The 72,089-nt window shown below is 37.1% G+C and overlaps 2 protein-coding genes and 2 non-coding genes across 7 annotated transcripts; 2 read left to right on the top strand and 2 right to left on the bottom strand.

The window, feature by feature from the left end:
• Nucleotides 1-30,183: 30,183 nt before the first annotated feature.
• On the bottom strand, nucleotides 30,184-42,202 carry LOC120634322. Of its 4 annotated transcripts, none has more exons than XM_039904827.1 (11): nucleotides 42,061-42,202; nucleotides 39,382-39,415; nucleotides 36,722-36,850; nucleotides 35,511-35,549; nucleotides 35,400-35,411; nucleotides 34,815-34,868; nucleotides 33,332-33,445; nucleotides 32,420-32,461; nucleotides 31,539-31,550; nucleotides 30,657-30,717; nucleotides 30,184-30,398 (listed from the first exon to the last, which is right to left on the bottom strand). In XM_039904827.1, the coding sequence occupies exons 1-10, from the start codon at nucleotides 42,103-42,105 to the stop codon at nucleotides 30,662-30,664; spliced, it is 537 nt and encodes a 178-aa protein (XP_039760761.1). In that variant the 5' UTR covers nucleotides 42,106-42,202; the 3' UTR covers nucleotides 30,184-30,398; nucleotides 30,657-30,661. The 4 variants fall into 4 exon arrangements, with proteins under 4 accessions (XP_039760761.1, XP_039760760.1, XP_039760763.1 ...); XM_039904826.1 differs by having other exon boundaries at nucleotides 33,332-33,457; nucleotides 42,061-42,199; XM_039904829.1 differs by lacking the exon at nucleotides 34,815-34,868 and having other exon boundaries at nucleotides 33,332-33,457; nucleotides 42,061-42,200.
• On the top strand, nucleotides 40,319-40,391 carry Trnav-cac. The gene has a single exon. It is a non-coding gene; the product is annotated as a tRNA-Val (tRNA).
• Nucleotides 41,881-41,953, top strand: Trnav-cac. Its single transcript has one exon. It is a non-coding gene; the product is annotated as a tRNA-Val (tRNA).
• A 1,528-nt stretch (nucleotides 42,203-43,730) lies between the features above and the next one.
• Nucleotides 43,731-70,877, bottom strand: LOC120634161 (serine protease HTRA2, mitochondrial-like). The gene is made up of 15 exons (XM_039904585.1): nucleotides 70,704-70,877; nucleotides 61,969-62,152; nucleotides 58,335-58,497; nucleotides 56,695-56,784; nucleotides 55,741-55,917; nucleotides 55,010-55,248; nucleotides 53,732-54,008; nucleotides 51,864-51,962; nucleotides 50,409-50,605; nucleotides 49,288-49,419; nucleotides 48,385-48,481; nucleotides 47,625-47,792; nucleotides 46,963-47,063; nucleotides 46,320-46,384; nucleotides 43,731-45,312 (listed from the first exon to the last, which is right to left on the bottom strand). Exons 1-15 carry the CDS (start codon nucleotides 70,736-70,738, stop codon nucleotides 45,147-45,149), a joined length of 2,190 nt encoding a protein of 729 aa, XP_039760519.1. The 5' UTR covers nucleotides 70,739-70,877; the 3' UTR covers nucleotides 43,731-45,146.
• Between the last annotated feature and the right edge of the window lie 1,212 nt (nucleotides 70,878-72,089).

The raw sequence follows: 72,089 nt of genomic DNA, 5'->3' as shown, positions 1-72,089 counted from the left end.
ATGGTAAGCCCAACAGCATTCTGAAACCATCATCACTGAAATCGTAGGGCGTTTAGGGATGCCTGTGTATAGCTGGTTCACAGGGATCCCGTGTAAAAGGTTTGACAAAAGGCTTTGAACAAACCTAGCTTTGATTATGTCAAAAATACACAAATAAATAATTTAACTTGTAAATAAATAATGTCTGCACCAGAGTTGTAGACGCGTCCAAGAAATTAAATATTCAAGATTCAGCGAACAATTTTGAAAATATCTCCTTATTATCTGGCTGGATGGACGCCAGCTCGCGCGGCGGAGTTTCGGCAAACTTTACAATTTATGCGGACGTCAGACTTATACATTTCGTTTGTTGATTTAGTCGCGTCGGAGTTCGGCGTTAGCGACTAATGCGCCGCTTCATAATACCTCGCTTAATGGACTAGGCCACTTGAGTTATGTGCAGGACTATTTGTCTGTTTGTGTTGTAAAATAATGTTTGTTGGAAAAATAATAGTTATTCTTTTAAAAATGCTTAATTAAGTATGTTCCGAATATAGCTTTGATCGTTTACAATAACACTGTTTTAGAATCCGTACGTACCGCCATCCGTAAATGCCGTACGCAAAAGTATATTCAGTTATTGAGGTCGATCGCTACGACTTGTTTGCATCGGGACATGACATCATAGCAAGCTCGTGCAAGTTGAATTCCCCAGTAACTTAAGCAAACAGCAGGTACTTGTATAAGTAACTTGAGCAAGTGGCGTGTGCATGCACCAGTATTCATGCAAGTAACTAAGGATAGCTTGCGCTGGTGGCTCGGTAAAGTTTGTACGACTTACACGAGTATTGTTAGAGGTGGAAACGCGTGAGATTGCATGCGATATCCAAAATCGCCTATAATTTAATTGTCACCAAACTACAACCAAGCCTCTCACCTAGTGGTAAGTGATGCAGCATAGGTTGGTAGCGGGCTAACTTAAAGCTGTTAAGGGTATAACAGTCATAAAATATTCCAAGGATCTCTTAGCGGAACGTCTTTGTGAGTAGGCTGCCACCAGACACGTGCAATCAGTCGCTTGCGATTTCGCTTGCAACCGATTGCTCTATATATGGGAGAAATGTGGTCAGCAAGGAGGCTTCGGCTTTCCCAGGGGGGGGGGGGCGATTTCAATCCCAAGCATGCACCTCTAAGTTTCCTGAGTTTTGTTTGTTGCGATTTTTTTAATTTGTGCATAAACAACACGGTGAAGGAAATCATCATGAGGAAACCTGCATGCTTCAAAGCTCTCCATAATATTTTCAAGGGCGTGTGTAGTCTACCAAACCGCATTTGGTTACCTACCAACCGCGAACCAAATAAAGTCGCGTCAATCTGGTGCGATAACCAGTTTAAAAACTGCCGAATGAAATGGCGTTAAAACATCTATTACCATATCGTCACCTAGGTGGCAGCAGTGGCAAGTTACTAAGCTGATTAATCTCAGAATAAAAAAAACGAGGTTTCACGCTTTCTGGCAAAGCGCTATAAAAATTACACTGAATCATCGGAGAGTTAAGCCTAGAAAAACCTTGAAAAAAACCAAGAAAATGTTCTCAGAAATGCAAAACTTATAACATTTTTCTAGAGCAGTAACATCATGCGTCCGCACGAACCTTGAATATTCATATGAAAAGTACCTTCTCGAATAACCAGCTGCCGGACTATTTATGATATTGAAATCATGTAGCTATGCGATACAAGCTGACGTTAGTTTGACTAAACTGCAGGAAATGCGTCTTCCACTTTATAATTTAGACGTCCTTAGAATAAGTCTGAGTATAAGTATAGCGGAGTGGTATATCGGCGAAGGAAAACATCGTGAGGAAACCCGCATGCCTGCAGGGCTAGCACGGGCAGGATATAAAAATCATTTCCCCCGATTGTATCCCCTAACAAGGGATATAATTAACTTGTCCACCTGCTAAAACCCCCATTTATTAAAAAAAATATTATTTGGATACTATTTCCAATAGTGTGTCAGTGCTCTGAGATAAAGCTGTGGGAGAGGATACATTTTCATCCTTTCCCCGGGGAGATAATTGTCTCCTACCCATGCTAGCCGTGCTGAGCGTTCTACATAATGTTCTCAAAGGTGTGTGGAGTCCACCAATCGGTGGACTAACGTCTTAACCCCTTCTCATTTTCACGGAGACCCGTGCTCTGTAGTGGACCGGTAATAGGTTGATACGATGATGATGATGATAAGTATAGTATCGGACGGCCGATTGGCGCAGTGGACATCGACCCTGCTTTCTGAGTCCAAGGTGGCTTCGATTCCCACAACCGGAAAATTTTTGTATGATGAACTTGAATGTATTTCAGTGTCCAGGTGTTTATATGTATATTATTCGTTAAAATAATCATCAGTCATCTTTGTATCCATAACATGATCTTCGCTTACTTTGAGGCTAGATGACGTTGCGTGTATTGTCGAAATCGAATAAAAATTTAAATTATATTAAATTTATATTAATTTTAGTAGTAGGTTATTTCTGCCACAAAGCCAACTGGGTTTTATGTACCGTACTGCTGAAGGGCGTGGTTTGGTTGTGTAGATGTGGCCATCCAACATCTATAATTTCCACACACACACATGGACACAGGATCTTAGAAACCGTGTACACGACTAATAGTGAAACATCAAAAACCACTCCATTTTATATCCATACGTTCATTAAAAAGAGATTATAACTTTACCTTCTCCAACGTAGAAATTCTCAAAGAGGGTTTAGGACACTTGGACGGTTGGTAGAGTATTTTTTTTTAAGTTAAATTTCCAATAAACACGATAATTATACAAATATTAAAGGTAAGAATGAAATAATTAGGTAAATAACAGGTACCAAGCATCACACAACTTTTTTATATTTTTTACCCATATTGAGGGAGTGGTGACCAAATATGTAGTCCGCAATTTTGTAGCAGCGGACATTTTTGACGGATTTTCATCAAACATAGCAAAAAACACACCCAACTAGTTTACCTTACAAACAAATAAAAACAAAGTTAAAATTGGTACATCCGTTCGGGAAATTCGATGCCACAGCAGAGACACTCACAAACACACACATACACACACACACACGCATTGACAGACTTAAAAAAAACAAATAAATGAAATCCTTCAAATTCATCTGAACATTCAGTTGCATAAGAAAGAAGAGAGATAAAGAAATGAGAGTTACTCCATTAAAGTTGGAAATTCTTAGCGTAACTGTATGAAAAAGCGATTTTGGTTGAAACTTGGCATGCGACCTCACAGGTCCCACGTCGAGATACAATCTGGACAAATTTAAGTATAATATAACTAACTTATGATATGAACTTACAGAGGATTTATTTTAGTATTCGTAGTTTTTTTAATATAATTTTTTCAAGTTTAAGACAAACATTATTTGGTTACCAACTTAGTCAGAGATGACCCTGGAAGTTTCCAGCGCAACATAAACCTAAAAAAAAAAAGTTTTCCGCAGACAGAAGTCGGTAGCTAAAACTGGGCCAGTCGCATGTGTGAAAGAAGCTCTCAATGGCCCGCGGCCTGAATAGATTTTAAAGTAAATTTCTCTTTGAGCCCGGCCTTTGGGCGCAAAAAGTTTTTCAATTGGATGCTGTTTTATTATCTCGAACGAATCTCTGAATCTAAAGAGCAAAGACTGAATTCCTAATTGAAAAGTTTTAAACTTTTGGTGTGATTCGGTACGTATAAAAGTTAACACCTTGGGTTCGAGGGTTTAACGGTAAGAGACGATCAAGCTTCTCAGGTTAAAATCCTCAGCATGCACTGCTGAGAGCTCAAAATGAAAAACCACTAAGGAGAATTGTAATGTAAAAGTGTGTGTCTCGCACAAGGTTTTACATATTTAACGCTAATGAGTGAAATGAAATGAAATAAAAATGTATTTGTTCCACATACCATAGTAGATAAGTCGATGACCTAACGCAAATGAGTGTAAACACACAAATCAGGTTTATACAGGTTTATATAGGTGTATGTGCTATACAGGTTTATATAGAGTATTTTGATTAGTGTTATCATTAAGATGGAAAATACGAACAAACAAACGAATTTGGCATTTAGATTGTGATTTTGAGCGTAGCGACCGAACAATTCAACATTGCGCTTTTACTACCTCAAAATAAAATATGTTGTTATTAAATAAATTTAATAATGTTAATGTATAAATCAATCAACTTATACAAACACTTCCACCTATAAAAAAAATCTACTTATAATAACACTCCCAGCTCATTGTCAATTCAGCTTCGGAATTCGTTGAGCTCTGTCATATTTGATCCCTAGAAGATTACGACAGATGAATGAATCAATGAATGAAAATATTTTTAATGTAATCCACACATACAAAAAACACAAAAAATGCAAATACAAAAGAGCGGTAAGATAAAGGTCCGATACTGCGAGTTGAGCTCACTTCTCTAAACACTCCTGAGTTTTCCGATAAGTAAAAGCTGTCAATAAACCCGTTTTATTCCCTTGACTGAATCATTAATTCAATTTTCAAATAGTTATATTTAGCATTCATACCACGCTACGTTACATAAACCTCATCGCTCCGAAGGAGCTTTCAATCCAAATAATATATTTGATTTTGATTTGACTGAAATAAGAAAGTTTAAATTGGAGTTGTCAAACGCAAGTACAAACTTTTAAATCATGTTACAACTGAGTTTAATGCCAAATTTGGTATGTAAAACTTGCTAACAAAGATAATATGGAATATATTATCTATAATAGCGTGCTTTCGATATTCTTAGATACTACTAGGAAATATCCTAGTATCTGACAAATGATAAATAATAAATTTACGAAATAAATATACTACGACAAGACACACATCGCTATCTAGCCCCAAAGTAAGCGAAGCTTGTATTATGGGTACTAAGATAGCTGATGAATATTTTTATGAATATAATACATATGAATACTTATAATATGCATATGAACACCCAGACACTAAAAAACATTCATGTTAATCACACAAACATTTTACCAGTTGTGGGAATCGAACCCACGGCCTTGGACGCGGAAAGCAGGGTCACTGCCCACTGCGCCACTCGGCTGTCAAGTGATAATTTAGCCAAAGATCCTATATCTGGGTGTGAAGGTAATGCTAATGGAATACGACGTAACGTTCTTGCAGCGTTTCAACACTGGTTAAACTCAAACTAACGTTTTTCTAAATAATAGTAACTGACAGACCAAGCTGCAGTCCCACCTGATGGTAAGTCCGTAAGTGTAACATGTCGCAGAACATCGCCATGTGTCCATCATCCTTAGGCGTGTGCCTGTAATATCAACGGAACCCACGCCCTTCATACCGGAACACAACCTTGCAACAATACTGTTTAGCGGCAGAAGTGTAGGGTGGGTGGTAGTACTTCCCCGAACGAGCTCTTTCACAGAAAGCCCTACCACTAGATACTATGATACAGCTTCAACGAATGTTCACTGGACCGTCAGACCGGCGTCGACCACGAGTCGTCGACGAATGGACAGCGCTTCAAGTTGTTTACAGCTCGGCAGTTAACTATCACTTCTACCACATCAGCATACACTTGTAGTTGAGAGTTACCGACATAGTTCAACGAGTTGCCAAGCTTAAGTGGCAACGGGGGGGCCTATAGCGTAGCTAAGAGAACCTATGGTCGTTGGGGTCCCAAGGTGCTGGGATGGTAACTCGTAACGGTTAACGCAGCATTGGTAGACCCCCGACGAGGTGGACCGATGACATCAAGCGAGTCGCAGGGGGCCCAAGCGGCACAAGACCGTGGTAGTTGGAGCTCGTAACAAATAGAAAATAAATAATAGTATAAAAAAAACTAAAAAACACGCTTTAATAGAAAACCGAACTAAAAAATAGAAAATAAATTTTAATAAATTTAAATTAAGAATAGTGTTCAAAATTTCAATAAATATAAATTAATAATAGTGTGAATAAAAAATATATTTTATTGTAAAAAAAGCGTGGGGTGCATGGTGTCAATAGTTATAAATATTTTACTGACAGATATGAGTAGAGTGATTATTATTTTGATAATATCTTAAAAAGCACCCCACGCTTTTTTTTAAATAAAATATATTTTTATTTGTTTTAAAGCTTAATTCGTCAACTTTTACAGCGTTCTCGCTAATAAAACTGGTTTACTAACTTAGCGACTATAAAAGGAGTGGCAATAGGTCCGTGTTTTGAGGCCACGGTGTTTTGATATTATAAATCGACTCCACAAGTAAAACTCTGATATACTTATTTGTTTTCACCACAACTTAGGCAATGACTTTAATCGTTTGGCGGTACGTCTTTACGGAAGGATGGTAACCAGCCACGACTCTTTTGGTGAAACTATAGCTGTTTACGCATCGCACGCAGCGGAAGCACTCAAAAGGAGCTTTTTATATACCTAACCAGTAGTTCCTGAGATTAGCGCGTTCAACCAAACAAACTCTTCAGTTTTATGATTTTAGCACATTTGTAATGCCTATTAAGAATGTGTGACCCCGCGGGGTTGCCCATCAGTTTTAACGCCGACAATAGAAAACGGTTTGTATGCATATTAATATGTATTCAGAATATACTTTAAACAGGAATACGAGTCGTAGCTTTCAAAGAAAAAATTAATTATTACTCTAAGTGCATAATGAGTTATTTTAAAACAACACCTATTATATTCTTTTATGCTGCATACCTATGCTCCAAAACTTTTGTTACAAAAGTGCAAAAAATACCTGCTCTCGTGTGTGCTTTTAGTGAAATACGAAGCCATTGAAATATACCTATTTTGTTTTATACAAGTTAAAAACTTTAAAATGGCGGTTCGTTTTTGCGGACACGGTCGGCTATTGGTCACCAATTATACGGACAATTTGTAACTTGTTTTATAATTCCACTACAATTTAGGTCTTCAGCGAGGTTACTACACAATTGATGGATCTCTTAATAACAAGGTTGCTTGGAAGCATCCGGCACCGCTTTCATCTCTCACAAGATAGAAAAATGTATGTTAAAATTAAAGTAATTGATGTTGAAAAAGAGCAACTCTTTCCGACTTCTTCACGGTAGAATCTGCCTTTCGAACCGGTGGTGGAGTTCAAAAGTGCTTACATTAGGCCTTTGAAATAAATGAATTTTGAATTTTGAACTTTTAAATTTTTAATGCAATCTCACCTGATGATGCAGTCTAAGATGTAACCCTATGGTTTTTACCGCCACGCCCAATCGATTGCCCGCACTTCTTTATCGCCATCGGTGGGGTCGTAAGTAGCCACGGCCGAAGCCGCCCACCAGACCAGACAATAGAGAACCCAGGAGCGGGACCTCCTAGTTATAAAAGCACAGCGCTCATCACTGCGCCAGAGAGTTCTTCAAAACCTACACACACAAACCCATACAATAAGTATCAATATTGTGTTGCTGGTGTCCACCACACTGGCCAATTGTTGATTGGTAGATTGCATACCGGTGCGCTGATAGCCTAGTGGGTAACGCTTCTGCTTTCCTTTCGTGGAGAGCGAGTTCGAGCGCCGGCAGGCACCACTGACTTATCAGAATTCCGTCCTTTTTTAATTTAAGCAATTTAAATATCACTTGGTTTAAACGGTAAAGGAAAACATCGTGAGGAAATCTGCATGCCTGAGAGTTCTCCATAATGTTCTCAACGACGTGTGAAGTCTACCGATCCGCCCTTTGCCAGCGTGGTGGGCTACGGCCTAAACCCTTCTCATTCTGAGAGGAGAGCCGTGCCCTGTAGTGTTCTGTAGTTAGCTAGGGTGGCCAAGTACGGATTCGTAGACTTCACACGACTTTTGCAAACATGGAGAACTTTAAGGCATGCAGGTATTCTTACGATGCGTTCCTTTAATTGAGCGGGTAAATATCTACGTACTCTTTGTAATCCTTAAGTGGGGCTTAAGTTGGGCTAATTTGGCACTTGAGTGGAGTCGATATTATAAATACCACTCAAAAAGGTCGAAGGATTCGTAACTTCCTTATAATTTATTAGGATATTAAAAAACTTGTTCTTTCATAACATTTGTTACAGTAATTTTGGAAAGAGGGTAAATAATAAAAACAAATTTGATTAAGTTATAGTTAAGTTAATATTAGCCAGATATTTTATTATATTGATTAACTTTATAATTTTTATTAGTGTTTTACAGTGTGTTCTCCGGCCGAGATTGCCAGAGAGTTGCAGGTTCAGATCCAGTCGGCTCCGATATATATTTAACTGGTTTTAAAAACATAAAAAATATAAAATTGATTAACATATTAACGTTTGCAAATAAACCTTATGTATTTAATGAATATTTTACGTGTAATAATTAAAATTATATTTGATTCTCAGCTACGCCTTATATCATTGTGTCAGTGACTTTTTTGAAATTTACAATTCAATCTTGTCAGACACAAGACGCTGCAAAGATACTTCCCGGTGTCAGTTAGGTAGTTATTATTATCACATACAATTTTAACCGCCTCCAGCATCTTTTTACAACGCGTAAATGCAAACCAAAATAATACTTCACAGTCCTTAGAGGTACATTATGTACTGTCTATGAGATTTATCTGTGAGACCGAAATCTAGTAGTTTTTGAGTACTGAAAGAAATCAGATACAGACCTAACATCACATGCAAAATAGAAATCAAGTGACCCCTGTCACTTTATTAGGTATGCGTCGCGAAGCGTAGGTAGGTATGTGCGTGTCGGTCTTTTATCTTCAATAGGGTTGTCACAAGTAAACAATTAAAAAGTTTTGAATTAGGTTATTATGTAAAAATAAATATATGACGGCGCCTGCGCCGCCGTACGCAGCTGGCAAGAAATCTGTAAACAACACGTGCACAGCTCTCGCCACCTGGCGCATTATTTATTATCCCCACTCACCTACTACTCAAGTCGTTCTGATCCGTATGTAACGACCGAAACTACAGTTGCGAGTTAGTCTTGGCTCTGGCGTAGCACGGTGCACATGTTGTACCCTGCTAGTAGCTTATCATAGACGCTTTGGATAATTATAATTTTAATTAATTTGTGAAAATCTCAACTATAAATTTGAATTAGTAGCCACAATTTTTAGTTGATAACCATCTCGCATAATCTTGATTGAAGAGTGATTATAATTTTACTTCATTTCATCGAATTACAAAGACTATTTTCCTGACTCATCCGCTTCTTTTATTTATCATGTCGGACCCCCTGCCGACATATACTTGTTTTGATTAAATATTTTTACAGATTGATTGATCAAAAATATTATGTCACAGTAAGTAAGACGTTTGGTTAGGACACCAAGGATGCAGGATATATGGTGTAAAATACGAATGTTCCCGTAACCCTTGGGGATTTTATGTTTGTTTTTTTGACCAAAATTAGCGTACACTGTCGTTTCAACTAACTTTATGTCAAAAATCAAGTCGATTGGTTTCTTAAATAGAGAGCGAGGGAAGGATAACAAACCAATGCACACTTCCGCATTTATTATATTAAGTATGGATCCAATGCTTCAAATACAAATTCTTTAACACATTTTGTATACCACTTTCACCTGTTGGCAAGGGATTATGCAGTCTAAGATGGTAGCGGACCAACCTGCTTACGGTATGACAGTTAAATTAAACAATCGGTTTCTAAGCAGCATCAGTTTATTTGTAAACCACAACAAATTAATATTAAAAAAGCAGAAACCCATAGCGGACGCTAAAACAATTGGTGGCACACCAGTATCGGCAGGGTGGAAACTAGCCACAGAGAATTCCTGTGGTGTTCTAAACGTGACAGTTTGTGGCAATTTCTTACTACTTTTTGTAGTAGTAGAGCTTTCCGTGACAGGAGCTCGTCTGTGGAAGAACTACCACCATGCTTGTTTCTGCCGCTAAGCAGCAATGCAGTGTTCCGGTGTGAAGGGCGTGGATGTTGGAGTTTTGTTTCTTGCCCTTTGAAGTGGTGCTTTGTTTATAGACGATGTTCCCATCAGGTTTATTAGTTGAAAAAAGCGGTGAGAGCCTAGTGGGTAGGACTTCAATTTTTGGGGACCAAGTTCGAAACACAGCACGCACCTCTTACTTTTATAAGTCATCAGCGTTTCAAGCAAATAAAATATCACTTGGGCCAGCGTTTGGACTACGGCCTTAACCGTGTTCTGTAGTGGGCCAGTAATAAGTTGATATGATGATGATGATAAAAAAAAATTTTGCATTCGATTCCGAAGGCAGTTTAAGAGCTTCCATTGCATAAGATTAAAAATTTGTTAAAAATCTCGGGGCTACTATAAAATTGCTGGATTTATTCTCGACAAAGATTCATATAAGCGAATGCTCTAGTTCGTGTGTACACGAGATACAATAAAGATATTGGATAGCGTTGACCTTTTAAAAGAGCAACTGCTGAGTTTTGCTTGCAGACTTCTCAGTGGAATATCCGAACTGATGGCTTGTCGGTGACAAAAAGACCGATTTAAAGTACTGTCCACCATACTAATAGTATTTTGAATTTTGATGCAATAAATTCGAATAGCATCGTTTGAAGGTATTGCAAGTCTTGGGACAATGGGTACTTTTTATCCCAAAAATTAGTTTTGTTTTTTTTTCCTTAAATATGCTACAATCAGTCAGCTCAAAGTCCTCGACTCTGTGTTGCTTTATATTTTTATGTGTTTCTTGATAATTTCTAATTAGAATTTGTCATATTGAGGAACGTCGAAACGTTAAAAATTATTGAAGTCCAGAATATTTCTCCTTTTCCTGAGTCAATCTGGTACGGACAGCGAACTGTAGCAGTATAAAATTCTAAATAATATAAATTGTTTTAATGAAAAAAAATATAAATAAAATACAATTGAATTTAATATGATTGTACTGCGCTTACCAGCGACCCGTGAACTGTTAAGCGCAGCGTTGGTCAGCCCCCAACTAGGTGGACAGACGAAAATAAGCGTATCGCAGGTCGCCGCTGGATCCAAGCGGCACAGAACCGTGGAACTTGGAACTCCCTACAAAAGACCTATGTCCAGATTTTTTTACTACTGTTTGAGGACGTGGGGATGGGACTTGAATAATACTCGTTTTCACTTATTACATTTGAACTATAATCGAGCAGAAATTCCTCTAACAAATACTTATACGTTACAAATGGATCCGCGAGAATGCAATGCTTCTACTTTTATACGACTCGGATACCTTTTACAACGTTGACAACAAAACGAACCAATAATAATATTTTATCCGGTAAGTTATATCACAAAATATATAGCTATTATTATATTTGGAAAAACATTAAATATTTAGATCAGAATTATTACGAATTATACAACTGCGAATGATTACTATTTAAGCAGCTCTATATTAATGAATCTTCTAGTGACGTCACATGTAATATTAGATTTAATTAAGTATATGGTTCTCGCCCCAAGAGAGAGAAGACGAGAAAAAATAACTATGACTCCGTATTGCACTAAAGCAGTATCATGTTTACCTATTTTTTATTGTTTTTAATACACTGTGGAGCTGTCAAATTAAATAAACCAATTATTATTATATAGAAGCGGTCATAGCCTAATGGTTAGAACTTCGGCTTCACTTTCAGAAAATCGAATTCAAATCCCAGCACGCCCTTTATGGAAGTTATGAACGATGAACAAATCAGGTGAAGTAAAACATCGTAAAGAGACCTGCATGCTTGAGAGTTCTCCATAATGTTCATAAAGTCGTGTGGAGTCCACCAATCCGCACTGGGCCAGCGTGATGTACTACGGCCTAAACACTTCTCATCGTGGGAGGAGACCCGTGCCCTAAAGTGGACCGATAACGGGTTGATATTTTATATAAAAAAAAAATTAAAAATGTCAGAAGTTATATCCAAAAAAGAAGCGTTTTAAATTTCGTAATTATTCTTATTTGATGCTACCTTTAACAAATAAACTGATTTAGATGCCTTTAATTGAGGCTAAAAATGAGCATCCAGCATTGAAAATAAATTTTATCGTTATAAATGTGAAACTGCCAGATGATTTCCATCGAATTAAATGTACATTTATACATTAATATTAAAAGACTACCTATTCAACTGATGACGGCAATCAGCGCCTAATAATTTTTTTCTTCTTTAAACGTTTTTTCCGTAGTTGGTTTTTTTAAACTATTTCTTTTATACGAATAAAAAACATTTACAAAATTAAAAAAAACAAAGAAGTAATAAATTCAATCATTTTTATAGTGTATTTTTCATAAACGCGGTTTTATCGTTTAATAGCCTCGTTGTGTGTCATAATGGCTGGTTCCTTCCTTGCGCTAAGAATCAGCCTGGCTGTTCGGAAGTGCAGCATTTTCAGCACCACCTCGAACACGACTTTTGTTATTTGTGTTAAGTTACTTTTAAGTTTTATTTCAATATTTTCAATTAAACAATCATCGTTTGTTAAAAAAACTTAAATGTCGGAAACATTTGAATACGCAACTGGTTTCATAATATAATTTTTAAAAACTGCCATATTTTTTTGACATCAAATAACATACGCTTTAATTTTTATATTTAATTTATCAAATAAAATAAAATAAGCATAAATCACCATTCATAAATCTTTAAAAGTAAATGTCTGAGTTATCTCTCACATTTAACAATTTACTAAGTTTAATCACTAAACCGATATTGATAAAATTTTACACAGACGTTAAACTACTACTGACCGACGTATAAAGGCTATTTTGTACCCCGGTTACATATCTAAAACTAGTGCAAATGAAACTTACCGAAAATTCAAATAATCTCGCGCACAAAAACAAAGATTTCAAAATTCGCACTTCGGACTGTTAACGTAATTCGAACTTTAGCGTATACAGTAACACGTCCGTACCTTGCGGGTGCTTTCACGACACTAAAGGCTGTAGGGGACTACGGAAATACAGCCTGCAGGGTACAGTCCTATTGCTAATGACCAATCGGGATCGGCAAACACCTCTTTCACATTATGCAAAATTCGCGCTTCGTTTTTCGCAATGCGTAAGCATTCTAATTTATTTTTTATTCAATATTTATTTTCATATTTTGAATCGTTTTTAAATATTTTAACCCTCCATAGAACCAAGATAGTATTTGCATTTGGCGTAAGGTTATATGTTTTCACTACGAGTTAAAGTAACTTCTTGACTGCAATATCACCTGGTGGTATGTTATGATGCATTTGTGAAATGGTAGCGGGCTTACCTGTGCAGTGTAGCAGTCATATTAAACTGGGGGGTCGTGTTCGAATCCCAGCACGCACCTCTAACCTTTCTAAGTTATGTGCGTTTTATGCAATTAAAATATCACTTGCTTTAACGGTGAAAGAAAGACATCGTGGGGAATCCTGTATGCCCGAGAGTTATGGAGAACTGTCCTTTGGACCAGCGTAGTAGACTACGGCCTTAACACTTATCATTGTAGCAGGAAACCTATGCCATGTAGTAGGTAGGTAATGGTGTGATATGCTGAATGCATAAGTTTAAACAATGTTTAAATTCACATTCATTACAGGGAGGTTACTATAAAATTGATGAATTTTGTTATAAATAAAATAAATCTTTATTTGGAACAGTTACAATGTCACTTAAAGATTAGCAAGGGTGTCACTGCAAAAGTAAAAACTGTGCTGCATGTACCACCGCCCACCTCCGAGGAATAGTACACTAATTATACAAATGCTCCACTAGATTTAGTGTATTTTATATGTAGGTGTACGTGTGTGCGTGTCAAAGTAAAAGACAAATATTTCTTTATACAAAGACACACACATAGATGGCACTTGATGCACTTGATGCGTACATTACATGTAAATATGACATAGAAGTGAGTTGATGGCGATCAGCTTAAAACTAAAGCTTCGAGGGTTCCAAACGCGTCCTGGTCTAAGAAGATTGTGTGGGTGTTTATGTACATTTATATTACAGACTTACTACGGGATGCCTATGGATGTCATATATTTGATTGAATGAACTTCCGTTTCATCATAACTCATTTGAAATAGCCATGTAGCAATTTTCGTTTTAGCTAGGTATTTAGTCATTGGATGGATATTTAATTTTTTATTGATCTTGTGTAATGACAGGGTTGCAATGAAGCAGCCGACTCCGCTTTCATCTCTCACAAAATATAATTAATTAATATTCAAGTGTAAATTGACGATGTCGAAAAAGGACAACTGCTGCGTTTCTTGCCCCCTTCTTCTAAGTAGAATCTGCCTTCTAAACCGGTGGTAGAATCACTGCAAAAAAACATACTTGGCGTTACAAAAACGTTTATGGAGGTAGGCCTACTAGAAATAAATGTATAATTTATCATGAAGTCTACAACGTGTAACAGAATTACAAAATACTATTGAAGAATTACAAAATACAAAATACTATGGCCTGGAAGAAATCGCTATGTAGCGATAAGACCACCAAATTGTACTCTCTTGATATGCATTTATATCTCTGTAATTACTTTTTTTTTTTGGTGTACAATAAAAGTGTATTCATTCATTCAAGTGTGCGTAAGTACATTTCATAAGGAATTACAATATAAAAACATTCAATCAAAAGTAGATATCATATTTAATTATCGATACAATCGAATTCAAAACATTTTAGGTGTTTCATGACAACCCTATTGAAGATAAAAAACCGACACGCGCATAGTACCTACGCTACGCGACGCGTACTTTTATAATAGATTAAACACTTGTTTATTTTTTCATGTTATGTTAGGGCTTTACCTGATTTATTTCAGTAAAAACTAAGCAGTAGTTTACTTAAATATTACTTATTAGCGTTTCGGTTTCACAGAGAAGACACAGAGACAGTAAATGTAAAGTAATATTGCAGTTTTCATTTACACTTTGTATCGTGAACAAATCATTCAAATCTCTCGCAAAATCAGGTTTTCTATTGAGATTAATACAAAATAAGTTTAGTAGTTTCGATAGCGATCGTTAAACACAATTCCACTGGCAGTCGGTGTGCGACATGTCCGTATCATGCATTGAGAGATGATAAGGGTTTGTATTTTGAACATCTGATTTGTGTATAGAGCAGGTTTTATTGATGCAATCAGGGATTTGGGGTTGAACTGATTGAATGTGTATTACAGTGCAGGTTTTTAACCGAAAATACGAATAGAGGGGTACAGTGAAGGATAACTAACTGTTTTAATAATAGTGTCCTATTTCTTTACTCATTAATTAATGCGAAAGTATATTTGTGACCTGCTGGTACTTTTACTAGTTTTGCACGTTTAAATTTTACCTTTTTTACTTATTTTTGTGACTTGTTGGAATATTTTTTAAGCGTTCTTTAATTTATTTATTATAATACCATTTTATGAACAATAGATATCAAAATAACATTAATATTTACAATAAATACGAGTATAAGCCGTCTAACTGTTCGCATGGTACCCAAAATTTTGGCGCTTTTGCCCCTTTGAATTGCTAAACTCAGCCATTGGGATACGTTCCAACTCTTGGGTCACCAGGCGTTCAGATCAATTTTTGGGATACTATGTTAATAAAATTGAAAATTGCTATTTGCTTTACGAATAAATACACTTTTATTACTTCTTCATTGGAAATTGCTGAACGCATTTTGAAAAACTTTATCAAAGTTAAGGAAGTATTTCGACCGACTTTGATCCTCGGCACGCACCTCTAACATTGCTGAGCTATGTGCGTTTTAATGTAATAATGTATGAATATACTTTTAGTGTACACTCCAAAATGTATATAAAAATGAAAATCGATCACTAGTCACAATGGCGTAAAAACATAACTGCAGAAAATAGGAAGGTGGTGCAAATACAAATATAATTTAAATTAAGCAATTTAGTATCACTTGCTTCAATGGTGAAGATTTGTATCGTGCGGAAACATGCATGCCGGAGAGTTCTTCATAAAGTTCTCAAGGGCGATCATTCCACACTGTGCATTGACTGTAACGGCCTTATAACCCACTCTTTCTAAGAGGGTCGATGAGGATTATTATTAGTCTGCCGCCGATCGGCGCTAATTGTATCTCAACTTTCAGAACAATAGATATCTATTTCTAAGCGTCAACTATTTGAGTGGGTAAAGATTATTTAAACCTTTAAAATCGGTTAATATACTAAAACCTTCCGGTAAGTCTCGTACAAAATATATAATTATTTTCGTCTTAATTTAATTACTATTTGTATTCTATATAATCTCTTTATATTAATACGCTAAGCAAAAACTTTGACCTTGTAGTAGAATAATCTATACGGAATTTGACCACCGTGGCAGTGGGAAAATTTTACTCATTATAAAAGTATATACTAAACTTAAATCTTTTATGTTTAATTTAAATAAACCGATAAATTGCACGTTTAAAATTTAACAATTTGTATGTCATAGTGAGATGTTAGTGATAACTTTATTCATAAACTGAAAACTAAAACTGTATCGCTATCAAATTATACTTAACCTGAACTTATGTTATAACCTAAGTTTATCATGATACTTTGTTATTTGTATATTCAAAACTTCCCGTCAGAACTTCATTTCTAACTGGTTGAAAGCGAGCCAATTATATCGAAGAAAGAAAATAACTACAAAAGTTAGTCCGTTCAGACGATCTCTCGACTCGAGGCTACTTTGAATCGCTGATAGCATTTTAACGAAGTGAAAATTCTCTTCACAGCGGATTCATTTGATGGCATAACATTTTAGTGGATGCTTTATTGTGTGGAGAATCGGAGATTGGTTGGCTGTAGGTATTATTGACCTATATCTGTTTCTCTTTTATTGCCTCATCTAACGAAGGTCACACTGGTAAGTTGAACTCTGGTCATAGGATCTTTGAATGGTAACCAGCTATATAGATCTTTAGTTAGGAGGACTAAGAGTTAGAGAATTTGCTGTTACGCCGTTACGCCTTACTTTGCTGAGCACAAATTTGTTCATTGTCTTCATAAAAAAAAAACGCCGACATGAATGTAAATATGTGAAGAAGCAGTCTAGGACCACCCTAGACTGCTTCTTCACGGGCTTGTGAGGGATATAAATAAAAAAAATATATATACTACGACTAGTCGAGGGTATGCACAGGTTATGCAGATGATATGAAATGAAGAAAATCTCCAGAGTTATAAATACTTAAGGGTAGGCTTTTTATAACTCTTACCATGCCTATCCTTAAGTTTTTATAACTCGTACTGGAGATTTTTTTCATTTTATATCATCTGAATACCCTCTGCATACCTTCAATGAACGCCACTGACTACGAAAATACACACATCGCCATCCAGCCCCAAAGTAAGGGTACTAAGATGACTGATGAATATTTTAATGACTAATATATATGGATATGGCATCGTACTAAACCCATACCATATTTCTACATCGTATGGGAACGCTAAATCGCTTGGCGGCACGTCTCGTGTCGGTAAATTGGCAACTGGCTGCGGCTGAAACGTCCCACCAGACCAGTACCCTTGGTACAAGATTTGAACGCATGAAACCAAGAGGTCGTTTTCGAAACGCTTGAACTTCAGTGTAAAATGGATCTTATTCATTGCATTAAAGCTCAGTTTTGCTTACAATTATTCATCTAGGGCTTCAAACAAAACGTTTGTGCAATAACAATTATTTATTTATTATTATTGGATCTTAGTATTGGATCTTACAGCTTAAACTCTCGTGTCTCTCTTCTTAATCGTTTGTTCTTCTAACTGACAATCTAGTTCTTTATTCGGAAGTTCTCTAAGTGGTTCTTCAATATTACATAAATTTATTTTTTTAATTTTTTTAACCTGTTGAGTGTTCATTAAATAAATAAATTATTATTCAACTCTTTATTTGTACACCACTATAGAACATATCCTGAGAAGGCTTTTAAAGAAGAATGGAAATACAAAGACGGAAGTAAATACAAAAGGCGGCTGTCGCTTAGTAGCGATCTCTGCTAAGCAACCTTAGGATTGATTAGATTAGGACAACATCAGCGTTAGAATAATTCAAATATACCTATATTCTAGAGAAAAATTGGAAATTAAATATTCCCAAAACGGAATTGATCCCGCGACCTCCGTCTTAAAACCACAGCGCTTATCACTGCACCAAGGAGTTCGTCATCTCATCATGAATAGGTTAAGGATCTACAGCGTTGGGAACCGATAATTTTCCGCCCGCCCCACTCATAAACATAAGCAATAGCCCGCCCATAAAATACATAATATAAATTGAGACAGGCCGGTAAACCGAGGTAGGTTTACATTGGACTCCCCAGAGTGCCCCAAAAAATCGTTCCGCGAACGTTTAAGTACACTACTTAAGTAAAATTCAAGTGAGGCTGTTTATTTTATGTTATGGTTCGTCAATGCGACATATTGCTGAACAATTTCTCTGACCTGCTTCCGCAGGATGATTACGTATCTCGCGACAGGCTTGCGACAGGCGTAAATCTTGCAATCACTGCTGTCAAGCGTCACTTTTGTTTATTTATTGTATGGAAAAGTGACGTTTGACAGCAGTGATTGCAAGATTTACGCACGTAACATCTTAAAATTTATCTCTCAAATACACTCTCAGCCACATTTTACATATCGCACGAACAGCCTAGCACGAAAATAGTACCAAAATCAGCAGCAATACCACAAAGTAAAATTCATAATGTTGTGAAGTTAGTTACTTTCACTACATACACACTACACAATCGTTTTATTTTTATTTTATCTGGTTTTTGCTATGGAAGAGTAAGGCCTCCTGACACAGGTATTTTGATGCTTACTAGGAGGTCTTCACAACATGTATCATTTACAATGTAAGAAACGAAATAAACGATTTTTATATATTATTATTTAGACTAGCCTAGCAGTTTCTATGTCTGTCATATGGCGCATCTTCTTGCATCGGCAGAACTAAGTTTGTTCGATAAATTATCTTTAAAACAAGAGTGAATATGTACGTATATATATGTATGTATATGTGTTATTTATATATCTTCTAGTCAAGCGCGTCGAATCTTAGGCCACATCTACACTTTCTATCAGGTGAGATTGTGGTAAAGCGCTATACCATTAACGAAATTAAAAAAAGACATCTCAAATCCATTTAAAAATACCCTTGCTGACCATTCTTTGGGTCCGTGTGTGTAGCATCCATCTCTCTACATCTAATTTCCTGCAGCGCCGTCCAGAGCGGGTTTTATTTAAGTCGGATCGACCTATTTACGGCGCTTATGTCCGGGTCGATATGTGCTCATATCTTATATTCACGTCGGTGCATATACTAGCATATCGGCCTGCAAAATCAACCGTATGTATAACCCGCCCCATTAGAGAATCCTTACTAATATTATAAATGCGAAAGTGTGTTTGTTTGTCCTTAACCCTTTAGCTAAGCAACCTGTCAACTTTATTTTTTGGCATAGAGTTAGTTGAAAGAGCGGATATAGGCTACATTTTATACTGCATCTTCTAAAAAATATCTATCTATTCTGTTTTTAATAATTATGTACTTACCTATTCTTTTTTTAACACTTACAGCATTACTGCTCTGCTCAATGCATTTTTAATTTTTACTATTGTAAATTAATGTACTTTTTGAACAATGTCTAAGTAGTCTTTAATAAGATCACATCAGCCATTACCGGCCCTCTACAGAGCACGGGTCTCCTCCCACAATGACATGGGGTTAAGGCCGTAGTCCACCACGCTGGCCAAGTGCGGATTGGTGGACAGTGCCGATTGGAGGACTATGTATTATGTTACTTCTATATAATGACTGTTATTGCCAAGAAAAAAAAATCCCAGTAAAACAAACCTTTCCCATGGCATTTGTAAAAAACCGTAAAGGTGGGCAACTGCTTGTAGATCATAAAAGGCGGTCGATGTCCTATCTTATTCATATAATATTCGCACGTCCGTAATTTGTCAGACAAAATGCAGGGTTCCTTAAGGATAGATCTTAAACATCAATAGCGTATAGCAGTCCACTGCTGGACTCTGGATTGGCCTCTCCTGACGGGAGGGTTGGCCCATATTCACCACGCCGCGCCGGGCAGATGGCGTTTAATTCACAACTCCAATTATTTTGAAAGAAATTCAGGTACTCCATCGATGATTTTTTGCTGCGTAAATGTTGAATGAACCCACGAAGCAAGTAAAACTTTCAACAACATTAGCAGGTTAACAAATTTTAATAATAAATCCAAAATTCAAAAATTATCAATTCATCCTATCACATGCACTTATTTAGCGTTCATACATATATGTTTACATAGTTGTAAGGTCATGGTGATAACTTCGTTCGCCATCTCAAACCTAAAGATACGAGGGTTCCAAACGCGCCCTGGTCTAAGAGCCCTCAATAAAATTCGCATATAAACATTGAACTTATTGAGAGACATCTCTAAACATCAAGCACCTACGTCGTAGCGCGTCGTAGAATCGGGTCTACGACCAAAGGTTTAATTATTAGAAGATTTTTTTGGCGTTTATTGCAAAATTGTTAGTTAAGTAGTAAAAAAAAGCTATGGTATATATGGTATCATTATTACAAACAGCCAAAAATGTGTCACTTCTGGGCGCGCAAGCTGCTCTATGTTTGTGGGCTATAACGATTATAACCCCATGATGGCGATGATAACCGGAACTGACTGCTTCTTTTCTTATTCCATTACAAGTTAGCCCCTTTGGCATGCAATGTGAATACGTTACATACGCCAAATTATTTGATGTACAAAAATAAATAATAATAATATTAATTTAGTTATAAAACATAACATAAACCAACAGTTAGGATAACATTAGTTAGAAATAGGATTTAATTTTTATCGGCCATGACCTTATAAGCTTAATCATTAGCTGGGACAATTTGGGAATTTACGTTTTCTGAATTTGCTCTAATCTGGGCTGGTGGCTTCGACTGAGGCTGGTTACAATTCTACAAGCAAACCCGTTCCGCCAAGCTTACTGGTATTGTACTGCGTAGAAACCGATAACTGCCATACCCACAAAGTTAGTCCGCTACCATCTTAGACTGCAACATTCCATACTACCAGGTGAGATTGCAGTTTAGGCTAACGTGTATCCAATTAAATAAAATTCTGTTCTAAACGTTGCATTTCGTACTCTTCTGGCTATTAAAGGACGGCGTCTCAACCATGAGGCTCCAGACTCTGCTGAAGTAATATTTGAGAGTAGATATTCCAAATTGTAGCGAATTCGAGCAACGGGGAATTCTATTACACTGAAGCACTGTCAGTTATTCACACCGGACTGCCGAGTTTCGAGCTACGTGAATTGCTTCGTGCAATTTTTAGGGATCCGCATCTATACAATTATAAAAATAAACAAAAAGACAATTACTACTTTTGAATTTATTTCATACAAAATATGTAAAGCTTATATTCATACATACAACGTGTAACCGAATTGAGAAATACTGTTGAAGGGTGCATGAGTATAGTTCATAAGGAATAACCCTGTAAAAATATTAAATCAAAAGGAGCATACTTATTTTTCCATACAAGTGTTTACTAACTCGTATACCAACCCTATTGAAGATAAAAAAATCGACACGCACGAAGTGCCTAAGCTACGTTGGGAGCCGACATACGCTGCTTTTACCGAAGCGGGGTCGCCATTCCAGCTCCTCAGGACACCAACATCCATCAGTTCTCCAAGCTACGAGTATGTGCCCCGCCCATTGCCACTTCAGCTTTGCGACTGCTGAGTTATATCGTTTAGTTTATAAGCATAGATAAAATTAGCTTTCGGTATAAACTTGAACGCGGAATAATTAAGCGTCAATACATCTCGCCTTACAAGGCGGTATATCCATAACTGCAGATAATATTAATCGCGCCGCTGTAGCCGACAGCAGACTCGTTTATCTCGCACATTATTTAAATTTTGATTGTAAAAGTAACCGCGGGAGAGCGCCATCCGAAAGGGTTGTAATTTAGCTGCGTTAGGTACGCAGCTAAATTCGCGAAACAAAGGGAATTCAGACAATTGTCTATTGAGTAACGGAGCAATTCAGTCGTGCACAAAAATGTACTACAAAAACTTATTAACTCAAATACAAATATTGACAAAAAGAGGTAAACTTACATTTTATGAAACGACATTTTCATGTAAACATTAAAATTTAAATTAAACAACCCTCGACACACAATGCCCTTTTATTTACCGTTTTGTGGTAGCAGCCATCTTGGATCGATTTTCATCAAACATATCTAATAGCACTTCCGGCTAATTCACCTATTAAACAAAAAAAGCAAAATCCTAATCGGTTCATCCGTTCGGAAACTATGATTCCACAGACACACACAAACACGTAAAACATATTACACCCCGTCGTTTTTGCGTCGGGGGTCAAAATATCCGTTAGAACGGTAACCCCACGGTTAGTTGCCCAAGTTACAAACAAGACTCTCTAGATTTGCACTAGTTGATGGAAGCAACTTTGTTTGCAATATCTCTTAATACCAAGGAATATCAGAAATTCCAATATCTGATACTCCGTGTTATTAAGAGATTTATCCGCAATGGTTTTGCTATCCTAAAAAAAGCTGAAGGCAAAAGCCAAATACAAAATAAATATATGACTGGATGTACATTTAAAAATGAAATAGTTTTCTACAAACTTGTATCCTCTATCTAACCCGAGGGTGCATTTTTTTACAAACTGTGTAACGTACAGTTCATTATTTTTACCGAAAGCCAAAGTAACATTTTTCGCGGACATAACTTGTAGGTACAATAAAGGACTTTAATACAAACTTTGAGTGTACTATTTATGAAATAAACGCCCAAATATTAAGTTTTATGAACACGACTTGAAAAATTACAGACTTTCCTCCCTGTTTAATCATCTTAGGGATAGGGCAAAGTGGTGGGTGCTCTGGTATTTTATGTGGTAGGATCCTAAAATGAGATCCAAGAGGGGGCAATTGAGGAAAACATAATTTTAGAATTTTCTCTGGTCTGGTCTGGTGGGAGGCTTCGGCCGTGGCTAGTAACCACCCTGTCTTCGTGATGGTGAGCGATTTAGCGATCTAGTAGAATCCATAGGGGTTTAATATGGCTGTCATATCTTTAACAGGTGAGCCCATTATAATATAAGACTGCATCGTTACGTTTATTGTTCAAGCATTAACCTCAGAAAAGCTGAACCGATTGTAACGTAACTTTTACACGGTGTGAAGCAGTTAGCGAAGAGTAATCTAACATGCTGTTTACCACGTAAAAGACTAATCCGATTTAGATGTAACTTATTTTATTTATCGGATGTAATTGCATTTATTATATAAAACTAGTACCAAAAATCAAGTCGATCGGTTTCTTAGTTAGGACGTGAAGGAAGGACAAATAAATAAACACACTTTCGCATTTATAATATTAGCTAGGATTGATGTGGAAGTGCGCTTCTAAATCCCACCATATTTGTTTAGGTAGGTCAACTTGTACGGAATTAGAGCCTATTTGATATAATTAATTGCCTTCAGAGCTCCGAGCTCTCATTCAGCTGTGCACCCTTCATTAGGGGTGGCGTGTATACCTGCGCCGTTGATATACACTAACGCCAAAGATTCAAAGAGGGGTATATAACTAGGGGTATCGACTATAGTCCAGGCTCGCTCCATTACACGGTACCATTTTTTTGTCGCAATAATTTCCCAATTAAACGGTCAAACATAGACTTGGTAAAATAATAATAATAATGGTAATAGCCCATATGCAGTGCAATATTACATTGGTTAATGGTAATTACCATTTCCATACCATAATCATGAAAATAATACTATAAACACGTATAAGTAATAAAATAAATAATAAACAAAACGATATTAATTAAATTAAATTAATAGTTAAAATCAGTGGTCGCTAAGAATCATCCTATATCGAGTGTCAGCGGCACAGTGCGGTGGCGGTATCCATTCAAACAGGTTAATTTGGTAGACTGCTTTCAAACGGCAATATCTGACGTTTCCATGATAGCTTTAATACGGAAACTGTCATGAAGCGTCAGAAACGGATCTGTACAACACCTGTCCCTTTAAAATTCAAAAGCCAATACAGAAATATTTAAAGTATCCTTATGCAAACGGTTAAGACGAATCCGATATTTGACAAGTCTCTTTTAAGGTATACTAAGATCATAATTCAATTATGAGAATGATTAGCACAGTATGAATCTTGAGCCACTTCCAAATATTTTTGTATCTCGATAAATGTTATCATAAAATAGAGTTTCGTTATTTTTTTTTCATTTACAAAAATATTTTTTTAGGATTGGAACCCCTGATTCAGATAAAAACTTTTTTTAAGAATATGTTCGCTCTAAAACACAACACTGCAGTTGTCTTAGCTTATACGCAGGAAATATAACTATTATCTCAACTTGAGGTAAAAAAGACAAGCCGACATAAGACTGAAAATAGTATGACTGCTATAAGTTCCATTAATTAGCAAGCAAAAATGACGAGTTGTTTCGATTAGATTATAATTGGATAACGAAATGTTTTGTGAAAAAAAATCGATTTGCTTTTATTGTAAACGAAAATGACAGATCATAAGGCAGCTACTGAGGACAAGGTGGTGAGGAGTAGGAGGTAATTATGAGAAATCGCTTCCGCTGGTAGAAGCCCATAGTCCAGCGGTGGATTATTGATGATCTAGTTTCGCATATCCATGGTGCACGCCTTCAGATATATGAATAGAGCGTAAAAATACGGTAAGGCGGAAAGGCGGAAAAAAATATCATAAAAGCTTCCGGTTTGTGTATATTTCCTCGCGAGGACTACCTGCTGTGTGTTTTTTTTTTATAATTCTTGTTAGCGGAGGTTCATAACAGTATGTACTTGGATATTCTACAGGATAAAGAATAAGACAAACAAAGTTACAAATGTAACAGATGCGAACGGATTCAATTAAAATAAATAATCATCATCATTTTAACGTATATATTTTTTTACAGCAATTGCTCAAAAGTTATCCTTACTAAACCATTACAGGGCATGGGTCTGTTCCAACCAAATGAGTAACTATTCCAACTACGCAGCATTAGTATCCCAAAACGCCGCTCTCCGCTGTGCCATTAGTCTCACTACGCCATGTGTCAACTCCCATACAATCGTCCCACGCCGCGCCTCGCCTCTTCGGTAGTTTAACTACGTCGATCTCGCATTTTAGGCAGAGGCAGAGATAAGACTACAATCTCCACACTGGCCCTTTGCGGATTGGTAGACAACACGCCTTTGAGAAAATTATCAGCGATAATGCAAGTGATATTCGTAGCGGTCTCCTCATTACATAACTAGATGTCGCCACAAAAATCCTGCATCGCGCTATCGAAGTGTTCACAAAGAATGCCTATATATACAACTCCCAAAGTTGAATGTTCGGATCTCGGTCCCCGAGCACGATCACCGGAAGAAGATCTTCCTATTGTTACCGTCGAGCGTATCACCATAGCTCCCGTACATATGAAATCGCCTTAAAAACGCACAGAACTAAAAAAAAATCCGAGGTGTGTGTCGGATATCGCAAAGAATGCTGAAGTAATAACAACGGGCAGAAAACGCACTATAATAGTAAACCCGAACACATTTGCACTCACCGATTTATCTGAAATAATTGGACCGATTTAAATAGTTTAAATCCGCCCAGTCGACTGTGCGGATTTAAACAAATGCAGTCGGTCGGTTATAGATAAAACTAGGTGCTGCCCGCGACATCATCCGCGTATATTTTGAGTTTCTAAAAATCCCAAACGAACCTTTTCTTTTCCCGGTATAAAATGTATCGGGATGCAAACTCTTCCTTTGCAAAATTCAACAAGATAAATTAAGCTAAGCTATAGGTTTCAAATGCTATTTTTTTTAAACTCGCGGGTATCTTTTACCAGCAACTTTTTCACGATAAATATTTTTCTTTGCCCAACTTCAGGATGCAAGCATGATGATTGGTGTAGCGATTGTGCCTAACATATAGGTAACAAACCAAACCTACACACTTTTGCATTTATAATATTAGTATAGAAATATGCATTAACAGTCCGCCAAACTGTATTACAGAAGTGTCGAAGGTCTATGTTTTAAGCCCCTCCGCACTAAAATTAGAAGGAAAGACAAATATTCCTTTGAAACTCTCCGCATCATTTTCATGTTTCAGAAGACAGAATAATAAATATTAAATTATTGAATTAATGTAATATTGATGTTGGAACAGTGCAAATCTGTAGAATCTGCCTCCCAGATCGCTGGTACAGTCACTACAGACATACTTGACATTATAAAGTATTCGAAAAGTTTGAATAGTAAACTAATTAGAAGCGGTGATAGCGCAGTGGGTAGGAGTTGGACATCACTTTCGGTGGGCCAAGTCCTTGCAAATTAAATATGAAAACCAATAATAAATTAATTCTTAAACATAATAAAAGAAAAAGAAATGTTAAAACGAATTTGTATTGTAAACTTTATAGACACTATTTTTTTAATTCATTCTTTTTTACTATGTTTGTAATATTATTTGCATGGAATATAAGGCTTTTTCATTTTTTTATTTATTAGGCCGAGTTCGAGTCCCAGCACGCACCTCTAACTTTTCTAAGATAAGTCCATTTTAAGTAATTAAAATATCACTTGCTGCAACGGTGAAGGAAAACATCCTGAGGAAACCTGCATGACAGAAAGTTCTCCATAGTTTCATCATATCGACATATTACCGGCCCATTACAGGGTACGGGTCTCCTCGCACAATGAGAAGGGTTTAAGGCCGTAGTCCACCACGCTGGCCCGGTGCGGATTATTGGACTCCACACACCTTTGAGAATACTATGGAAGACTCGCGATGTTTTCCTTCACCGTTAAAGCAAGTGATATTTTAATGACTTAAAATGACCATAAAGTAGATAGTAAAGTAGGTGCGTGCTGGGATTCGAGGATTCGAACTTGGCCCCCCGAAAGCAAGGCCGAGCTCCTAACCAATGCGCTATCACCGTATCTAGTAGATGATATTGATTTTACAGTACGAGTACCCTTCCACGCAATAACACAGTAGGTAGGTGCATCGCTAACGAGTTGGAAATAAATTTAATAAACACCAATTTTCTGCTATCCGCTAAATCCCGCTCCATTCCATTACCCCGTCACGGATGTTGGCACATAATTGAAATGGACGTTCATTGCCGCACGAACTTTTAACGTTATGAAACAACGGGTTTGTTTGTTGCTAGCAAACGCACAAATCATTTCTGAAGTTAAGGCACCTTACCACCAGAGCGGTGTCAGATTGTCTGTCTTTATAAACCAAAAATTAAAACCTATTAAAGATTAAAGAAGAATTATCATCATATATAATCGGCCCACGATTTTATTTCTGTGTCTGACCAATGTCTTAAATTGATGAGGAGTGATATGATGACAAAAGTTTAAGTACATAATTTACATAATTGATATCAACACAACCTTTCAATTTACATGAGGTATCAGGTTCGATACCTGGCGAGGGCGATTTAGATATTTATAACTTACGAATTCTCTGGTCTGGCTTCGGCTGACAAAGACATACCGCCAAGCGATTCACAGTTACGGTAAGACGCCGTATAGGAACTATAGGGTATTTGTTTAATAAAGTTGTCAAACCTTTAAAAGATAAGCGCGATACCATCTTAGACTGCATTATCGCCACCAGGTGAGATTGCAATCAAGGGCTATCACGTCATCATATCAACCCATTACATCATATCGGTCCACATGGCACGGGTTTCCTCCCAAAATGAGAAGGGGTTAAGGCCGTAGTCCACCACGCTGGCCCAGTGCGGATTGGTGAACACCAAGCACCTTTGAGAACATTATGGGGAACTAGGCATGCAATTTCCTCACGATGTTTTCTTACACCGTTGAAGCAATTAATACTACTTAAAACGCACATGTGAACTATATTACTTGAACCGCTATGAAGCTAGAGCCTAACCTAAGCTTTTTTATCATACATGTAATCCTTAATTTTAAAATAGGTTTTTTCTATAAGCTTAAGGAATTTATCTGGTAATGTGTAATAAAATGATATATATACCTTCAATGAATAACTAATTTTATGCAGCCTAGTAAACTGCACTGCTTATTTTTACTTCTAGTACTAATATTATGACCGTCCACTTTAAATTTAACTACTTAAAAAATAAAAAAGTTCGTGTTTCATTCTGTACCTAAACAGGGTATCTCTCTCACTGACGAGCTCATCGTGTAGATAGCGAAACTGCTGCCAGCTCGCTACACCACCTTATCCCGTAATAAATAACCCATTACTTGAGCATGTTCCAAAATAGATTATTTATTTTCCGTCCGAGAAGTGCGCGGCAAGCATTATTTATGACTCCCTTAACCGGAGTTACGGCCTTGGTGCGTAAAGGCCTCTGTATACGGAGAGTTTTCTTCACATTTTTTTCAATAAAATTCAATCTATTTTTTTGTTATAGTAATAATTGACGGACCAAGCAATTGGCCCACCTGATGGAAAGTAGAAAACCGTTACATAAACAGAGCAACACTTCACAGGGCATGCAAGGTACACGTCCTGCATTATGCCACCCTGTGTCCATCAATTATAGGTGTTAAGCCTAATGTGCCTGTAATAACACCGGCACCTTCAGACGGCTTTCAGACCGGAACACGTCATTGCAATAATGCTGCGTAAAAACTTCGCTAGCGCAATGCAGGATATTCGTGGCGCCATCTAGTTAGATAATGTGGAGACCGAGAAAATCTCACCAGCTGGTGTGTGAAGATGCAGTCTAAGATGGTAACGGGCTGACTTGTTAGGGTTATGGCAGTTATATTTAATCATACCCCTATGGGATCTACACGACATCGTACCGAAGCGCTTAATCTGGTACGAGTACCAGACCAGACTTGAGATAATGCAGAAATTATGAATTCCCAAATTTCGCCCGCCGAGGATCGAACCTGTGATAACTTGATGATTAAAGCCTTAGATAGAGCATTGTTGTAATAAAATAGAGGAGGCTCGGTACTTAATCAAATCATATCAAATAATAATTAATGAAACAGTTAGGTAATGTGGAGAAGAGGTAACTAGTTAGACAGCTTATATTTTTGCATATCAATGTTAATTTGTAATTATTGTTATTTTTGGCAAATTATTGTTCATAAGAGTGGTATTATGATAAATAAATATAAGAGCCAAGTAAAATAAAAATAGACAAGTAAAATTAATCAGTGCATAATTGCTATTTCGACTAAGATACAAAAACCTTTTTGTTTAAATTCGAAATTTGTTAAGTAACTCAATAAGAGTTATTTATGAAATTAAAAGGCTATAATAAAAGAAATAGTTATCCCCATGTGCAAAGGCTTACTAGCTAGTATAACAAGATAGTATAACGTTTGCAGGCAATTACCGCGCGTAGATACTACGCTATCTGCAAAGGCCCTAAGAGTCAGAGTATTTCGGAGCGACGTGTGATTAAATTATTTCCCTTGTTCTGTTGGTTTCCATTTTAATTTCCATTTTATCACATATACAGCTCAAATGAGTTTGGGAATTCATAATTTCTATATTAGCTCAAGTTAAGGCTGGAAGGTTCTGTCACAGCTGTAAACCATTGCTTAAATTGTTGAGTCTTTAGACTACTTTCATCGTGTTTGATGTAGCCTCAGACTCACGGAAAGATTCTATTAAAAAAAAAACATGGAGATTATTATTTTTCATCGTGACGTCATAGGCAAATTATAGCTTAAGTAAGTCCTTGTTCCATAGCTTAAGGTTATTGATTTTGGTATTTATAACAAAAAACATAACAACTAATAGTTTGAAATCACAACCTACTAGATATACGCAAAGTTCAAGCGGTACACTTATGTTTATATAGAGGTGACGTCATAATTTTGAATTCGGCGTTTCACCTGTCATGGCGTAAAAATAGATTTTGCAGTTCCTTAATATAGTTCACTGTTCAACGGGTACATACCACGTTAATATTTTGGGATTTGTCGACATTTCGACCCAGATCCATGCAGGATCGTGGTCACGACGGGACTCGAAAGTTTAAATTAAAATCATTATTTAAATTTAATCTTTAGATTTTGCACTTTTATATCATGAAGATAAATAGCAATCTCAGTTCGAATATAAATAAAATACGTTTTTCATTATACATTAATCTTATATTATAAGGTTAATAACTACAATATTTTAGCCATTGTTTGTTACTGTCATGCAAGCTATCAATTATTTACCTGATTTTAGTTGGTTACAAAATGTATGCCCAAAATATCGGAAACAGACTTCAATCTTGTGCTATGTACTTCGTATTGTCATTAGGGCTCGGCCGTTCTTTTTATATCTATATCTGCAGTAGAATGCTCTGAAAGTAAAGAGAAAAACATCTGTTTATATGCTTCTGTGGGATTCTGTTCTTTGCCTTGGAACGCCCTCCCGAGATATGTTTCCTGATTGCTACAACCTAAAACCTTAACAAAATAAAGTGCGTGGTGGGTTCATGTTCACCTCTGTCCTATGATAGAAGAGACCAGTGCCCAACAGTGGGATGTAATAAGGCTGACAATGAAGATGATACGTCAATCTTTTGTTAGTTTTGTTGTTATTAGTTTATTATGCTCACCGTTCTTAACGTTCTGCGGGCATCGACTCATCGTTGTAAACAAACGCAATTTGAACATTGCCTGTTGAAAACAGAAACAATCAGCGTATGTAATCTTATAAACGCCATTAGAATAACCTAAGTAGTCAATAAAAAATACTTATCAGATCGTAGATAAATAATTAAATCAGCTACTGCCCAACTGTGCCCACCGCAGGGTGATTACGTAACTCACGACAGGATTGCGACCGGCGCGGCGACATCATAATCTCGCGATATTTGATGCCAAACGGCACTTTTGTGTATTTTTAATGTACGCAAAAGTGACGTTTGATAAGATAATAAAGTAATAATTGTAAATTAAAGATTTGAATTTCGAAACAAAGTTAAAAGGTTATTAATTTTTTCGAAAATTCGTTAAGACTGTTTTACCGACGTAATGTCGACCGGTCGATTTTAACACATTGATTAATCAATGTGTAAAACAAAAATACGGAAACAAGATTTGGTGGGTGGCGCGGAAAACGGACGGCATATTGCGAATCTTCTTTAAACAAAAGTAAATTGAGTGTTTGAAAAATAGTGAACTGGCGATATTTAATTAATTTTTTTCACTATTTAAATTAGTGTGGATCTATCAATAAAAAGTGTGTACCTAATGTGGGTAGTTCACGGTACACACACTTTTTTATGTTCTTCGGACGTCTACTCGACAACGAGAGGGAACGAGTCCCACATAACCCCTGTTCTGCCCAAAGGGCAACACACTTTTTGTCACTTGTTATGTCTGATCCCATTGATTCAGTAAATTTTCGCTTCTATAAAAAACTTAGCCGGGGTTGATGCACCGTTGCACCGTGCACAATATAGTATTTAATGAACTGGTTACGAACAGAAGCTTACCGTACTGATCAACTGAAAAAGAAAAAAATCATCAACTAACATTCAATAAAAAATCTCTCTTCAATCTCATCGATGTCAATTACTCATTAATAATATGTTTTGCGGTAGAGGGCGGTACTTTTTTAGGAATACGTTCTTGTAAGAATTATACTAAATAAATTAAACATGTAATTATTTTGCGCGTGCGGTCGGCCGTGTCCTTGACCCGTTGCTATAGCAACCGTATGCACCGCTCGCGCCCGTCGCGCCGGCCCGAATTACTCCCTACCCGCAGTCCCCAAGTCACCAAGTCCCGCAGTCCGCTTGCGAGCGACGGTACAATCGGACGTGCGCGGTCAATTGTATTTGAGTTGTGTTAGAGTTCGAAATTCCCTGTTGATTGTGGTATATGTACTATATTTTGTTTTTTTTTATAATAAACGTTTACACTTATTACATACATTTTAATTAGGACACAATCATATTATTATTATATCGCGAAAAGCAGGAATTCTCCTGCATTTCTGTATGATGTAATTTATAATTTCTTTAATCCTTATACCTACTCCACATCAAAAAATCTTCGGTAATGTACCTACCCTACGCACGTTTCGCTCCGAAACTGGAGCATCCTCAGGACAACTTGACTTTACAATGAATAATTGTTAAGTTAACGCCTGCTTCCACCCAATATTTAGGCCACAATCATTAACAATTATTGGCCTAGGTAATTGGTACTTAGGTAGGTAAATCATTGTCGATACACTTTTCAAAGGTCCAAAGATGACAATTTTTTGTGTAATTTTTATTATAGTGTTTTGATAGAAAAAAGTAATAATAACAAAATCAGCGTCTCATTGCGGCGGTTGTTTTTGTATTATTATACGTTAAACTCTACTTACTGTCGACATCTGCTATTTTCACGTCATATGTTTCTTGTATAACTGTAAAAAGAAAATGGTTTGAAACAGTAACTTAGTGCCCTAGGCAGTTGCGTGGACTTCATGCATGCACCAAAGCACTGTCTACCATTAATATTTTATAAACCTCGTATAAGACTTTTCCATTTATGTCATCTTGCTTCCTTTAAAAAACCTTTTTCACATTGAGACATATAGGCGTTTAAATTTTATTTACTTTTATAGCTACGATTTCGTTTTAGCATTGAAGTGGTTCCTATTCAACTAATCAGTAACACCATGACAAGTGACGAGCCACGTGTTGAGTCAATAAAATATATTTATTTGTATGTCTTAGTGACTCGTTGGTCCTAGTGGTTCACAAGTTCGATTACCGATCACGCGATTCTGGGTTCAAATCCCAGTTAGAAGTAACCGTACCGAAGTTAAGTGGTTAGCGATGTCAACCTTGGTATTTTGGAGAGCATGTTAAGCAGCCCCTTCGGTCCCAGTTATTATCACTAACTTGACCTTGATGATAATCGTTAAAACCCGCCAACCCGCATTAGAGAAGCGTGGTGGGTCTAAGGTTTAATTTCCTCTTACCTATGAGAAAGGTGGCCTGTATCCCAGAAGTGGGATTAATTGTCTGAGGATGATGATATCTAAAACAAATTCTTATAATAATAATAATAAATAAATAAACATAAACATAAATAAGAATAACTATTCTTTTGATATAAATGCATATAATTTGGGCATTGGCAGTTGGAGAGCCGTAGTTTAGTGGTCGAAGCGGTCGGGCCGCGATTGCCAGAGTCGCAGGTTCAAATCCTGTCAGTACCGAAAATTTTTAGGTACATTTTTAATTTATAACATTCAAATTCTAAAGTCCGCTTTCTTTCCCTAATGTACCTTTTATAGTAGGCTCCAACATCTGCAACACCTTGTCTTTACCGAAGAACTGCACGATGCTTTTGACGAAGGTCTGTAGCTCCTCAAGCCACGGAGGTGCTTGCAGCGACAACTCTGATTCCGTAACTTAATGTCAACAGCCGCAGTATGAAACGAAATTAGAAAATCATCAAAATAAAACGAAAAAATTGTAGAGAAAATCTTTTAAGAAATAAATGAAAGAATTAATGAATACCCTTTTATTGTAGTAGTATAAAAAACTAGTTAACAAAATGTATGCAATTTGGCGGCCTTATCGCTACATAGCGATCTCTTCCAGGTAAGCAATGGAGTAAAACACTGCTCAATACGTAGAGAGGTAGGTGGTGCATATCAATCTTTATACCTATATAAAAGAAAGTCGTGTTAGTTACACCATTTATAACTCAAGAACGGCTGGACCAATTTTTATGATATTTGATTTTTTGGATTCCTCTTAGACCGGAATAGGATAATAAGTATTAAACTATGACATTCGTCAAAAAAAAAATATCCGCGGCAAGAAGTTCGCCGGGACAGTATAAATATATACATAAATACTATATGTGTATAATAAACTTCTACACAATATTATATATACATACTAATAATGAATATCAATAAATAGGAACAATATTGTCAATCCCCAAACAAAACAGAAGTGAATAGTTATTACTAGTTTAAGTTAAGTTTTTTGAAGATGCTAATCGTCTGTGCCTCTCAGATAAATGAACTTCATCATAATCAAATAATCATCAATTTAACCGATAGACGCTAATTTGCGGACATAGGTCGTGTGTGGTAGGTGCCCATGTATGCAACGGCTCTTGGCGACTCCCTCGATGTTTTTTGTCCACCTAGTGAGGTAGATATGACTGAGCTTTTTAGTGAGGGGTCGCCACTCCAGCATATTGGAACTCGCTCTAACATCGAAGCTTTATCAGAAAATGTTGACTTTACAAGTCAATTAACAATTGTTCATACATAGAGAGTACATTGCGGGAAATCTGTTTGGTGAGGAGTATAAAAAAATTAAGAATTTATTAAGTATGCCATACAGATTCCGCTACTTTTCGCGGAGAATGGCTAATTAACCTATAAGATACTGTTTTGTATATGTGTCTGCGTCATTAAAATACTCAAACGAATGGACCAATATAGCTACGGGTTTTGAATGATTTATGTGCATTTTGTCCTGGATCTTAATAGCGAGTGGGCTGATTTAAGGCAGTTTTTTCATTACAGAGGTGGGTAGATAAGTATAGCCTTAGAACTGGAGTTATTAAGATACTGGTATGTTATATGTTTAAGGTTGCAGACATTTGTTAGGATCGTTGGTTTTTTTACAGTATTTAATGTTATTTACTAATCATTACTTTCTGTTTATGAAAACCAATTATCGAATTAATTTTATGCCTCGGTTAGGTTATTTTAAAGATGCAAAATTGATGGAAACCTTAACAACCTGTTTTCCTATGTTTTGATCGAAGCAGTGGCCTGAATTCGACTGATGATGTACCTTAAATTAGCAAAATAAATAATTACTAACACTATTATCTGATTAGTATAAAAAGAACTCTGTCTCATATTTTAAATCTCAGTTTGGACCACAATAAGACATTTTGGCTAGTTTTCATGTCTCTTAAACTTTTTAAAGGATTGATTCCCTAAAATTAGACATTTATTGTTAAATAGATATTCTAGCTTTTCTTCTGATTGAGTCTTTCATTGATTTTCCTTTTCTATATCTGCTATTTCTTATCCCTAGATAATAATACTTATTTTCTAGATAAAAGACACTCCTATGATCCAGATGCAATCCCTGACAATGTGTATGCAAAGTACGTAAGTTAGTACTGATAGCGTTACAAACAAACTAACTCACATTGGCTTTTATAATATTAGTCGGCATTAAGTTTTAACAGTCGGTATAGTAAATTTAAAAGTAGTAATTTAGTAAGATGCCTGGAAGATTATAATTTTTCAAATTGTGGTACAGAACCATCTAAAACGATAATATAATATGACTCATTCTAACTCACAGCCTTACCGTTTTCAGTCACTGAAACACATAAATCAAATGTGATATTTTATCGACATGAATGTTTCAGCTATTTCGGTCGGTGCGTCCCACGCACCAATAAATGTGAATAGTTTTTACCTTTCACACGAAGCAGTAGGTTTGATGAATTCTCTGCATCTAAAACAAAAGAGTTATGCAGCAAAAAGGTGCTTAGTGAGGCAAACTGAGCTTAAAAAAATTAAGCTATTAATTAACTATACAGATGTTCAGAGTAAAAACCAGCGGAAGTGCTATTTTGACCATATTTCTGACTAGGAAAATAGTTGTCCACTTTTAACGATACATTAAAACCAATATCAAAAATTAGTTTGAACGAGAAAGATCTGAAGTTGAACTACGTCAAAACGCAAGAAAGAACCTGGAGCTGACCAGATAACTTCTGGAATCCTAACGGCATTGGGAGACCCTCGAATTGAGATACTGGCTACATAATTATGCCAGCAGATTTGGAACACGTGCCAATGACATGCTGACTGGAAAACATCAATTATTCCGCCAATACATAAAATGCCTCCACCAAAAAGTGTGGAAAATATTACAGAATGAGGTTCTGTAGTATTTTCCACACTTTTTGGTGTGTGTGAGGGAGCCACGCCTTCTTAATATTCCAGAAACTTTGAAAATTTCTGATTGGCAGATATCTCAGAAACAAACTGGTTTTGTAAAAGGTAGAGGCACGAGGAAAATTTTAAACATTCATAACTTTATAGATAATGACAATGTCTACGACACGTCTGTTCTAGTGTGCTTTGTGGACTATAAGGCCTTCGACTGTAAACTGGGAACACCTGTGGATGGTTCTTTCCGAGCTTGGCGAACTCAAACATCTGATTGCTTTGCTGCGTTCTCTCTACCGAACTAGCCCAGGGTTGGTGCAGCAGTTGCTCTCAAATTGGAATGGTATTAGAGTTCAGAAACAGACTAACTAATGGTATGCTAACGACGTCACGCACATCCAGTGAAGCTGAAATTGCGATACTTACGTGGATGCTGGAGACAGTATCGACCTTGGGTATATCGATAAACCGCTCCAAAACAAAATTGCTAATTGTGGACCGATTGTCCTGGATTACAATGGAACTTCTAGCTTATAAATAGTAAGCGATTTTTGTTTCTGGTGCTCCAATATCAGAATGATGGGCCAAACCGCGGCGTCTTTTACGTTCCTTTAGCGGCGTTCTTTGATTCCAGCGCGCGACCAATTAGAAGGAGCGCAAAGTTTAACAAGGAACCTGAGATTGGTTGCTCGCAGAGTGCAAACTTAAAGGTCGCTTAGGACTTCAGTGTACCTTCTACCATCCGTCGTATGTGCGGCCCTGCGTCCTGATAGCCGTAGTGCTGCACGGATCGCGAGATGTTCGCACGCAGTGTTTTCAGCCACTGCGGTTCCGTTGACGTTGACGTAACACGGTCTGTTGCTAGAAATAACAAGCGATGCATCATTTTGATCATCTGGTTCTTCTTCTCATTTTTCGATTCTAAATTGTGGTCCACTTGATAATTTTCTACTTTTCTTCATCATCATCAAATCAACCGATTTACGAGAGTTCCAAAATCCAAGACCAACGCTGCGTTAATCAATGCGGGGTCACCACACTAGCGCCTTGGCACGTTAAATTTAGCTTATATATTTACTGTGACCTTGGAACCATACCATAATGTTAACACCTTATCTTATTAGGGATTATTTCTAGGGAGCAAGTCCGGAGTAAGGATAAGAGTTCCATAACATCTTGTAAGACTTCATCACTAACCACCATCTCATGAGATCGCAGTCGAGCGTTAGCTCTCAATCAAAAAAAAAGTTTGTTGGATTTCAGGTATATTTATTATCTAGGTAGGAGAAACTTTGACTGTCTATATCCTGGAGATTTAGTAGTATACATTTATCAAATGTTTATGTATTATATTGTTGTTCGAAGTAAGTAGGTAAACCTAATTTGACTCTTCTATCAAAAGAACTATTCAGTTGATTGTTTCGTCTGTTGTGGTCACAGTCTAAACTGATTCAGTCGTACCACAATGATAAACATAGTGTATGTTCTTAATGTGCGTTAGTTTGGGTTCTACCAGATCCCGTTGTATAAATTCAAATTCAAATTCAAATTTGAATTTATACAATGGTAGCAATAATAACTTTGGAGTAAAGTGACACCGTGAAATAAGTAAGGAATTGTTTAATTGTTCTATCAATCTAGCCGGCGTGGTAGACTACGGGCTACCTTATCATTCTGAGAGGAGACCCGTGACCTGTAGTGGTACGCTAATCAATTGATGGTAATGATGTATATTTTCGACTATTCATTATATGATCAACCTAGCCTACCATTATAATCTCGCCAACTTGCTTAGCTCAGTTCTAAATCGCTCTTTATGACAGAGGAGATCCATGCCCTTCAGGTGAATATTTATAGGATTGTGATGATAATTAATTTAATACCCTGCCCTACTATTTACTACATAAGAGGCAAGGTAAAAAAGTATTAATTTAAGAGGCAAGGTTATTAATATTAAGAGGCAAGGTAATTATTTTCAAAATCAGAAGAGCAACTGTTAAGTTTTTTTCCGACGCCTTCTCGGTAGAATCTGCCTTCACAAACAGACCAACTTGAAACATCAAAAATGCTTTTTAAATTCAAGAATTAGGTAGGCACTTGCATTAATTTAATAAACTTTGAATTTGAAAAACCACGCGTTTTTGATTTGTATTTTATTATCAATTTTTTTTTATCACTACTACCACGTTGGAGCCATTATAGTAATGCGGGTATGTATGAACGCATTTTCTTTACATGCCTTTCTATTACTTTGTATTGATTATTCTGATCTCTTTAAACTGTGGCACACCTGCATGTTATAGAAAATCTGCCCTACGGGGTCTATTGTCTGTATTCACCCTTTGTTGCGTCACAAACGAAACGTCTTATATTTTTCATACATTTTCACCTTTGTTTATTATAAGAATCAACCTAAATTACACCTTATACGAAAGGCTTAAGAGCTATTATACGTTAGAAAGGGCAATAAGATAATTTACTGACATTGACCGACAAGTCTAGGAGAGGATATAGCACTCTTGGCTTACTTACTTGATGTCGTATGGAAAACGAGTACCCTTAGAGTATTGACATGTAATTTTGAATAATTTTCATTTAAAAGAGGGGAAAAATCATGGAACTATAAGTTTCATAACTAGACTGAATAGGGTAAAATATGAAGTATGAAAGGGCTTTCCTTTTAGGACATTCAAAAACATTTTTTTATTTACTTTCAGGCATAGAAGGTAGTTAGTTTCGGTTTTACCATCACCTCAACCGGTTGACGTCCACTGCTGGACATAGGTCTTTTGTAGAGATTTCCAAAATCCACAGTCCTGGGCTTCCAGCGACTTGTTTGATGGCTGTCCGACACGTTGTAGTCGACCAACGCTGCGTTTACCAGTGCAGGGTCGCCGTTTTAGCACTTTAGGACCCCAACGTCCAACGGTGCTCCGTGTTATGTGCCCCGCCAATTGCGACTTTAGCTTCGCGACTCATTGAGCTATGCCAGTCACGGATCTCTTTATTCCAGATATGATAAGGTAGAGTTACTTGGAAGCATCGCTGTCTCCATCGCCATAGTTATAACTCACCTGACAAAGACGCCAAGCGATGTAGCGTTCTGGTACGATGTCGCGTTGAGACCGATTAGAGGTATGGGCTAATTATAACTGCTATCATCAGGTGAGCACGTTACCATCTTAAACTGTGTTTTAATACGGAGTTTATTTCTCTACGAGAGTTCTTCTCCAAGTATAAGTTTCATCATATCAACCCATTACCGGCCCACTACAGAGCACGGGTCTTCTTACACACTGAGAAGGGGTTAAGGCGTAGTCCATCACGCTGGCCCAGTGCGTACTGGTGGACTAGCATAAGTTTACGTTTTAATTAATAGATAGGTATCTTACTGTTTTCACCGGCAACGTTAAACTGTGTGATTTGCTGAAAATAATCAAATCAATATGTTATTCAAGTTAAGTGGATAGTCTACGAAGCGCTGATAACCTAGTAACCTAGAACTTCGGTCTTACTTCGGGAAGACCGAGTTCGGTCCTACCCCAAACCTTTCGGAGTTATGCGCGTTTTTAATATCAGCATCAATCAGTAATTACCGACCGATAGGGCGTGGGTCTCATCACAAAATTAGAACGGTCTAGGGGCCATCACGCTGGCTCATTACGGATTGGTGGACTCCACACGCCTTTGAGAACATTATGGGGATCTCTCACGATGTTTTTCTTCACCGTTAAACCAAGTGTATTTGTCATTGTATCCAAGTGTATTGTTGCGTAATTGTGTCAGACTCTGGAATTCCCTGACTTCTGACATAGGTCAGGCTCAATCTCTAAATATATTAAAGAATCGTTTGGAAAACCATTGCTTATCTATGTTATATTATAGTATGCAGTAAACTACATAAATATGTATATAACTATATATATTATGTGTGTAGTATTAGAAATTATGATACTTACTCATATTTTGTATATATACTTATACATATATATTTTAAAAATTAAATTGCTGCACCACCCCGTTCCTTCGTTTTTCCTATCGTCAAAGGTTGTTTGGAAGAGATTTCTTGCACGCTCTATTTTATTTTCTATGTTTCTTCTGTATTTGTGTTTAATTTGTATAAAACGTGTGTGTTCAATAAAGATGACAAACAAACAAACAAACAAACAAGTGATTTTAATTGGTTAACCCGCAAAAATTAAGTTAGAAAAGTTAGAGGCGCGTGCTGGGATACGAACTCGGCACCCCGAAAGTGAAGCCGAAGTCCACTAGACTATCAATTGCTTACCATGTTATATTAGGGTGGAAAAATTTGCAATATGATCTCATGTTTCCGTAGTGTAGCGGTTATCACGTGTGCTTCACACGCACAAGGCCCCCGGTTCGATCCCGGGCGGAAACAAACTCTTTTTATTAATAAACTTTATAAAGGTAGCATGTGTCGTCAAATGCTTAGAGATTCTTTGATTTTGAAGTTAGATGTATCGAGTAGGTACCTCTATTGCCACATGGAAATCAGATGAATGTGAATTTTTGAAAAAAAACTCATACATTGAGCAGGTATATATGTTTTTTTTTTTTTATCATGGTATTTTATTGAATTGTGTTATTAAGTTAAATATTATATACATAATCATAGCGAAGTTACCAAAAAAAAGGAGTATACAAAGCTCCGAGTAAAAAAAACATTTGCCAGACTTTTTTTTCCTTATATTGATGCACGTGTCTACAATAGCATTCTTAAATAATAGATATTAACTACCTTTAAAGAAGGCTAAGGAAAAGTTGACATTTTGGCTCAACACACTTAGTTACGATGTCACTGATATGATATTAAAATTCGTACCTACAGTAAAATTTTATTTATTTTTTTATCTTACCATTTTATATAATATGTAGAAATACACATACTTATTTGTTTCCATTATTAGTTTTTTACCTCTAAAATAATTGTATTTAAAATTGTCACCTACATCAATTTATCTTTTCTGGCCGAGCAATAAATTTTTAATCTATTAGCTGGACCCCACGCTCGCTAAATGTCGCCTTGTGTGGGGTCCACAGTTAATCAATATAATGTGCATTCAAAATTTCAAATTCGTTAATCAATTAATGTGTAATACTTAGTTTTACTTTTTGTGTTCTAGACTATTCTTTTTCTTTTTACTGTTGTACCTATTGATTTCTTTGTAACCTTTTTAATTCAATAAATTGTTATTCTATTACTATAAGTTTTTATTTGTGTATCTAGTTATTGTTTAACCCCAGTTCAAATATATGTGAATGAATAAAAACCATCTTTGTGGTTTATACCAACAACTGCCAACCTACTTAAACCTATAAAACAAGTTTTTTTTTAGTTTGTAGATATTCATTCGGCCTATTTTTATACTGTCTAGAATTCTAGATATTTGTATTTGTTTGGGTTAGTGAAATATATCCTAAGCAGATATGTATTTTCACTTTCACTTCACTTTCGGGGGGCCGAGTTCGAATCCCAGCACGCACCTCCTACTTTTCAAGTTATGTGCGTTTTAAACAATTCAAAAATCACTTGCTTCAACAGTGCGGAAATCATGGTGAGGGGACCTGCATGCCTAAGAGTTCTCCATAATGTTCTCGAAGGTGTGTGGAGTCCACCAATCCGCACTGGGCCAGCGTGGTGGACTACGGCCTTAACCCTTTCTCATTTTGGCAGGAGACCCGTGGCCTATAGTGGACCGGTAATACGTTGATAAGATGATGAGACTTAACATGCCTTTGAAAACATTGTGGAGAACTTGTCAGACACGTTCCCGCACGATATTTTTCTTAAAAGGTTAGAAACACTAGTTTCTTTTTCGCAACGTCATCATATAGATAATATAGACAAATTGGAAGCTAATAATCAAGTTTCCGTAGTGTAGCGGTTATCACGTGTGCTTCACACGCACAAGGCCCCCGGTTCGATCCCGGGCGGAAACAAACTCTTTTTATTAACTTCGAAAATTTTAACGACCGTCATTTAAAATAAGCCTACCTAAAATTGCATTGTAATGCAATAACAACATGAGAAAATTTTGATTCCTTACCAATATTACTTCGAAGGACAGAAAAAATAATAAAACTGGCTTCATGGCGCGCTAATTCAAAACTATAATTTATTGCGAAGATTACGCAAGTTCGATTAAAGCAATGAATCGATTTCTTGGTTTTTAATTAAAATTGGTGGGGTTTTATCTTACGAATCATAGTATCTATGACTTCTATGAGTAGTTACGAGGTAAATAATTAAACTTATTTAATTAATAAATAGTTTACAAGAAACAATTAAATTTATAAGTATTTGATTAACAACCAATGTTCATGACATTGTGTTGGTGGGTATTTTGATATAAATAAGACTGCATTATCGATGCACCTCAGTCCTACATGGACTCGAACGATGCAATGATACCTCCCTGTGTCTTAGTTGTTTATCACTATGAAAAAAAGAAAAAAAAGGAATTATAAAGGCTGACCGGCTGCAGCGTCCTCTATACTACTACTACATCTACGTCGATCACCAATCCGTCTGCCCAGCGTGGTGGTTGCGGGCAAACACTCCCGTTGGGACAGGCCTTCAGTTCAGCAGTGCATTGTTATTTTATTTTTTATTTTATTTATTAAGGCCCAAACAGTATACTTAATACTTAAAATTAGTACAAAGAAAATAACACATACACCAATTAAGTAGCCGCTAATAAAATATACGTTATATGCATGATAGACTCTGTGCCGGTCTCCAGGTTACCTAACTAGATGGCGCCACAAGATCCTATATCACGCTATCAAAGTTTTAACAAATGAGAGAAAGATGAAGGCCCTCGTTTGTTTATTGGTTAGCATGTACTACTTACCTTGGAGTTAGTGAATTGGCAGTATCCAAATCCAAGCATTGGAGGAAGTCTTTATGCCTCGGAGAGCACGTTAAGCCATTCTGTCGCTGTCCTTAGCTCCCAAGGACAACACCAGCTCGGAGCGTACTACCGCAGCCGTACAAAACATATACCTGGGTACCCTAAATTAATTTATACGCGACATCGTTCCGGATAGCTGAATCGCAAAGCGGTAAAGTGGTAACTAGCAACGGCCTAAGTCCCACCAGACCAAATTGGTGACACGAGCCCGGGATCTCCCATTTAAAACCATAACACTCACCGCTGCGACAGGTTGTCAAATATTAGACCCCGAATTTGTCTTCATCAAGATCAGTCCAGTGGTCGAAAGTCGAGACCTACCTGGTAACAAACAGACAGGCACATTTCCGCATGTATAATATTACTATCGAAGCGGTGACAGCCCAGTGAGTACGACTTCGACTTCACTTTAGGAGGGCCGAGTTCGAATGACAACACGCCTCTAACTTGTAGTGCGTTTTTAATTTGAGCAATAAGATATCACCTTTTTTAACGGTGAAGGAAACATCGTGAGGAAACCTGCATGCCTGAGAGTTCTCCATAATGTTGTCAAAGGTGTGTGGAGTCCACCAATCCGCATTAGACCAGCGTGTTGGAATACGGCCTTAACATCTACTCAATCGAGGAGGCCCGTGCTCTAATAGTGGGCCGGTAATGGCTTGATATGATAATTACGAGTAGATGGAACAAAAACCATAAAATTCAAAGATTTGTATGTGATGTCGTGGCAGAAATACTTTTGCGAACGCTGGCTTAACCTTGCCCAGGGAGATCGTCAAAAAGTGTGGTAAATAAAACAGCAGTAGCGTGGCAGTAATGTATTGGGTATTAGATATAAGTAAAGGATTCGATTCCGGTCGATTTTTCCAATTCCGGGATTTCAGGATTATCAATCTCGAGATCCCGGTATAATTCCGAAATTGTAATGGCAATGGAAAGTGGTAACAAAACACAGTAAAACATATCGTGTGTCAGTGAAGCTGGTCATTTTACACACTGATGTCCATTTTCAATATTCAATGTATCCGTAATTTGTAAATTTATTACTTAGCAACGTTGTTATTCTCAAAAAATATCCATACAATTTTTTACAGATAACAATTTTGCTAAGCATCCTAACGTTGTCTGGCAGAGATCGCTTTCAAGCGATAAGGCCGCCTTTTGTATTCTACTCCAGTCTCTGTGTTTCTCTCTATTTGTCCTTTATTTTCCTAACTGTGTGGTGATGTACAAATAAAGAGTTTAAATAAATAAATAAGCATATAATGAACAAATTACATATAGATTGAATATTGAAAACGGACTCAAAATCAACGGTGTTAACAATAGATGGCCGTCAAAACGACATATCAAGTTTCTTGTGCGTTTCTTTTCACGGACATTTTATTTTGAATCATTTAAAAAATTAAAATCCCGAGATTCATTAAAAAGGAGATGGGGCAAATCGGAGCATTTTATTTCTTAATAGTACACTAACGTAAATATTACCGTAAATCTTTATCTTAATAAATACTTAACCTAACCTAATACATAGTTTTAGCAATTTTGGTACTGTCTGCAAAAAGGCCATTGTTTAAATGTAAATAATATTATTTTATTTTTCTACTTCGGAATCTAGTTTTCTGTAATATATTTCTTTAATAAAAACAAAACGAATTTGTTGATTAATTGAACATACATTAACTTTATTGATATCTGTCCATGTCATGATTGTCAAGTTTTGGCGCAAGTCACTGTGATGATCATAATTCTCTGCAATATCCCTAGCACTTGCACTCGTTTTCGAGCTTAAATACTTAAACATCAGAGTAAAATTAATCTTATGCGTATTGTATTAAAGAACATAACACGATTTTATAGATTAAGAACATTAGAATAAAATTTGCTTTCAATGAATATTATTTTAATGTTCATTTGGGTCAATACGAAAATTTTAGGCTCGTCCCTTAGCTCGGTACAAATTCGCCCAATCTCCTTTTGCCCTGAAAATTTCGGAATTTAAACATGATCGTGATAATTTGACTCGCAGCGGGCTTGCGACAGGCGTGAATCTCGCGACCATTGCTGTTAAACATTTGAATAAAAAAAAATACAAAAGTTATGTTCGACAGCAAAGATCGCAAGATTCACGCCCGTCGCCCGCCAGCCGTAGTCACGCTGCGGGACCCCGGGATCGAATCCTTAGTGGCCCCGCCTGCGGCTCGGGCGGCGCGGCGCGCTCAGTGCGGCTCGGGCGCCACGCTGAGTTTCATGCGCGTGCGGCCGCGCACCACGTCCACGGCCAGCGCGCCCGGCGAGCCCTCGAGCGCGCCGTACACGTCGCCCGCCGTGCGCACGGCCGCGCCGTTGATGTGCGTCACGATGTCCCCCGGCTGCAGCCCGCCGCTAAGGGTGCGAATATTGGGTAATTGGAGGAAACAGAGCCACGAAGAAACAGTTAAGAAACTGTATCATATGTAGAAAGAATAGTCCAGAGATCAAATATCAGCTCATGGGAGATTTACCGGGGGCACGTACGGATCCGGCCCCGCCATTCTACCATACCGGTGTGGACTACACAGATTTTGTAGATGTGAAAGCTAGCAAACGAAGAGGAGTTAGAACAACAAAAGGATATATAGTAGTGTTTATCTGTATGGTCACGAAAGCGGTTCATCTCGAAATAGAATCAGATTTAAGTAGTGAAGCATTTTTATCAGCTCTGCGAAGGATGGCGGCCAGAAAATCTGCACCGCACATATCGAAAGAATTACAGCAGTTCTAAGAGGTTTCTTTGACACTCGAATACGTAAATAAATACGTTTATCTAGGACAAAAACTATCATTCGAAGACAACAATGAAAAAAGAGACAAACGCCGTATATAAATGTAAGCTGGAATAAATACTGGTCACTTAAAGAGATTACGAAAGGCAACTACCCGCTCCACCTAAAGAAAACAGTGATGGATAAACAGACACAGACTCTAACATATAGTTGCCACACGAGGACCTACATAATAGAATAAAAACAAAACTAGTCAGTACTAGTTTTGTTTCTAAACGATTTAAAAATAAGAAAAATAATAAGGAAAGAAACGATTTAAAAATAAGAAAAAATCACAAAATACCCTGCCTGGAAGAGATCGCTATGTAGCGATAAGGCCGCCAAATTGTATACTTTTTGTTAAATTTTTATTTATAATTTTTTTTATGTTTATTGGTGTACAATAAAAGTTTATTCATCATCATTCATTCAAAATAAGAAGAGATTATATACGAAAGAAAACAAAAATAAAAGATGTCCTACAATACTAAGCCCTACGGGTAAAGCCCGATCGATTTCGTGCTATATAGTTCCTTGATTGAGGGTCGCATGGGAAAATATTAAAAACAAAAATTAAAAGATACGTACTTATAGGCGGGTGATCCGATTATGACTTTCCATACGAGAATACCGTGCTCGATGTCTGTCGGCATCTGAAATAAAACATCATCATAATTAACAATCAACAAACATTACCGGTCCAAGGGTCCAGATTTTAGGCAGTTTAACACCCGTGAAAAAAATATGATCCATTCACGAACTCTTATGTGGTGTCTAACGACAGCAGATTCAGCAGATTGTAAACTTTAGGGGACCCGTAAACTGACACTTGAAAAATATAAATTAGTTTTTTTCTTTAATAACCTTAAATCCACAAGAAACATTAAATATATGATAATACAAACACAAGATACCACACCTTGTGGCAAGTACCATAGACAAGATACGTTATATGAGTTGGCTAGTGAAAATTAATTGGATCTTCTAAGATTAGGCGTAACTTTCTTGGGAATTGCCTTGTTCGTTAGTGTAAAGTCTTAGTCCGCTATGTTGGCGAAATGCGGATTGGTAGACTTCACACACCCTTGAGAACATTATGGAGAACTCTAAGGCATTTCGATTTCCTAACGATGTTTTCCTTCACCGTTAAAGCAAGTGATATTTAATTCCTTAAATTAAAAACGCGAAAGGCAAGCCAAATTGCCCACTGGGCTATCACCGATTCCTTTACCTCCGGGTTCCTCATCCGCAGCTCCAAGAGGATGTTCTCAGTGAGCGACAGCATTGTTATGCCGAGGTATCTCCGCGACACGGGCGGGGGCTTCGTTTTACCTGGATAAAAAAATCTAAATTTATTTATATTATGTCATAAAGTCAATTTTTTTACTGATTTTATAATGTCAGCTATAGTTTTCATTACCTTTTAGTGTAAAGTATAAAAAACTAGCGTTTTTTACTATACATTATAAGAGAACGTTGATAAAATCGACTGTGTATAATAAGAACTGTTTAAACGTCAAGGTCATTCCGTTTGTGATGCGCAAAGAGGCACTCTCTATAGTTTTTAATTCATAACAGGTTCCTACGGCGACTACGGAGGCGACTTGTTTACTAGCTGTTGCCTGCGACTTCGCCTGCGTTTCTGTCGGTTTTTTAAAGATTCCGGGTACCGTTTATTGTCTCGGGCTGAAAAGTGTTCTGTCTGTCAGGATGCAGTCTATCGGTTTGTTACTAATTGTATCAAGCGTATATTTTACATGACGACCTTGGAATAGGTGAAGTAATGGTGTAGTGGGGCATGAGGGAGTTGGCAGAAACTGCTTCTGACCGCCTCCGATGGAAAACTCTCTGGATCTGGCTTGGAAGGTAGAGCTTTGGTGGTGGATATCTTACTTTTGGCCAGGAACTCCTTGACGTAGTCGATGGGTATCGCGAAGGAGATGCCCGACGTGACCTTCATGCTGTTGATGCCTATGGCCTCGCCGTCGAGGTTGACGAGCGGCCCGCCGCTGTTGCCGAACGTGATCGGCGCGTCCGTCTGTATGTACACCATGTCCTTGCCTGCGCAGACGCCGCGTGAGACGAGCTTTATTTATACAGGGTTCAATGAAAAATACCACAAAGCTCTCGGCCTGTTGTTGTTTATATTAAAACTAACAACTTTTGTTCCAAGACTTTATTTTTAACTTAAAAGTTTGTGTAATTTTTAATATTTTACCAAGACTTTCTAGTTATCTCTGACTTGACTCTGTAATGTAACTTCGACTACAAGGCGCGAACCACAATTCTATCGTGCGATCACTAACCCGACTACGCGACGTTGCCGAATCACATATGTGTGGTTTACAGTGTAATGTCATTTAGAGAAATAACATTATTTGTGATTACACTGTAAATGGGATTTTTTAATTTTTTTGTATGAAATAAATTAATACTGAATTTTGAAAATTGTAAAACAAAGGTTATCAGTTTTAATTATAGAAACTACAAGGTCGATAGCTCTCTAGTATTTTTTAATTTGTGTGTTTTTGGAATGTGCCATTCCATATACACATTCCATTTTTGCATTGAGTTTTAAAATTATTATCAGAAGTGGGATGCTTCAGGTAAATTTAGTTAATGCACTGAGGTTGACGATACAGATTGTACTGACCTCTTATACCTAACTCCGCGCTTCCTCGCTGCGTCGAGCTGACCACCCCGGCTGTCACCGTGTTGCTGAGCGCTAGGGGACTGCCCATCGCCACCACCTGCGAAAAGAATTACTTCAGTCGTTTGTTTGAATATGTTGTATAATATCTGTACTTAATATCATAGGTTTTATAGTTAGCACTACCAGTACGATTGAAAAAACTATACGTTTAGGTATGTTTAGTTGATGTAGCATCTCGTAATTAAAGCAGGCGAAGCCGCATGGCACATCTAGTATGTGACTATGTTTATAATCATGAGAGTGTTTTTTATGAAATTTAGTATTGCATAACACAATTGTTGACAATTTAAGCTGAAAAAGCAGTTTGTATCCATTTAATAGATACAATTGTGAAATGCTGAGAGAAGCAAAATTAGCAGGATTTGAGCGGAAATAGAAACAGAAAAATAAAAAAATTATATTAGAAAAACTCAATACAATAATTATTTGTAATTCTCACTACAAAACTAAGAAATAATAATGTTTAATGTTTATACTTCAAAATTATGTAACTTTACTTTGGAGCACAAAAGATCCTGGAGGGTCGAAGTGCATCCGCTGAAGCGGGCCTCATTACAAGATAGATGTAACTTTAAATTTTTTAAATTGTTAATTTATATTAATTTGTATTTTTATAATTTATTGATGTCTACAGGTAATTAATGAACATACTAATTATAATTAATAGATACAAATATATATGTCAACTTCAATGACAATATTTTTTTAAGAAAAATAAAAAAGTAGAATAGGCTTACGCCTCGTCAAAAAGATGAATCTGATGAAACTCTGTATGTAATGATTATCCCGGATGAAACTCTTAGTTCCCCCATTCTGTAGATGTATAAAACATAATATACAAACCCACTCGCCAGGCCTTAGGTCTGCGGAGGTGCCCAGTTTCATAGTGGGCAGGTTCTTCACTGGTATCCTCAGAGTAGCCAGATCTGACTTGAGGTCTACGCTTTCTACAAAGCCTGTGTGGTTCGAGCCATCCTGGAATTCAAAGTAATTTGACACTGTGTTACCCAAGATTACACTGCTTATTCTATTGAGGGCTCCTTCATAGAAACGGGATCATTACTAAGAATATATATTTTTTTTTAATCTTTATTTGTAGGTACATAAGCAGTAGATCTTTTTGTGACAGAGCTTGTCCAGGAGAGAACTACCGCTATATGTTAATTGGTTTATTTCTGCCATGTATCAGTATTGCTGTCTCCCTGAGTGTTTTCCGTCATTATTTATCCAAATGAGCCTTAATACTTACATGTCTCAGGTAGAGGGACATAGGGTGTGTAGTCATGACTCGCATAACATTGAAAACATAAAACACCGCCACAAAATATGTTGACGTCAAATTTATAGTTTTATTTCGTGCCAGCATGGCTAGCATTGGGCACGAGACAATTATCTCTACAGGGAAAGGACACACATTTATCTTCTCCTACAGTCTTATCAACTCTCAGAGTACCTTACGAACAAGAAATAATATCCAATGAAATAAGGGATATATATACCTCACATAATTCATTATTTCATGAGTCCCAAAAGCCACCAAGAATCAAACCCACGTCCATGGGTTTTATTCCCAAAACTGAAACATGTTTGTGTAATTAGCACAAATGTTTTTCAGTGTCAGGGTGGTTTTCTGTATATTATAAGTATTTATGTATATTATTCATAAAAATATTTATCGGTCATCTTAGCACCCTTAACACAAGATATGCTTACTTTGGGGCCTAGATGGCGATGTGTGTATTGTCGTAGTATATTTATTTATTTATTTATTTATTAAACTTAAAACTAGAGCTCCTCGATTGTGAGCAGGTTCCAAACACACTCTGGCCTAAAAAGAAGCCTAGAACAAACTAAGCTGGATTTTAGATCTATTCTGGGCACAGCCCTTTACGAGGCTCATAATTTACATAGATTATGTGAAAATTCCTAGTAAACCTTAATAAAGGAATCATTTTTCAACTCACCATAAGCCTCACATTAACAATAGCATTTGGTTTGTTAACCACCACATGTGCATTGGTCAAAATCAACCCATCCTCTTTCACGATGAACCCCGAGCCGTTGGACAGGGAGATGGATTTACCCGTGAACAGATCTGCCCTGCGGCCATCTTTTATTTCAATGTAGACCACTGAGGGTGCTGACACTGCCACTACATCCGCTGAAATGAAATCCAAGTAATAACTGAAAACTGCATTTGATAACTTATTTGTTCACAGTGCTCTATGCATAAATAAGTGATACAGACTGACACACAGGGAGGTCACATCTTTGCACCACCCGAGTCTCTCACATGCCTGAAAAATTGTTGCAAACATTTCACTATATTAAATAAGAATAATCATCACATTTATTACATTCCTAATCAATTGAATAAATTATTTGGCACATATGTTATATTTATCAAATGTTTAATTATTTACCCACAAAATAACATAAGTGAACAAATACAGTTTCCACTATCATCTCACACTAAAAGCAATGTATTTATATATATATGTATGAACGCTTTAATAAAAAATAATAAACAAAGTTAAACCTAAGCTTCAGCATATAGATATATTATCTCATTGGCTCTGTCAAGAGGGAGTGGAAAAACTACTGCATACTTATTTCCATTTTGATGGGCTTATAGTGGAAATAAGCTAGGTTAAAATTCCCAACATGAGCCACAAATATTTAAACTAGACAGTTTGAAAATATTCATATTGCATTCTTATAAAAAGTCCAAAACCAGTTGAAATAGAAAGATTATTATATAATCTAGATATAGAGAAAGTTAATTCCTCTGCAGAGCATGTTTGACTCTAGGTCCCAGTCATTATCTCTGAACCATCTTATTACTGGAAATGGGTACTGGAAATCCCAAATTAGCAAATAGGCTTGGAAAACCTGATAACCTTTTGGTCCTAGTATTGCATAATTTATCATTAACTGCTAGGTGTTAGAGGGTAAGAGGGGACAGTGGTTAGAACGTAGGCTTTATTTCCGAGTTTGAATCCCAGCATGCACCTGTAGCTTTTCTAAGTTTTGTGCTTTTAACCAATTAATCACTTTTCACTTGCTTGAAGAAAAAACTGTGAGGGAACCTGCATGCCAGAGAGTTATAATGATCTTGGAGGTGTGTGGAGTCCACCAATCCGCACCATGCCAGCGTGGTGGACTATAGCATAGACCCTTCTCCTTGTGAGAGGGGACTTATGGCCTGTAGTGGGCAGGTAATGTATATGATAGTGATGCGTAGGGGGTAAAAGCTCTTATCCCTTCCTTTAACCAGCAGGGTGATATTAATATACTATACATGTTATGATGAAATGTTAGCTAAAAGCCAGAGTTCATTATCAAGTCTGCGAAACCTGTTCGTCTGTTTGTAATGACGATACTAGTGGTTCGAAAAGCAGAACCGAAAGAAGAATTACCTATAAAATTAAACTGGTTCCGTCTACCAGCGAGACTTATCACTGATGCAGCATTTAACTTTTCCTTTGCACAAAAGTAACCTATAACGCCAGACGCCACTAAAAGTCCACCGAAGAGGTATTTGCTGTTAGAACTATGATTATGCTCATTGAACGATGCTTGGTCCCGACATATACATCTGCTGTTTATTTTTAAAACTGTTTTTAATTTAAAAAATCGAGCTGCAGTACGTGAAAGTGCCATTTTGACATTTTTTGCTTATGACTATTCGCCACAGATTAATAATTATGATTTACTGCGTTTGACAGCCGACAGCTGCTCACATTGAATAATAACATCTAGAGATTTTTCAATGATAAGATGGTTTTACGATAGTGACGGTTCTTAAATATATTTTTTTTTAATATCATCGCAAGTCTATCAATATATAGTCTATCAATTTTGTCACGAGGTATGACAATTCCCGAGCCAAAGAAAAGTTATTCTGCATAGGAATTCTAAATACCTCCGCCTTCTTTTCACCTCTGAGAGCAATTGATCAGGGACCTGACTATTATGTAAAAATTGGATATTAACGTTATAATGACATTATATTGCCCTCTCATCGGTATGAAGCAAGACTAGGGCTACGCAACTAATATTGGTAGGTATATTTTATCTAAAGAAATAGAACAAGACAACAACTCATGACAGTAAAATTCATAATTTTATTGGGAAAAACATTAACACACATTTAATCTGTTTTCTTTACAATAGTGATATGATATCATAATATTATAATAGTAAAAACTACGTAATATCTATCATACTTATTTACGTATATGATATTATAGGAACTATAACTATATTTTACACGAATGCTTAATATTATATATTATAACGATAATATTTACATTTTTCTAACTATGTAAATAATACAATAAAAAAAAATTCATTTATACTTATGAAATATAATTTTGAGGCCAATTTGGGATATGTTTTTTTCTTAGATATTTCTAAATTTGTTACTGATCATAAACTCGCTAACTTTTCTAATGGTATAACAGATACAGATAAGTTTAAGAATCATATTATATGTATCTAAATTCAGATCATTCCTTTATGCAATTTGTATGACTAGATGGTAATAAGAACCATAAACCATAACTCATTTTGGTATTATGGCAAGAAAACTCTTCACTGAAGTCGGTTTTCTTTTTATATTGTATTGTGAGTTTTTAATTGCAATTTCCAAGTCCCTCCATACAAACGTCGTCGATAACTCAATTATATTTTGTTATTTCAGATGCTAAACTAAAGTAGATTTTATCGATATTAACTTGACCCTGATTTAAAGGATAATATATGGTAAAGTTATTTAGGGAAAAAATCACATACCCGTGCCGAAGATCGAAAGTATGCGACATTCTATGTAAAAGCTGAAACATGGAGCTATATATCAAGGATTGATTTTCACTTGGGCCCCAAGCCTTATAGCCTTCATTATATTAATAAGTGAATATCAAAATATGTCGTACCTATTATTTTTAGTTTAATCATAACATGGAATCTGGGACTGCACTGATTAGTAGTGGAGTATCGAAACATCTTCAAGGTAAAATAAATCGAATGCTCTTTTTCGTAGATTCCGTTCTAGCTAGTATGTTTCACAAATTTCTTGTAAAAGCTTTCAATGGTCAAACTCGTGCTTAAAAACAAGAACATAAATCATATTTTACTTAAAGAATATAAGATACTCGTAAACAATCAACGCGTTCGTTAACACTCTCATTAAGAGGTACAGACATTTTCAGTAAACACACAACACTTAAATATTAAATCTACGCTAAAAATACACAACACTAGCTCCAGAGTGACCAGTCACTACATCCACAACCGTGAACGCCATTTTCATTTGTGCCGTTACCATTTATACCGTTTTCACTGTCACCGTTTTCGCTAGTGCCGTTATTAGTTATAACGTTATCGATAACGTTATGTGTTCCATTAACTTTGCCGTTAATATCCGATCGGTAGGTGTAGAAGACGTCACAGAAGGCGGTATCGTCTCTCGGTAAGTCGTAGTCAACTTGCCTTGCGGCCAGCCATGCAGCCCCCATAGCACTGGATACCCGGAGACGGACGAGTTCAAGGTCGAATTTTACCTGCAATACAGAAAATGTCTATGAAAAACCGTTTCACCGATTCTTTGGAGATAACTATTGGTGAACGGTAATGTCTGCCTAGGAATCTCCTTACATTAGGCGTTAGTTATTAAGTTTCCTTGTGAGTGTAAACGGGCATGAGTCTTACATATAAAGGTGAAAAACATTAGAGTAGCTGACAGCACCTTTCAAGTACCAGAGCGCGAAAAACATTGGTCTATTCCAACGCTATGCCATGCTTTTGAGGCCCTTAATTTAGATTTTTTATTTTCTATGAGTTAGCCCTCGACTGCAATCTCAATTGCTGGTAAGAGAAGATGCAGTCTAAGATGGTAATGGGCTAACCTGTTAGAGGTATTAATTTTAACTTAAAAATAAGAGAATAATAAATAATAATAGTAGCTTTATTGTTCCTTATAACGGTCTACGTATAATTTTAATTCGATTCTTTTTTAATTAAATTTTAAATAGAATAAACTGTATAGTAATTTTGCTTTAAACTATGTTACATTCAATATTTGTTGTAAGAACCGAATTTGGCCTCCTTGGTAAAAGCCTCCTCCATGATATACAGACAATTTAACTAAAAAATTTTTGTAATGTACATCTGTAACTGACTTAGTATACGTTTTTGCTAGCTGTAAGTATACTAAGGATAAAAATAAATAAATAAAATAAATGAGAAGCCAGGACTTTCAAAAAAATATGATATCACTAATATTAGCACTGAATTGGCTTTTTAACATTACAGTAACGAAAATAGACTAGTAATGAATTGTGACAAAAAACATCAGGTGAAATTGCGGTCAAGGGCTAACTTGTAGAAGAACAAAAAAAATACTAAAACTTTTAAAGTAACAATGAATATGAACCTCTATTTGCTATACTCCACGAAAAGCAGGAGAATCTCGACGGTGCTATTTATATTACAAAGGCGTGTGAGGTCCAGCGATCCGCACTGGGTAAACCCTTCTCATTGTGGGAGGAGACCAGAGACTCACCCGCCTCGCAGCGAGCTGCTTGAGAGCGCCAGGCTTCAGTGCGCTCCAGCTGTTCCACACCGAGCCCACGCACACCACGCGGATGCCGTCGCGGAACACCGCCGCGCCGCTGTGAGCCCGCTGAGCCCGCTCGGTGAGCGCCGCCACGTGCGCCGCGAGCGCCGCGCCCGCCTCCGCGAACAAGTGCTGCGACAGCGCGTCACCGGCCTCCGCCAGCTTCGACAGCTTCGCTGTGAGCCCTGGGCACAGACATAGCTGGCATTGACGAAATAAATAGACGAATATACGTCATAGACAAGAAGAAGTACATAGACGAGAAAATTAACGGTTTTTGCGATTATTTGAAAACCGGCACAAGCGCAGGAATACAGGTACCTATATATTTTACTATTGCTCCTATATATTTTCTCGTTTATGAAAATCTGTATTTTTTGATACTAGCGTAGGCGAGACTGTGAAGAATGTCACAATTATAGCATGATTCAAGATCAAGAAAGCGTTACGGTTTACTGTGATATTTAATCGGTAATCGGTGAAACTGCACTATAGTTACCCGTGAAATTGTGTGCATTTAATAATTAATAATGTTTTTGCACTCGGAACCGTTCTCTCAGTGTTCAAAATTGTAACCGGCTCGAAAATCACTGACTTTAGTTTATCGCAGCATTGGGTCTGTAAAGCATAGCCAGCCGGAGTAAAATCGTGCGATCAACTAGCCTAGGAATTCTCACCTGCGAACTGCGACTTGTCAAACAGTTTGGAGGCGTAGGGTAGCAGGTCAGCCCGGGTGTCGGCGCCGAAGTGGTCGCTGATCGCTCGCCACACCGCGCGTGTTGGGTGCGGCGCGGGGCGCAGGCCGTCTTCATCATCGAAGATCGTCTTCACGGCTCGGAAGGCTATCCAGTACGCTGTAGGGGTAATGAAGTATTTCTGGATGTGAAGTAGTTCTAGTAGGTTAGACATGTGGAAGAGCTGGTCCGAGTAAGTACTACCGCCATGCTATATATGAATGAATGAACACACAAAATAAAGATAACAATAAAGGTACAATTTGGCAGCGCTAAATAGCGATCTCTTTCAGGCAACCAAAGGCGTATAAGAAATAGCTGAAGATGTACAATAAATATATACACAAAAATATATAAATACAATACTGAAATTACATAAATAAATTTGTACATAGACTAAAATCATCAAAAGAAGGATAAACAGAAAACAAGCAATAGTGATAAAGTCTATATAGGACCCTTTGTGGATATACACTTTCGGGGTGCTGAGTTCGTATCCCAGCTCGCGCCTCTAATTTTACTAACTTCAACGGTGAAGGAAATCATAGTGAAGAAACCTGCATGGAAATGAAAATGGAAATGATGAAGAAAATGTAAAGGATCACATATTTTCATTTTCAGTAAGCTTTAGTGGATAGCCAGACGTTCTAAGAACATTTACTGGCTATTTTTGGATAAAAGGTGACCAGAAGTTTGGTTGGTTGTTCCTACTCAATCCTAATATTGCCAAGCAGAAATCGCTACTAAGCGATAGGCCGCCTTTGATATCCTACAATTTAATGTCTGTCTGTTTTTTTTCTTAACTTGTGAAGTACAAATAAAGAGTGTAAATAAATAAAACAAATAAACTCTCTTACAAAGCCCTCTAAAACTTCATAGCTCAGACAGATAACTAACCTCCCCCTTCATCCCCAAAAAGATAACCCCAACCTCCACAGCCGTATTGTTGACCATCCGGAGTCCGCAGCAAGCTGTTAGATCCCGTACCTGAAACCAAAAGATTCCCAGTTACAAACAGGTAATGTATTTTATACTAGCGGATCCAGCAGACATCGGTCTGCCCCAAAAAGCAGCGCGAGCTACCGGGTCTAATTGTTGTTTCAGACCAACAAGAAGCCCATTGCAATATACTTGAGCACAATATTTTATCATAATCGGTCCAGCTGCTTAAGAGGAGTTAGGTGACAAAATACACGTACAGGCAGACTTTATTTGTTTTCTCACCGATTTAACCTTTCCTATGCTTCCACTACGCTACGCTTTCACGGCCGATTGGCATCGTGGGCAGCGACCCTGCTTTCTGGGGCCGCCTGGCTGTTCATCTGTATAATATAAGTATTTATGTATCCTATTCATATGTAAGTACCCAGATAACGAAGTGTGTATTGTCGTAGTATATTTATTATTTATTTATTTACTATTATACTAATATTTCAAGACCTGAATTAGTCTGTCCAGCCGTTCTCGAGTTATAGTGAGACTAACAAACCGCAATTCATTTATATAAATAGATTATGTACCGGTCAAAATATCTAAAACTAATTGTCCCCTCCGACTTCGTCCGCGTATGAGTCATCATTATTCAGGGAATAATTTTCCAAGATCAAAACGGCTCCCACGGGATTCGTAAAAAACCTTAATAAACGCGGGGGAAGAAGGCGGGATACTAGTTATCACTATAATAAAAATGTATATATAAGTCAGTCGTAACACAAGCGGGCAAACAGAAATGCCCCTGATTCTCGCAGTCTGGTCGCAGCCTCGCATCATTATCAAACATCATCCGGCAAGGCTATCTCGGGGCTCCGTAGGTTATCAGATGGCCTAAATAAAACGAAACGAGCACGCGCCCCTATTCCTCATATACCTAAAAGCATAGGTACATAGCCCAAACGCAAGAGTTCAATGAAATAAAATATCAGTTATATTAGGAACTAGCTGGCTGCGACTTTGTTTATGTTTAAATTGTTTTTAATAACATACATACAAACACTTATCTCTATGTATTTCTAGCCTTGAGGTTGGTTAAACCTACATGGGTAGATTATCAATCGCGCTTTTTATATATCAAACTCATGTAGAACCTATCTTCTAAATTTTGATATACTATTTTTGTTTTCTTTTTTTAATTCAATACTAAAAGATTTTTGGCCCAAAGCGGAAATTGAATCTAGGACTTCAGATCCGATCCTTAAACGTACATACTAACCACTACCGACTATACCAACCAGTTAGATCTGATTCAGAAATTATAAATTCGCAATCGGCCCTGGCCGGAGGGAACCCAACGACTTTGTGGTATCAAGGTGCCGGAATAGCGACATCTCCCTTTTAAACCCAGCGTTGGCAGACCCCCGACGAGGTGGACCGGTGACATCAAACGAGTCACAGATTTGGACACGAGCAGCACAATACTGTGGTATTTCAAACTCCCTACCACAGACCTATGCCCAGCAGTGGGCATCGATTTGTTAACGTGACAAAGAAAACCTCGTACAAGGCCAGAGATCATTAACAAGAAAGTTCATATGACTTACCAGCTATAAGTACCATTCCACCATTAGGAGCTCCGGTGAACAAGGAGCCAGCGGTGTCTGAAGCCACGTAGATGGTCTGAGCGCATGCTCCATCCTTTTCCCTCACGCGAGCAGCCAGCATAGCATTGCTGCTCTCCTGCTCGCACCCGGACAGCGTTAGACCCTGGGCAATACGAGACAAACTAAAGAAAAGTTCCAATACTTCAAAGGTTAACTTGAAAAAAAAACAACCTGAACAGCGTAGATAGTGGTTATTTATTTATTTATTTTACACAAAACAGGTAATAACCAAAAGTAGATCTAAATATAACTAATAACAAGATTTCCCTAAGATTATGTGGAATAGTGTTTAATAATTTGATTTTTAAAAATATTTATCCTTTTGTTAAAAAGGTTAAATATTAACCCTATATCCCTATCAGAAGATTTCGGAGTTATGTGCATTTTTAAATCATCGTGAGGAAACCTGCATGGTGGCTTGGCCAGCGTGGAGGCCTGACCTTTCTCGCGCCGGGTATCGAACTGTTTATGATGATTATTTTAATTCCATTTCACTCAAAATACCAGATATAAGAGATTTTCATTGTACACCAAAAGAAAATAAAATCATACTTTAAAGAGATATGAATGCAATAAAGCACAATTACTGCTCTTGTAATGTAATCAATGTACCTTATTAGTGTAAACTATATTTTAAGGAAATATAGAAAAGAAACAAGTGCATTAAAATAATAACATATACTAAAATACAACATATACTAATAATTCTAAAATTTATAACCCTTTCAAAATAACGTACCTACATTATTTTACTAGTCCAGCCATTTCATTTGATACGCATATTGAGGGAGTCGTAAAAAATATGTTATCCATCTTGGACCGATTTTAAAAAAACATCCTAAGAACACTCCCGACCAAAACACATTTTAAAAATAAATAAAAAACTACATATTTATTATTATTAATATTATTTATTATGTTTATTTCTTACAATCAGTACATAATACATATACTTACTTGATGTCCTGAGTCCCACTGAGTTTGTATGGAGTTTGCAAATACCTCTAAAGTTAAACAAAATTATAAAATTTAAGCGGGTAGGTGAATAAATACACCGCCAGCAGGTCTAGATACCGCACCATACGGAGTCCTACCACCAGCGGCGCATATACAGGTTGTTCCCAGGATAAGATATCAATATTCGTCAACTTTTAAAAAATACTTTTTGATAACATTCTTAATATTTTTTGCCCGCAACTTACTCATATATACCTACACAAAATTAAAAACCGCGTTGTTTTTGCGTCGTGGGTTCAAAACAAATGAAATGAAAACGATATTTCCTATTCTGTTTTGATATTTTTAGATATTAATTACACTAAAAAGTAATAAAAAGATTATTCTCATTATAGGAAAATACCACTTCTTAAAAATTATGTGTGGGTCCCACTCCCAACATTTCAGAGCAATAGATATGTCACCAAGTGAGGCTAACTAAGGTTAACAGCAGTAATGACCAAGAATTGGATGATGGGCAATTGAAGAAGTGTATTGAAACGGCGCGGCGTGGCGTTTTACTTTTTCAGAGTAAAATCGTTCAGAAATAAAAACGTGTGTGTACTTATGTACACGCGTTAGAAGTTATACTTCTGTGGCGTAACAAGATAAACATCTTTTCAATGAATTTATCTTTCGCCTTATTTGTTCGCTTTTGTAGAAAAACCGACACTTTTTATAACGCATTATCTAGTTAAATAAAGTTTATTAAAATATAACAAAAAAAATATTTCTACATAATTAAAGAAATGGACATAATAAACAAAGACGTGCCGCTAAGCGATTATTAAGAATTCTTTTTATAGCACCGGGGAGACGAATTGGGCAACTGGAATGTCTTCACGGGCCGTGTTTTTGCTAAATAAATAAATTAAGTGTTACGGTACGATGTCGTGTAGCCCGCTACCATCTTAAGACTGCATCATCACTTACTACCAGGTGAAATTGCAGTCAAGGGCTAATATGTAGTGGAATAAAAAAATGAAAAATGGCGACTAACAGTAATACCTTAGTTAGGACTGAACGACATTAAGTTTATCGAGTAGTTATACGAAAGGCAATAAACCGATGTAAACGGTAAGTAGTACGACCTGACCTTATACCCCAGTTATGGAAAGTTTACACGAAAAACTATAACCACGTGTTTATCGAACACGTAAAGAGTTCCTACATATGTACCTATACGTATAAAGGCGAGAATACTACATTTATTTCACAGGTCCAGGATTCGATTTAAGCTTGATTTTATTTAGCGAAATATATGTAATCCACTACCCTATAAAATGAAAATAAAGCTTATAAGCTAAGCATAAGCGGTGTTAGCCCCGTGCTGGGCAGGACATCGACTTAACTTTCTGGACCTGAGTTCGAATCCCAGCATGCACCTCTAAAGCTATGTGCGTTTTTTAAGTACTTAAAATATCACATAAAAAAGCGACACGAGCATAGTACCTACCCTACGCGACGTGTACCTAATTGGGTGACAGGAGTCACATGATTTTAATCTTGGATGTGACGTTATGGCTGTATTTTCTTTCAGTAAAAACTATCGCTGTGGTTTACTCAAGTAACTGTTAGATTTTCGATAATGTACTCTAAAACCAAAGGTGTTATTTCGGTTTTCATTTACACGTACCTATAAAGTAGGCCTTCTTAAAATTATTTTCAATTATGAGGAATCAAAAGTGCATTTCTTTACTAAAGAAGGAATTTGTTTACTATGGGACCGTATTACCATAATGCCCTCGGTAGTGCAAGGCCCTATATGGTGGCGGCCGGTCTGCCTTGCACCCATGCATGGGAAAGCCGACTTTTTGCATAACATTACTTGCTATTGATCTTACAATGCTTTAGGAAGGTCAATCATCTTTTTTGACCCACAGAATGAATACTCAGTTAAAGCGTCGACACGCCAATAACCGCACCATATCAACCCAATAACGGTACAATACAGAGCACGGGACTACCACACCACAATGAAAAGGGTTTTAGGCCGTAGTCCGATACGCTGGCCCAGTGCAGATTGGTGGACTTCACCTACTTTTGAGAACATCATGGAGAACTCTCAGGCATGCAGGTTTCCTCACAATTTTTCCTTCACCGTTGTAGCAAGTTTTATTTTAATTTATTGTAAAGTCAACATCTCCTGAGGATAAACGTGCGTAGAACAAAAGTTATTTGAAAGTTAGTTTACTAGCCGTCAGCATAAAATAAATACTACATATATTCTTCTGCATTTCGCGAAGTATAGCTCATCATCATCATCGTATCAACCCATTACCGGCCCACTACAGAGCACGGGTCTCCTCCCACAATGAGAAGGGGTTAAGGCCGTAGTCCACCACGCAGGCCCAGTGCGGATGTATAGATGTCACACGACTTTGAGAACATTATGGAGAACTCTCAGGCATGCAGGTTTTCTCACGATGGTAACCTTCGCCGATAAAGCAAGTTGTATTTAATTAAAACCGCACATAACTTTGCAATATTAGTGGTACGTGCTAGGGATTGAACGCGGTCCCATCGAAGGCCGGAGGCTATCACCGCTGAGTCGTAGAAGTTATCTAAGGCTACTCACCAAAGAGTCCAAAGGCGTGTCCAACGGTATGCCAGCGTCTTGTTTAGCGGTGTGCAGCATGTCTATGATCCGTTGGGCACACTCGTCGATGCCCAAAGCCCAGTGGTTGGTCCCCGGGCCGCGTGACTTGCCCACCACTCGGCCTAGCTGATCGCATATCACCAGGTTTGAGTGAGTACCGCCACTGGAACCAATATCCATACTATATACTGTATACTAAGTATAATATCCCTACTAATATTATAAATGTGAATGTAAGTTTGTTTGTTACGCTTTCACGCGTACACTACTGAACCGATCTTCATTAAACTTTTTATAGAAATTCTTGAAGGTATTAGGAAAAACATAGTATACTTTTCATTAAAAAAAATAACGTAAGAAAAAATATTTGTGAAAAAATCTCATATATTTGACTATAGGTGTAGACTATGCAGCAGTACGCTGCCTCCTAAATTTACGGGGGCGAAGCCGCAGGGCACACCTGGTAATAATATAAATGCGAAAGTTTGTTTGTTTGTCCTTCCTTTACGCTCTAAGTAAGCACCCAATCAGCTTGATTTTTGGCATAGTTAGTTGAGATGACGGAAAGTAGCATATTTTTTTTTTTTCACTACAAGTTAGCCCTTGACTGCAATCTTCCCTGGTGTTTAGTGATGATGCAGTCTAAGATGGTAGCGGGCTAATCTAATCCATCATAGAATATTCAATACATATAAAAAACACGACGCGCCATTCAGAAACAAAACAGTTAATTTATGAATTAAAAAAAAAATCGACTTAAAAACCTATCGTAACCTACCTGTTGTATAAAAATATAATGTTGTACGATGTACATGTAATGTAATATAAAATGTAATGTTGCATACGTAGGTATATTTCATAAGGAATCAGTAAAAATATGATATCAAAAGAAGCATATTTATTTTTACATAAAAACTAATTTAAAATATTCTAAGTACTTAGAATGTTTTGAATTGGTTTTTATAGAAAACACATAAGTAAACTTATGACAACCCTATTGAAGATAAAAGACCGGACACGCACATAGTATCTATTCTACGCGGAGCGTTACCTAGCAAAGTGACAGGACGAGTTTTAACGAAGTTATCACCATCCCGTTACAATTATGTAAACAAATATGTATGAACGCTTCATAAGTGCCTGTGATAGGCCTACATGAATAAAGAAATTTTGAATTTGAATTTGGAGTCACAGGATTTAAATTTTGCATGTGATGTTAGGGCTGTTTCTGACTTCTTTCAGTAAAAACTATGGCATTGGCTTACTCAAAAATTATTAGGTTTCGGTCTCACAGATAAATCCCGAAGACGCTACATAATGTACTTCTAAACTCTGTGCAGTATTATTTAGGTTTTCATTTACACATTGTATATAGATATACTCCATATAATAATTAATGCGTGCGGTAGCTTAGTGGTAAGGCGCTCAGGCCACGATTGCCAGAATCGCAGGTACAAATCCTGTACAGGTACAAAATCATTTTTATATGCATTTGAAAAATTAATAAAAATTAAAACTTATAAATAAATATCAGGGTATGCATACACCAGGAAAATTTGCATAAAAGGTCAAAAATTCTCCTCCTATAAGAGTTATATATCAATATTAGGGTAGGCAGTGCTTTTGTGAAAGTATGAAGTACACACCACTGAAATATATGTACTACGACGATACACACATCGCCATCTACACACACATCACATCGCCCCAAAGTAAGCGTGGCTTGTGTTATGGGTACTAAAATGACTGATGAAAAATATACATAAATACTTATAAAATCCAGATGAACTGAAAAACATTCATGTTCAACATTTTCCAGTTGTGGGAATCGAACCCACGGCCTTGGTCTCAGAAAGCAGGGTCGCTGCCCACTGCGCCAATCGGCCGTCAAATTATATTACGATGTGCGGGAGCGGCCTCATCCACGTGGCAAACAAAACATAACATTACGACCTTTAGAGTCATTTATAATTCCGTAGCATAAACAACTTAAACGATACTAAAGGAATAATCATAGATATTACGCAGCAATTGCAATTAGAGGAAATAGACAAAATTGTTCAATTTGCAACATTATTATCGCGCCGCAAACATAAACACTTATTTATGGATTCATAATATGTAATCCCACTGATAAGGGATTACTGATAAGGAGAATTGTCGGCATCAACTGTTACACGTGACGTATTAATAAATATGAACTTGGCCTCCATGTGAAAGGTTCCAGGTAAATGTTACTATATTATGTTTTCTTTTCAAATATCAGACCAAATATGGTACCCAAATAGATAGATACCTACATTATTCATTGCACTCAGGATATAAGAAATTTCAACTACATAATAGCAGTTATATTCAAAATTTTTTAATTACTATTTATAAAGCGCTTAGATTATTTATAAGACTGTCCGTAAAAAGCTTAGTCGAACTTTAACTAAATCCAACACTCCTCGAAATGAAAATCTGACGAAACGATAACAATTCGATCTATCGCACCATTCCCAGCCAGGTCAGAACAAGAAGGGTATTATTATAGGCCATATACCTATTCTACCACGCTGGCCAAATTTTGTGATAGTTAGACTTCACACGCCTTTGAAATCATTATGGAGAACTCTCTTTGCTATATTTTGCATTTCTTAAAATGCACATAACTATGAAAAGTAATTAGGAGCCCGGGATCGCATTCAGTAAAGTATACGGTACTAGGAAAGGCAAGCCAAAGTTTTACCCACTAAGCTATCACCGCAAATATAAATAGAACTACACAATCACCAAAGATTACTGCAATCAAACTTGTTATTCTTGTTCCGACACGCCTCCTTCACTTCGTAGCATGTGTATGTCTGTGTGTCGCCGCACGTTTGTGTGCGTGCACTGTATTTTGCCCGTCAGGTGATTGTAATTCTACACGTGCACTGCATATGGCGCTATGGAATGCGGCGCTGGTTGCGGGAAATAACCTTTATCTGTCCTTAAGGCTGGACACACCCACTCTCTGGTTAACCAGATGATTAGTCAAGTCACCAATTGGCATTGGACCAACTTGGTTCCTAAGCTCAATAAGTCTCTCTCCTATGTGCGGAACGCTGCAGGGCGATTCTGTATCTAAGTTGTAACCTAATTTTGCTAGCCAATGTGCTTGTACACACATCAAATAATGCCCAAACCGTTATGTATCTGCCAAAGAGTTACTAACTTAAACTGTTTAATACATTTTATTGAAAGGTATATATAAGGCGAAAAAGTTGTAAAATTTTACGCTTAACAATTATTCATTGTAAAGTCAACATATACTGAGGATGATCCGGTTTCCGGTGCGTAGAGGGTTGCCGAAGATCTGTTAGGTATGGAGTATAAGGATTGAAGAAATTATAAAGTACATCATACAGATTCTCCTGCTTTTCGCGGAGTATAACAAATTAAGTTTAATTTTCATAATATGACTGAATTTCTATTTTGTCAACGTAGGTAGGTACTCGTAAACAAAAGAAATTATGGATATCGATGAATCATGACAAACTTATATTTATCAGCGGTGGCCTACTATAGGTGGAAGTTTACACGTTTAACATCATTACCATATGTGAGACTAAACACCAAAATGGCATTTACACCGGTTTACTAGTTAATTTGAATTTTTTTCGATATTGACCCTGAAGTATTGGATTTAATCGATTCACTACCTGTTACACTCGTCGAATTCGATAATTTAGATACTTGTGACAAAATAAAAAATAGAACGAAGTAGTTTTAAATGTTTTATGTTTTTCTTATGGCGCCGGTGGTGATGGCAGGTCAACAAAAAACAGCTGTCACAACCCCCCTCTTTTGAGGGTGTATCGAATATATCGGAGAGCGGCCAGCAACGTTCTCTGTGGTACTACTAACAGCTATGTCGAACCCGTCTGCGCAGCGTGGTGAATACGGACAAACTCTTTGTTGGGAGAGGCCATCAAATTTTGTCCAGCAGTGGACTGTTATAGGTTATAAGGATGAATGGTGGTCAACCATATATCTTGACTTTTATAATCTATTCCACTATCCTCTTACTAGCATCACTTCATCATAATGATATCAACCCATTACCCACTACAGGGCACGGGTCTCCAACCACAATTAGAATGGGTTAAGGATGTAGTCCACCATGCTGACCCAGTGCGGATTGGTGGACTCTACACACCTTTGAGTACATTATCGAAAACTCTCAGGCATGCGGGTTTCCCTACGATGTTTTCTTTCACCAAGGCATCAAGGATGTTAAACAAAATGTCATCTAAAACCGAACTGTAGAGAGCCCTCTAATTAAAAGAGTTCTGCTGTTGCTCTTTGAGCCCTTGATCAATATAAAGATCTTTATCAGCTCCTCAATATATCTCGAACAGAAACTATTGCCCTATGCATTGAAAAAAAAAGGGATGAACGGGCATCGGTTAAAATACAGTAGTAACCTCACTAATCAAAATTACCAACGTAGTCAAATACGCTCTATGCTAAAAATGTGGACCAAGCTCGGGTATACGTGAACCACTGACAACGCACTCTGTAGTAATATTTATCGCACTGATATGGGTTAAGGCCACAGGACAGAAAGACGGTTGCAGACGGCAAAGCGAACGATGCATGCACGATGGTACTGAATCATATGTTCTGCATACAAAACATCATGCAATTATTCTGGCCTTGTACTGGAGAAACTTATACCGTAGTAAAGGCAGGAGGGGTTTTCCGGCTCAATCTAATATGGAAGTTCATAAGGATTTATCCCTCTAATGAAATAAAAAAGCTGTCATAGGACGCAACGCCCAGCAGATGATACAGCAATAATTTTAAACAGAGGTCGTTCGGGGGAGTATACCATCATCATAAGGATGTTGGGTAAAATTAGTTAAATTACTTACAGAAAATAGGTCGTACGTACTTTGCGAAAGTGAGTTTGTCTGTCCTTCTAGGCACTAACTAAGTTATTTGTAATTTTTGGGACAGGCTACTTTTGGTCCGGTTAAAAACATAAATTTCCTAAGGGTAGTTAATAGTTTACAGAAAGTTTCGTTTATTTACTACACAAAATATCGTCTTATTTTAAGTCTTCATAAGGCAACCGAACGACTTATACACCGCGGGTAACACCGCGGGGCGCAACAGGTATACAGCGTAATAAATACGCAGCAAATATAAGTACATACTTATGCAGTGGTTTACGAAGTGCATGTCGCGATGGCATAAGGCATGACGCTATTGTTTTTACTACCCTTAAATGTTTGGCATCGAAAACTCAGGATGTAGGCTCCAGAGTGGATGTATATAAAGAGCGACAAAGTTTGCCATCTCCCCCGCCCTTGATTCAAACAACCAACAAACAACTGTCGAAGTAGTTAGACGCTTTCTGCAAAAGATCGATGACCGAAAGTCCACCAGAAAACTCTAGCTGGTATTTAGTATCCGTTAAGTCAATACGCCCGACTTAACAATTATTCATTGTAAAGTCAATATCTCCGGTTTCGAAGCAAAACGTGCATAGAGGGTACATTACCTCGGAGATCTGTTTCGTGTATCAGGATTGAAGAAACTATAAATTACATCATACAAATTCTCCTGCTTTCCACGGAGTATAGCAAAATAATATATCATGGAATTCCGCAGAGTAACGCCTGCTTCTATACAATACTCATGAGCAAACTAAAACAGAAACTAAAACATACAGCTTCGATCAAAAATCTAAAGTTTTTAAAACGTCGCCTACAAATTATTGTTCTGCCTTAATGGCACAGTTAGCATGTACGAATCACACAGTCCTAGGTTCAAATCTCGGGGTTTTTGGTGACAACCCTCATAATTGCACGGAGTCATTTTTCTGTGTTGTTGTCCTAAACCAGGATGTAACGAGAGCGCGTCACTCGTCAAATGCTCTATTTATTTATGCCATATAATTGTACCTATTCCATAACAAGATAAGAAAATAAAAATAAACACCTAAAGTAGTCGGGTACAAAAAGCTAAATTGTACAACGTGTAAAAGAATTACGATATAATGTTGAAGGGTGCAGAAGTATATTTCATAAAGAATCCCCGTGTAAAATATCAAATCAAAAAAAGTGAACTGAAGTGTTATTTCGGTTGGTTTGATTATGAAATAACAGCAAATACTTCACATGCCTTTGAGAACATTATGGGACCTCTCAGGCATGCAGGTTTCTCACGATTTTTTCCTTTACCGTTAAAGCATGTGATATTTTAAAAACGCACTACTCCTATAGTTTAGACGTGCGTGTCGGGAATCGAACTCGGTCTCCATGATATGGAGGCCGAAGCCCTACCGCCCTAACCACTGAGCTATCAGCACTTACTTATATAAATATCATAAGAGCTACATTATTTTGTTTATGACCACCATGCCTTGTTGTGATTGTAAAAGTGAAATTGGCCGTAAGCATTATGCTGAGTTTACAGAATATTGATAGTCAGCTTATAAAAAGGTTAAAAATGTTATCTCGTCTTGCGGCAATGCAAAATGTCAAGTATTGGTATTCGGTACGTTTAATGTAAACACCAGATCGCTTCGCGCAAGGTTGGAAAAAAACACCTTGTTTGAGAAACCAGCCTGTTGTTCTGCTTTGCATACCAATCTAGCTTGGTATGTAAGCGCCTAGCTATTATTTGTCTAGCTTCCTCTTCATCTTATTTTTTCTTTTAGTTATGTCTGCCTGGTCCTAAACCAAGCCAACGGTGTACTGTAATAAGTACTTATGAAGGATTCTGTAATTCTTAATTAATTCTTTTCGATTTATTTGTCACTTCTACACTTAAATCAAGGATACCATAGCGACCACTTTTTTACGGACATATGAAAAATGAGGAGGTTCTCAATTCGGTTCTTTATTTTTTTATGTAAGTTAGCTAAGAACTCTGTCATTTATAAATCGATTTGAAAACTTCTCGACTCCGCTTCTGACATCTTCAAACATCTCTGCTGTGGTGGAGTCCGGGCCTATATGTAAGAACACAGCCTGGAGCGCCATTTGGTGACACCAGATCAGAATACAGCCACCATCTCTCTTCTTCCTACACTTCCCACTGCAGCCCCCGCACGAGGCGAGTAGGAGAATATAATGAAGAACGGGCAGTAGCGTCCTCTATGCAAATACTACATTCTCCTGCGATCTCCAACTCGTCTGCCAAGCGTGGTGATTATGGGCAAACCCCCCGCTTGGGATATGCCTTTAGTCCATCAATAGATTGTTATAGGCTTTATAATGATGATACTACGGTATTGGTTGAGTAATTGCCTTGTGGTAAGGATTTCGGAATCCCTTTAATTCCTAAAAGGGTTTGAGTCCGCGTTCGCACCTCTGTCTTTTCGGAGCTATGTGCTTTTAGAGTTATTAAAAGACACTTTCTTTAACCATACATAAGAAAACCTTTTTTTTTGGCGTTGTGAAAAAGCTTTACTGCTACTTCCGACCCTTGGGCACGACGTAGGTCATGGAAAACTAACTGAAAGTACCTAACAATAAGCACTTGACCAGAGTGGACTATTAGCTGAATTTTGAGAGGAAACCCGTGCTCTGTAGTCAGTCAGTTATAGGTGATATAGTATCACCATCATCATCATCAGCTAATATACCTCCACTGCTGGACATAGGCCTGTTTCAAGCAGCGCCAATTTTTTCTATTTTCGGCTTTTCCCATCTAGGTACCTAGATAATGCTTGCCACTTTTTGGAGGTCGTCGCTCCACCTAGTTGGTCGGCGCCCGACACTCCGTTTACCGAGTGATATAGCCTGCTAACCTGCAACTGGTGGAGCATCGTGGTGGGTATACTCAAGAATCCTATGAGAAGAAAACCTGAGGATCGGCAAAGATGTGTGTCCGAACAGCCGAATACAGAAACGTTCCTAAAAAATATCTACGAATCGGATAGGTATGTCTTATTTAAAAGATTTGGATGTCCTCGAAGTTCACACCTTTTGAAGGTAAAGACGCCTCAAATAGCGTTAAGTAGCGCGCAGCGCCTTAAATAAGTAGCGTTTGAGTTATCCAACCGATAAAGATGACACAATTAATCAAATTAAAAAAAATCAACTGATCCTGATGAATGAAGCAAATCAATTGTTATAGAAAAGTAAATGTAAAAAAATGTTCAGGGTCGACTACTGAGCCGATGTTAAATTCCGCGCATATTTCATTAAACCTCAATTTAATTACACTCTTATCACTAGGGCTATAAAGTTCATTAAGGAATAAATGACGTAGGTCAGTCTTGTTTTCCACAATATTTATTAGTTTCATTATAAAATAATTAGGTACAATAACATAAAAAAGTGTAGTACCTCTATTTATTTTGTAACGGTTTTACAATAACCTAGGTACCTACCTACAATATGGTAATTTTAATGATGCTTTGATACAGTAAATCACTTTTAATTTAACAAGTCTACCTGGTTAGTTTTTTACTTCTTTTGTAGTTTTTAATAACATAAATAATTATTTCCTATCGTTATATTCGAAATAAACTGGTATATATTTGGCTAAATGGTATTTAACGATATTTACCTCATTGGAAAGAAGAAAAAATATGTAAACACTATCTGAATTAATAAATTTTAAAGTGCAGTGCACCGCTTTTTTTTACAATTCTGTCGAAACAACTACTATTTCAAGGCAAGCCTTTCTACTTTCAAATTCACTTGTACAACTGTTTTGGTATAACTTACCCTTCGACGCCTCCGAAGTACTGAGTAGGCTCCATTTTATAACTTGTTTATTATTTATTCGAATCGTGGGTGGTCTTGATAACACGATCGCCGGAAGATTGATAACAATAAAACCTAATTTTATACACGACAAGTTACCACGAACGCGTTTGACGGACTGAAAAATTAAAGAGAAAGTAAGCCCGAAGCCGCCTGTCCCACGTCAGATGGCAATGTCAGTGTCTAAACGTCATTGTTAAAGTGTCAATGTCAATGTAAGGCTAGTGATGAGCTGCATACATTCCGATTCGGTAACGTTTACCGATAAATATACGTAACGTTATCGCATTACATATTATTATAACCTCGCAACGAAACGGAGAGGTAGAACTTACCACAGAGCATTCTCTTCCAAGCAAAAAAAAAAAATTGCATTGATTTGAGATCGTCCCATCTTTTCATAAACCATAAAAACCAATAAGCGAATAATTATTTATATTGTAGGAGGAACATGGTTATAATAATAAATTACAAGCATAACTAGGTGTAAAGAAATGTCAACACCAGGTATCATTAACATGTCGTCTTTACATCTAGTGTAATCCTATAAAATAACCATTTTTGTTAACTGTTGAGGTAGCTCTACTTTGAAAATAACACGATTGGAATTACTGAGGCCAATCCATCGTCTGCGCCATTTGAGATTCGGCTACACGCAAAAATCTAGGTCTTGACTTCGAGTAAGAACAAATATTGCGCCTTATCCAGAAAGTGCCTTTTATATTTTAAAACTACCCGAAAAGTAACGATCTTTGGGTAGCTTTTCAAACGTGGTCTGTAGGATAAATAAAACGACAAAAATGTCTGTAACATCTCATATATTTTTACAATATATTGTTATAATTATATCGGCGTCAGTTTGTACACAGTACCACTGGATACTGATGGACATCATTAGATTATTTGAACATCGACCACACACTATTATTGAATACTAATAATTTTGAGGAACATTCAGAATAATAAAGATGGTCTCTTACCTTCTAGTACAAAGAACACAAAAAAGATGGCGCTAGTGATTCAAATGTTTGGAGCCTTCCAAAAACAATTGGATACGTAAGAAAACACTAAGTCCACTTTTATTCATCATATCGACCCATTACCGGCTACGAGTCTCCTCCCACAATGAACGGGGGTTTAGGCCGTATATAACCAAGTTACCACACAGTGCGGCTTGGTGGACTCCACATGCATTTGTGAACATTATGGAGAAGGCTCAGGCATACAGGTTAACTCACCGTTGAAGCAAGTGATATTTTCATTGCAAGGCACATAACTTAGAAATGTTAGAGGTGCGTGCTGGGTATTAAGGTCAGCCTCTGAAAACCGAACTCTTAACCACTAGGC

This window comes from Pararge aegeria, chromosome 23 (assembly GCF_905163445.1).
Source record: "Pararge aegeria chromosome 23, ilParAegt1.1, whole genome shotgun sequence".
In the NCBI taxonomy this organism is placed as follows: Eukaryota; Metazoa; Arthropoda; class Insecta; order Lepidoptera; family Nymphalidae; genus Pararge; species Pararge aegeria.
This window is presented reverse-complemented; position numbering and strand designations above follow the sequence as displayed.

Excerpts from the sequence above, each read along its gene's own strand:
- LOC120634322 (XM_039904826.1), bottom strand. The coding sequence starts at position 42,105 with ATGAAGCCAGTTTTATTATTTTTTCTGTCCTTCGAAGTAATATTG. Across the intron at positions 39,416-42,060 it reads TGTCCTTCGAAGTAATATTG|CAAATCACACAGTTTAACGT; the intron begins GTAAGGAATCAA and ends GATTATTTTCAG. Across the intron at positions 35,550-36,721 it reads CATACGACGGATGGTAGAAG|ATGCAGAGAATTCATCAAAC; the intron begins GTACACTGAAGT and ends CTTTTGTTTTAG.
- LOC120634161 (XM_039904585.1), bottom strand. The coding sequence starts at position 70,738 with ATGGAGCCTACTCAGTACTTCGGAGGCGTCGAAGG. Across the intron at positions 50,606-51,863 it reads GAACCAGTTTAATTTTATAG|CGGATGTAGTGGCAGTGTCA; the intron begins GTAATTCTTCTT and ends ATTTCATTTCAG. Across the intron at positions 48,482-49,287 it reads ACCTAAGGCCTGGCGAGTGG|GTGGTGGCGATGGGCAGTCC; the intron begins GTTTGTATATTA and ends TTCTTTTCGCAG.